Raw genomic sequence first — 72,089 nt, 5'->3', positions numbered from 1 at the left:
ATTAGTGGAGTGTCTGCTTAACAACACGCACAGCACCCTGGGTTCAATCCTCAGTGCTGCATGCACATAGTCCCAGTGACTCAAGAGGGGGAGGCAGGAGGACCAAGGTCAGTCTATGGCTGCATACCAAATGGAGGCTAGCGTTGGTTATATTAGCCCTTGTCTCAAAATTAATTAATTAATTAATAAAAGTGTGTGCCCAAATGTAATCTAAAGAATAAATCCTGCTTGATCATGAGGGGTGCTCTATCTTGAAGGCTCACAGATGGAAGTTATAGCCTAACATAAGCACAGCTGTGTGGCTCCAAACAGACATACAAAGCCATCACCGAGACCCCGCCCCGCGCAATTGGAAAGCTCGGGTCTTGCGTTATATGCAGGTGGCCTGTACTGTCCCATAACATGTGCACGTGCTTAAACATGCCATTTCATGCACCCCTTTAATCCCAACACTCGGGGAAGCAGAGGCAGAGGCAGGTGGGCTACTGTGAGTTCGAGGCCAGCCTGATCTACAGAGAGAGTCCAGGACAGACAAGGGATACTCAGAGAAGCCCTGTCTTAGAAAGAAAATAAAACAAAAGGGATGTCACTTTGCCGTGTTTGCGTATGGCACGAGTGTGGAGCAGAAGAGAGCACACACACCAAAAGTTAAGCCATCAAATTCTGATGCACACTGTTCTGAGAGCTTCTGACCTTGTGCTCTTGGCAACGGCTGGTGGATAAATGACCTTGGAAGTCACCTGTTAGAAGACAAACATGCACATGCAAATATAACCTATAGGCTCTAGCCTATGTGAAGATTGCAATCCCACTTGTGAAAAGGAACCTTTCAGGCATCTGTGCTTGTGTGTGAACTCACATGTGCTGCCTCACTTAGATCATATTTACAGGCATAGTAACTGATGGCCACGTTTTTCCAGATCTAGGGCTAAGAAACCCAAATCTGCAGCACAGATGTGACAAAAAAAAAATTGGACATAACAGTGTTAATCCTGAAGTCTCATTATCGTGTAATATGTTTTTCTCTAAAAGAGAAATAATAAATTTAATTCTGAATCCATTGTTTGTAGTCCTTGCCAAGGTTCTCCTAGTACAAACAGCTCCCAAACTAAATTATGCAAAATTTGGAACATCCCTGCCTACCTCCAATAAACATCCCCAGGACACCGTGATGAGCATGCGCCCAGCAGTGTTCTTTCTCTCCCTTTTCTTTCCTGAATAATTTTGTATACTTGAGTCCTATTGTGTTATCTGTAGAAATTGCTAATGAGTATTTTACCCGTTCACAAAATAAATAAAAATTGCTTTTTTTTTCCTGTGGATCGTATCAAGAGTCAGTGGACTACTGTTCGTTCCTAAGGGTGACTTTATGTTTAGATTGGACTAAACCTCTAAAATCCTGCCAAAGCATTCCTCTTGGACTCCTGCAATGGAAAAGAGGAGACACAGGAGACTCCCTGCCTCAATTTCCTGACCCTGCCGGCTCCAATCTGGAGAGGTCTCTATATAAATAGGCCTGAATCCTCCAGGGACCTGCACCTTCTTCCCTATTCATGCACTCTTACATCAGGGTTTGGCCTCACACATTAAAGAAATCAACCACTTCTAAAAATATTCTTCCCCATCCAACCTCTACTGAATTGCTCATACATGTCTTAAAAATCACAGATATCATCTAAGATGCATGGACTTAGCGGTATCCCCAACACTTTTATTACACTGGAAGATTTCCACCACCACCCCCCACCCAGATATCACAGAGGGTTTGTTTTCCTTTTTCCCTCCAAACAGATTTCTCAATATAGTCTTCATAGTGACTTCAGGAAATAGACTATCTGTGTTTTGAAGGTTTGTTGATACTTCTAAAATCTACACTTCACATCATCTGCCCATCATATTTTCTTCCTTCCTTCCTTCATTCATTCATCCAACAAATATCCTTGAGAAAATCAGTATATCAGATGAGTTGGGCCATGTTCTGTGATCATGAACATGAGTGTACATTTTTCCCCTATGGATGGCAGAGGATAGACTGACACTGATGTGCAGGTAGATGGACGCAGTTCTGATCGCCAGAGAATGGCAGGCTTACAGGGGATGATTAGCCCCAGTCTCAAAAGAGGAAAACACTACCCAGATGGAACTGAGCGTGAAAACCAAGCAAACACCTGGCCTCATCTCCTCTGAGTGGAAGACAGTAAGGGCTCATTAGCTCAGGTTTTTAAGTTTCCAGTTCTTAGCAGGAACAGACAAGGAAGTTGGCCAGTAGTTTATTACCTATTCAATTCTGGTAATCTAATTTTGGACGAGTAACTCAAGTTACATGATGGAATCCAGCACAGAAAAAGAGGGTGCGAAGATGCTGTGTAGGGTTAGATGCCATGGTATGGATAGATAATACTGACTGCAGAGAACATGGTCTTTGCCTTCATAGAGAACCAGACACAGCTGAGAAGTGTGTGTGTGTGTGTGTGTGTGTGTGTGTGTGTGTGTGGTGTGTGTGAGTGTGTGTGTGTGAGTGTGTGTGTGTGTGTGTGTGTGGTGTGTGTATCTGTGTGTGTGTGTGTGTGTCTGTGTCTGTGTGTGTCTGTGTGTGTGTCTGTGTCTGTGTGTGTGTGTCTGTGTCTGTGTGTGTGTCTGTGTGTGTGTGTCTGTGTGTGTCTGTGTCTGTGTCTGGGGGGGGTATGTGTGATCTTAAAGTGAAAATTAAAAACTGACAGGATTAGAGATGGAAGGAGAAAGCGCACATATCTTTATCACATCCACAGAGAGCCCTGACCTGTGCGTGGACTAGGACATGGAGTTGCTGCATGCGGAAATGGAGGCTCTGTCTGCACTTCCCTGATATGCTGTCTTCTGAATGATGAAAGAAAACAAATGTCAACCTAGAAGTCTGTGTCTGGTGGAAATATTTTTCCAAAATGAAAGCAAAATAAGCGTTCTTGGAAGAAGTGAAAGTCCAAATTTTTTATTTTCAATAGGTCTGCACCGCAAGCCACTGTTTGAGCAGAGGGCAGTTTATACCAGATTTTTTTAAAGGATGTATCTATACAAAGGAATAAAGAGAAATAACATATATGTACACACATACCAAAATGTTTTTATACCTCTAAGAGCTAAACATTTAAGACCAAAATACTAATTGTGCTGGACAGCTTTCTGTCAACTTGACACGAGCTGGAGTCATCTGAAAGACGGAACCTCAATTGAGAAAATGCCTCCATAAGATCCAGCTGTAAGGCACCTTCTCAATTACTGATCGGTGTGGGCAGGCCCAGCCCCCTGTGGGTGAGACTGCTCCTGGGTTCTATAAGAAAGCAGGTTGAGCAAGCCAGTGAGCAGCACCCCTCCATGGCCGCTGCCTCAGCTCCTGCCGCCAGGTTCCTGCCCTGATTGGGTTCCTGTCCTCACTTCTGTTGATGATGAACTGTGCTGTGGAAGTCACCTTTTGCTCCCCAAGTTGCTTAGGTCATGGTGTTTCATCACAGCAGTATTAGCCCTAAGACACTAATCATGGACTGTGGATCTTGAATAAAATAACCAAAGAGATGGGACGCAGAATAGACAAATACTGCTGTAAGGGCCTTGTCTTAAATATAAGCAGGCTAGTGAGTGTGATTGGAGTGTAGATGGAGATTAAGCTGGCTATACACTGTAAATCTAACTACAGTGGTAAAAACATGACGCGAAGGATTATTTCCAGTAAGGTGGCAGAAGCACAATCACATGGCAATACTCAAGTCAAAGGGAGGCTAAAGCAGAAACAAAAATTATACAGCCTTGGTAGAAAACAAATGCAAAGAAGGTAGAAGGAAGCAGAATTGCAGCAGCAGCCATATCAGTTGCTACCACTATAAACGCTCAGTACAAATGGCAAATCTATTCACTCGGATGCAGAGGTAAAACCCACGCTGCTTTTGAGAACCTTGCTTCAAATACCAAAACTCAGTCAGAAGTGGGAGGGTGGAGAAAGCCGCTACCAAGGAACACAGGCACCAAAGCAAGGAATGTCAGGAAAGAGGAGAAACATTTAATAGTGATAAAGAAGTCAGAGGGCCACAGATGCGCATGTGCTTAATACCCGTGTTGAAAATACACGGAACAAAAACTCACTGAACTTAAAGAGAGACAGGTAGTCAATAACTGTAGTTAGGCGTTTCAATACATCCTATGCTAATAATTAGTCTAAGCAAGCAGACAAAAATGTCAATGTGAGGGAGGGAGGGAGAGAGGGAGGGAGGGAGGGAGGGAGAGAGGGAGGGAGGGAGGGAGGGAGGGAGGGAGGGAGGGAGGGAGGGAGGGAAGGGGAAAGGAGGACAAAAGTTCAGAATGAACTTTGTGCTTCTAAGTTCCTTACCTCAGCTCAAAGCACTCAGTGTGCCACAGGGCCACACTTTGGGGCACTATGGTCTAAGGTCCAACATGTGTAATATTTCCCATTAAATGTAGAAAGCTAAACGGAGAATAAAAATCCTGTATTTGGCGTCAACAAACTGTATTTCTCAGGAACTATTCCTAAGTTAAATCTGATCTAGGATGTCAAAGCTAATACTGGCCACCCTCTAATTCAAAGGGACGTGCACGTGGTGCGTGCGTGTGTGCGTGCGTGCGTGCGTGCGTGCGTGTGTGTGTGTGTGTGTGTGTGTGTGTGTATGTGTTTTATGCTGACAGAACTTTATCAAACCCTTTGATTCTTTCAGGCTGCTAGGCTTAATTTCCAAGCTCCAGCCCCGCGTTACTTAGTCACATGATTTGGGGCAAGATGTTATGTAAGGCCCCCATCCTCTCCACTGCTAAGTGTGTGCAATAAATTTGCGTCCCTCACGGGGCTGTTAGGAAGATTAAATGACAGGATGCACGCACAGGACTTAATCAGTCCTGGCACATACAAAGTTCTCAGTAAACAGAGACAATTACACAGACGTTTATAAACTCGGCGTTCCCATTGTCTGATGTGAAACCAGCAAGGGACTTTGTGGTGATACATGTGAGTGGCTCCATAGAACACTTGGCACGGGAAAAACGAGGTACCAAATTGAAAATTGCAGGTGCCCAGACACTATTCTTCTTCTCAGACATAATTAACTTGGGCTGGGTTGTGGCTTCTGCCAAGAAAAATGACTACAAGTTTCTCCCTGTCTGTTCCTCCTGAAGGTGTCAACTAAAGCGTTACCTGCCCGGACTAGCACCCAGCGGCTGAGATGGGACACCCCGAAGGCAAAAGTATCCTTCTAACCTCCTCCAACCTGGCAAGTCTTTGTTTCCAAGAAAAAAAAAGAGAGAAAGAAACCTTGCATTTCCCAAACCATCCTCCTCCTGCTGAAGGAAGGTTCCAGCTGAGCAGACTCCTTCAAAGCAGCCTCGGCTTCACAGGCCCCTTTGCACGAAGCTCCTGAGTCAGGCATGCTTTTACAGCTATGAAGTAGTAAGAAAAGCCCTTTATTCCCCGAGACTGCCAGAATATGAACTCCAGATGAGATCAAAGGTAGCTCTTTGGGTGGGAATTGAAAATATGAGACGCGCATCCTTCGTGCTATGCCCTTGCTGCTCCAGGAGCGTGAAGCCTCCACGTGGAAAAACAAATGCTCCATTAAAACAAAAGACTCTAGCCCATTGCGTTCTCTCTCTCTCTCTCTCTCTCTCTCTCTCTCTCTCTCTCTCTCTCTCTCTCTCTCTCTCTCTCTCTCTCTCTCTCTCTCCCCGTCAGCCCACCAGTGCCCTTCCCCCTTCGCCCCTGGTGCAACTCTAGCAAGAAACTCAGAAAAAAGAGGATTGTGCGTCCATTTTAATCTCGATGCTTGAGAAAGGGCAAACTGGTTATGCACTATTGGCTGGGCAGCATTGTCCCAGGTGGTTCAGCAAACTTGAACTTGCATGCCCCTGCCTACAAACATGGCTTCACAAAAGCCAGAATATAGAGGTTACCCCATGATGGTGAGAAGGGGGAGCCTAGACTAAGCCAGGGTGGGAGAAAGGTGAAACACAATCTATAGACCTTGGCTTACAACAACAAAAAGAGGGAGCCTCTGGCTTGAAAAATACCCCAGTTCCTGGGGAGATTTGACACATATTTCTTCTGACTTAGGTCAAGGTATTAGAAGGACTTTCTGAGTGAGTGAAACTGATTAGCTCAAGCTCAACCCAGTCTGATGCAGACAAGGGAAAATGAGACAAAAACAAACAAACAAACAAACAAACAAACAAACAAAACAGGTTGTGATGCAGGGGGAAGGGTTTATGGTTCCATAACCTTAGGACTGTTATTTTCAGCTAAATCTTTGAATTTCTTGTTTAGAAGTTCGCCATCTTGCTGATGGGGACCTAGCTACTGCCTAGCATTCCTTCCCAAAGCTGCAAAGAGAACTACCACTCTCCTTTCTCTTTTCCTCTTTTCTCTTTCATGTTGTTTTAAATCTTTTTTTAATATATTATAAAACAGCTGCAAGTGAAGTCATTGCTACCTCTGGGCATACAGTTGTCTAGGTATAAAACAAAATCACTTACATACAACAGACCCTTTCTTACAACATTCTCCTTTATGCGTCCCCAGGGAAGGGAAGCATTAGTCTACATAATGACAGAACAATAATTAAAGTCAGAAAATTCGACATTAATAATAGTTCACTTTCCTCTTCTGATCACTTTATTTTCTTACAGTCCTCAATCCACTGGTACTGCTTGTGCCAAGGGCGTCCGTTAGGCATTTGTTTCTCCTCCTAGGAACCTAGGAGAGTCCATCGTAAGAAGTTGCCGAAAGTAGACCTGGTAGTGCAAAGCCTGCGTCTCCACAGCTAGAGTATGTCGTCCGTACAACTACAAACGCTTGGCAGCTGTCAGAGCCCAGAGGTCTTGCCCTGTACAGACACTCACTGAACAAAACCATCCTCCTTGCAGCGATCCAACAACCATTCGTCTTAATCAGTCACGGTCTGTTATAGTCACAAAAGTGCTGACCCATAAAAAAACAATCTGCCCAAAAATCAGATTGTTTTCCTTTCAGACACCATCAACACCCTCACTCTGTAAAACAACATGTCAGCTTATCTGGCCTGAAAGCAAAGGAAAGGGAACAAAGACATGATTAGGACAACACAGAAATATCAGGAAGTAAAATGCTCAGCCTTGAATAAAATGAAGGTGACTTCCAACTTCCTGTACCCTAAGCAGTCCCTGACTCTATGTGTGTTAAACAGATCAGTAGACAAGTACAGTACATGTTCCTTCATGAAGCCTTCGAGCCATACACTTCCTTAAGGGAAAAAAAACCTGATAGGTCAAGATATATTTCCTGAGCTCTTTCCAGTAGTTACTAAACTTATACCATGACATTCTAAGAAATAATTAGGTCCCCCTCAGACACAGACTTAGGGGAGGGGAGGGGAGTAGGGGGGAAGTGGGAGGAAGGGAGGAATGGGAGGATACATGGGATGGGCTAACAACTGAGATGTAATATGAATAAATTAATTTTAAAAAAAGAAGAAATTATTAAGAGTAATAGTATTCACAAAACAGTATAAGGATAAAAGGAAATTATTGGTGTGGGGTGAATTGTGGGGATCCCACTCCACTCAAGGAACCAAATAGGACACCATCAGATCACAGAATTTTAAACATGGTAGAGGATATAATGTGGCAAGTAGTCAAATCTCTTCATTTACAAACCATAGCCATGAAATTCAGGGAAGTTAGTGGTGGTACCCAGCAACACACAGCTACCAGATCAGAGGGTCAAGCCAGTATTCAGACAAACAAGTCAATAATCTTGTTAAATGGGGCGCTTAAAGAAAAGCAGGGCCTATGAGGGCCATAAGGCAAGTTCTTGAAAATTAAGCTTCATTCGGGATGCTCTAGGGCATCTGAAATACTCTCTAGTCAGAGCACGTGACTCCGTGATGATTTCTCAGTTTTTTTTTATATGTTGTTTATAGTCCCAGGTTATATATTTCCTCAGAAATGTGATTTCATATTTTAGAGTAAGTTTCATTAGAACTAAAACCCACAGTCATTTGTGATGCCTTACAAGAGATCTCTGGTGCATCATAGGCTAAACACCTATTAGCCACTACCTTAAAACACTGCTGCATTCCACCTAGGTGAACCCGGACAAGCTTCTCTAAATACTCCAGAGGACAGAAATTCCTTCCACTACACACCTGAGAAGACATAGGCAAAGAGAGCTGAACACACTGCCCACACCTACAGAGAGGCAACATAATTGTATCTGCTGAATAATGTACAACAGAATCACTTTAGCCAGGCAGTAGTGGCGCACGCCTTTAATCTCAGCGCTTGAGAGGCAGAGGTAGGCGGATCTCTGTGAGTTCGAGTCTAGCCTGGTCTACAGATGGAATTCCAAGACAGCCAGAGTTGTGGCCCAGAGAAACCCTGTCTTTGGGGGCAGGGGGAGTCGGACAAGAAAGCTTTTCAGTGCTGATAGGCCAACATTATATAGACCAAGCTACAGTGTCCTTAGTGCCAATCTACTCAACTCTGTCCATATGGCTTTGTCACTATGCAGAGGACCACTGAGCTTTCATCTCAACCTTCACTCATGGAGAAAAGACTCTTGGGAAACCTTTTGGTCCCTGCCCTCTGTAACTGAATTCTGCTCCTTTGAGTCAGTTGGCATCTTTGGGTCTTTGAGGGTGGTTGAAAGTTGGTCCCAGAGCTGTACAAAAGAATCTTACAAATTAGTGTGTAGAATAAAATGAAAGCAAGACAATTTTATGTGGAGACAGAGGTTGAAAATGATAAAAGGTCTTACTTCTAAACACTTGGTTATGAGGTCACAGCATACAAAGGTTATTTGACTAGTACCTATTTTTTTCCACTCCCTGGTGAGAATTATGTTACTGGAGTTCTAAAATTAGGCCAAAATAAGTAGTCCTTACTGTTAACTATGTAATGTTAGAAAATTATTTATTCTATAGATTAGATATTTTTTAGGTGACAGTGACAATTATCAACCCAGAAGAGGCCTGACAAGGAACAATCCCTTGTTCTTAGAAGATCCTTAAGACGTTCCCTGACAGGCTCCTCTCAAAGACAAGAAGGAGAAATAAAGGAAATAAACATCACTGGAGTCAAAATTGTTGATGGGGTTGTTACTGGGCTTTAACTTTACCCTATATTGAAAACAGGGTTTCTCTTTTTATTCAAGAAAGGTCCTCTTCAACATTATGACCAAATTTCAGCCCCAGTAGGAAAATTTAAAACTCTCATAAAATCAAAGCTAACTCTACTGTGATTTGGACTTAGACTATCCCATCCAGAGAGAGTCATGTGTTTAAAGGTTTGCTTAGATGCTGACGGCTTGGGAAAGAGACTAGATCCTGAGAGAGATGACGTAACCAATGGATTCACCATGGATGGATTCACCATAAGTGAGTAAACTATTGGAATGTGGATCTGACTGGAGGAAGCGGGCGGCTGGGCTCACGCTTCTAAATGACATAGCTCGTCCTCAACCTCTGTCTGTCTGTCTCCTATCCACCATGAGGTGAGTCACTTTACCACACAGTCCCCTACTACCCTACACGGGTCATGAAGTTGACATGGGGTTAAAGTGCCCATGGACTAAAGCAGTGAGCCAAAGTCTTCCTCCCCTACATGGTTTTCTCAGTTACTTCCCCAGTGAAAAATGACTAGTGCTTCCATACTAGCCACAGAACTTACTAGGGGGGTTAGTGAGTTCGGGCAGTCGAAACACTGTCTGAGGTTTACATCTGAGGAAAGGATGGAGTTGTAAGGGAAAGGAGAGGAGCCATCCTTCATCCCCTTTTTACTACACTAAAGCATTTACTATCCCTGAAGTTCAAAGATCAGTATCCCCATGCTGCCTACAGGGCCCATTGGCCAGAAGCCAACAGGGAAATTTTCAAATTACTACAGAAGTTGGCAAGTACTCAGAGCCTGTTAGCTTGCTAAGTACCTGTGATTCATACTTGTCTTCTCAGAATATGCAAAATTAGGCCACAAACAAAGAGAATTTTTATGTAATATTATCTGATTCTAGCTGGTATCGGTTTGTAAGCAACGTCAAAGAAATGCAAGCCGGGTCAGGAAAAGCTTCCGTGCGTGATAACTGCCTATGGAAATTTGTCTTCACGGAGAACTATTCTCCCAGTTGTTTGTTCCAAAAGCAACGAATTGAATAACTTCAGGAGTTTTCCTCCTAGGATCCAGGGCTCAATTGAAGGGGAAAAAAAATACATATCTCAGGGGACAGCCTTTCAGTTAGTCTTGCCCAGACAACACAGTAATATGTCAAGTCACATCCCATCCAAGCTCACTGATTAGACCTTTGAGGATGCTGAGTTTTCTCTCTACAGGATGTGGTCTGGTGACTGGATTTTAGGTCAAAGTTCAGTTTTCCCCCACAGTTGTATCAACCAGCCTTGGAGAATTCTCCTTGGCACACTTAATCGTCAGTTTCACTCTCTACCAACTGTCATTTCTGACCTGTTGGGTCAGATTCCCCCTGTCCTCCCGTCTGAGATTCAGGTTAGTCTGTCACGAGCCTCCAGCATCGACCACATACTCTTTGCCAAGACACTCCTTCTTTGGCCTGTCCCACCCCGTCTCACCCCTCCAGCTAAGGTAACACCTAGTTATAAACTAAGTGTCAAACTATTACCTGTCTGAAAGGAAGATGCCTTTGCTTGTTGGGACACACCTTTTTCAGCCACCCTGAGGCCCAGCAGCCAGGTGGAAGAATCATCGCCACTAAAATCTTGGTGGTCCAATCCATGAGACTCATGTGTAAGGAATCCCTAAAACAACACACACACACCTATGGAGGGCTGAGGAGATTGTACTTGCTACATAGGAGCTAAAGAAGGATTTTTAGTCCTAAGCAAAAGATATCACACAAATTCAAGTTACAGTGTTGTTTATGTGACTATCCACCCAGCTCTGCAAACACTGATTTGGCACAGAAAGATCTTCCTACCAAAAGGCACTGGGTAATATCCTTCTGGGCAGGTAATTTTCCACTCAAGTGAATGCTATTTATCCAGATCAAATGAAGATGTTAGAAATATTGTGAGCAGGAAAGAGAACTATGTCCACCATTTTGGAAAACAATAAATAAGCAACAGGGGTACCAGTGAAGTCCAAATCATACCAAGAAATGGTTCCTCCCAGAGAGGGTACTGTTGAAGATGTCTGCTCTTCTGTATCTCTTCTATGCCTAACACTATGCTAAACACTGAAAACCACCGTAAACATGACAAGATCCCTACCTAAAATGAATTCATACTCTTGTTTATTTATACTTTTCCAAGTATCTTTACTTAGGTAATTCTTCACCTGGAAACCGGACAAAACTGGAGCTCACGCATTAACAACCACCCCCACCCCCAGCTAATGCACTTAAAGGTCCAAGGAAGAGGTACAGAAATCTTTATGACTACCAGGCACACCTGATGGTTTGTTGATTAGCCATGCTCAGAGGAACCCTGGATCGGGTGAAACAATTAAGCATCTAATGAACATGAGAACAATTTTCTCCTTGGTTATAAATAGTTATCTATGAATTTCTCAGCAAAATGAAGAGCACACAGTGAATTTCCCACATACAATGGCTAATGGCACATGGGTTCTTAGAACTTCCTTGATTTACGGGACTACACTGTTTAGAGAGTATAAACAATAATCAGTTTTTATATAAGCACTCTAATTGAGATAGATAGATTAGATAGACAGACATACAGATAATAGATTAGATGATGATAGATAAATAAATAGATGATGGATTGATGTTATACGATTGATAGGCAATAGATAGATAGATAGATAAATAGATAGATAGATAGATAGATAGATAGATAGATAGATAGATAAATTGACATTCAAGTTTTATTTTAAACTTCATAGCCAGTTCAGAATTTCTAAGCAAGATATTCTGGGGTTTTGTAATCTATGCAGCACAGCCTCTTGACTACCTTAAAGTTTGGTGTAGAGTATAAATCAATGTATAAAACAATGACAGAAAAAAGTTTCCAATACTTCCTACCACTGTCATCTTTCATAAAGAGTTTTAATTAGTGATGTTTCACCATGTAAAGTTTCATGTACATTTACACAAGAAACAAGAAAGCCTTCTCTAGATGATCAAGTGTAAAATGTAGTTTTCTCTTCCATTTTTGTCTCTTGAGCTCAAAGCCTTGATTCCTTCCAGAATTAAGCAGATATTTTTGCCAATAATTAAAAAAATATTTCCTAATGACTTTTTATTTCCTTCAAAATATCATAATTATATTACAGGGAAATCGTAAGGAAAGCATCCAAACATTGTTCAAGAGAAAATTGATTATCTGGCATAGCTAATGGCCCAATGCAAGAAACATACTTTGTTTACATGGAGCTTAGGGATGGAAGAGAGATTCAAAGTGTATTAGAAGCCTTTTGTGAAATGTGTTGCAATTGAAATCGTTGCAACCTTCAGAAAGCAAATGATGCATTAATTTAGCTTTTAGTTGACTGAATTCATAATAAACATATAAGGAAAAAATAAGGCTTTAAAAGTGTCCCTCACCAGTATCTATTCTTACATTTATTGCTAAAGCAACCCCACTTATCTCATTTCTGAAAAATGGGGTCAGTAACATCATTTCATCTTTTTTGGGACAATTAAGAGGCAGCACTTTTCGGGAGCCAAGAAAGATAGCTGTCTCATGAATTTCATTTTTTTCCAAGTCCCTTGGTTGCTACAGTGTTAGAGAAAAAAATGTTCAGGGTCACTCGATGTTCATGGAAAAACAAGAGCAAGTGTCAAGGAAATGAGTGAGCTTCCCCATAGTGAGCTGAGGTTCCACCCAAACTGGTGTCTGCATTTGGTGATACACTCATTGCCTGAGATTCCATAGAAATGAAATTTAAGCAAAGCAGTGTCAAGCGAGAGATAGGGCTCTCAGGTCTTTTCAAGTGTTTTCTCCTTTGGCTCACTCTCCAACTATAAAAGCGTCTTGCTCTCTTGGATCGAAATCTTCCTGATTTCACAATGTTCCTCTTCCCTGGGCACTAAACTTGTGTTTGGCTCTCACCCAGAAACATGTCCTGGGAGACCAGCTAGCTGCCAGTGAAGAACCGACACACTTGTTCATACATTGAAGAGGAAGAAGGGAGTGTATTTCCACAGACGTGTTTATATCTGTGTTTGGTTTGGTATACAAAACAACCAGTAAGCGCAGAGTTTTAGAAACTCATTGAGCCTCACAGTGAGACCCTGTCATTGTCAGATGTCAGACAAGCAGCACACATAGGGTTGGGACCATATCCTTTTCCTGTGCAAACTGATTAAACAAGGTAGCCTTCGACAATAAATTACTATTTCCATTTATTCCAACCTACAAGAAGAAGGGGAAAGAGAAGAAATATATAAATTTTAGGGAAAAAATGTAAATTTCACAGAAATCATAGAAAAAATAACTTAAAAATATGCCAATATGTACATTAATATCCAAATGTCACATTTTTAAAAAGATAGTATAACGTGGTTCAATTTACCCATCTAACCTTTTTTTTAATATCTCATTACCACTGTTTTGAAAATTATTGGTATTTTTAAAAATATAGCAAGGCTGCTCCTTTCTGAGATTTCCTATGAAAGATTTTTCAAAGTGTTACCATCTGTCCAATCAACATCAATTACATTTCATCCTTGGTACCACTAAGAATGGTATTGCCATCTCTTTATGAATGAATCCTGTCTCGTGTTTCAGTGCCAAATTCTGTAGGTCTACTCATTGACAGCTATGACATTTCCTGGTACCACTTCCTTCTTGGTGTTTAGCTTCAACCTCCTCAACATTTATGTTCCCAGAGCTTTCCCCTTTTCTCTTCTTTACCTTGCACACTACTTACCTGTGGTAACACCATCCACTCCCTAGCGTACCCAGATGCTATGTAATTGTGGTCTATGCACAAACCATTATTCAATGTCAAGTGCCTCTACAAGGCTCTCTCTCTGCTGAAGCTTCCAAATTCTCCACTCCCTATATTTCCAAATCCTGCTGTGTTGCCATGACTCACCAGCTTCTCACCGTAACAAGTTTTCCAGTTCCACCCCCACCCACATCACCTCAGTCACAAAAATCCCATAAATTTCATGCCTGAAATACCTCTCAGATGCACCTCTATCCTTTTGTGTTCACGGCTTCTGTCAGTTACACAATCCTCACCTCACTCCTGCACTGTTGCAACAGCCTTCTCTTTAGTAGTCTACTACTGAAATCACAACCAGGGTGAACTTGCGTCAGTCAATAAAGTCAGCCAATATGAGTGTTATCAAATGTTTACTGGGCACCAAGAACAGATGACGTGCCAGAGACTCAAGCAGATTTGCTCCCAAGAAGTTCAGATCCCAGTGGGCAAGTCAGATAACGCACGCTGCTGTTTAATCACGCTGCTTTGTCCTGCCTATGACTGTCTCGGCCTTTGTGCGTTTCCCTCGCTAGATTGAAAGTTACTTGAAGGCAGAAACTATGACTCACGCACTTTGTATTCCCAGCATTTCGCACTCTGACAGCAGATAGCATCATCACCTTCATGGCTGCAGCTTATCTTCGCTATCGTCACAGCAACAGACCCATCCCTTGCTCGTGCTGAACTGAAATGGTCACTTAGGTCCCCCATGTTGGTTTTAGTGCTTCCCATTGAAAGAGAAAAGGAGAGGGTACTTTCTTATTCAGCTCTCTGGAACTTGGAGCTATAGCTATCCCAGGGCTTTGTGTCTCCTTCTCAGTCTTAACAATCACAATGTTCTCAACCACTTTTTGGCTCTGACATTTTAAGTTTCTCCTCCCTGGTATGTTTGGATTCTGACTTTGGCCTTCAACTTGTCTTGAGGTAACATTAAAATGGATTGAAACTTCAACAGAGGTTTCACTAAACAGAAGTAGGCATGTGAGGATCACTCAGCGACTGCTCATAGCAGTTGGGGGCGGATTGCATAATTACTTCAAGAAATGGTATTTTCTAAACACCAGGCGCAGATTAAATCTTGCTGTGAAGCTATATGAGCTGGCGGTTCTTCTCAGTAGGCATCTGGCATTGGAAGATACTTTCTGCTGAAGGAATACCTCCCAGATGCGACTTTAGTGGTCCATGGAGGTCAGGTCATGTCCACAGGGAAGGTTTAGCTTGTCTCTCATGTTGTTGATCACCTGGGTGACTAGGGATGAGTCAGCACAAGCAACTTGGGATTCATTCAAAATGACCCTTTGGATGAAATTAAAGGTCTTTACGTGTGATGTGGCAAAGGAGACAAGGCTAACAGAAAGTCGCCCAAATGGTCGTGAGTGGGATTTGAAGGTCATGAAGAGGATAACCAGACTCCATGTTGCAGAGGTGATGATGATGGATTTGTGCTGGTGATGATGGATTTGTGGTGACAATGATGGGTTTGTGGTGCTAAGACAGGATTTCCACAGCCAGACAATAATGCTAACTATGACCACAGCCATAGCCCTCTCTCTGTGTGGACTACACAAAAACCCAGCTCCGCAAATGGCACGTGGAGCCACAGATGCCCTCTGAAGATCACTTGATATTTGAATATGTCGTCATAGAATATTGGGTAGGACAGCTTTTTCATGGTTTTATACCTCTAAACATGCCATTTGAACTGTACGAGGAATCCTTTTGAAAATGCTGTTTTACTTACGTGGTGTCAGTTCACCCTTTAGAAAAAGTCCAAATTATAGCTTCACTGAAGCTGAGACTAGGTGAAACTAGGCAGCAACAAAGAATGTTCCACAGCCAAAAAAAAAAAGCAAAGCCCCTTTGGCTGCCAATGGGGGGTTAAATCTTAGAAAGCCAGTGCTGCCATCAACTTCAAACTAGGGAGTTAGACAAAAATACTATAGAAAATTGTTAAAGATTAGAGCAAGTAGGAAGTCATGAAAAAAGACAAAAAGGGAGAGAAGAAATAAAAGAAGCATAGTCTAGCTGGGCACCACGGTATCCATTGGGTGCGGGTTCCATTAGCCATGTGGGGATGCACAGCACTAGGCCTTATTCAGTAATATTAACATCTTCACCATCCTTTTTCCGTAGAGACATAGTAATGAAGAAACTGTATGAAGAATCCTTTCCCCTTACACTTTTCGCTTTAGTTCTAAGATGCACAATTTCCATGAATTCGGTCATACCAAATCACACTGTCTGTGAATGAGCACATAGCTGTCAATCATACCCTAAAAACATGCCTGATGCTTACCTTCCATGACTCTCACGTAATAGAGATGCTAGGCTTGACTTCCTATAACCTAGCCTTCAAGCCATTGTCTCTATCACCTGTGCTAAAGTTAATCATTCCCTATCCGCAACAGAGTAACCCTCCAGCTGCCCATCTAACCCCCGTCATGAGTAGGTCTTAGAGTACAGTCTTATGAGTAGTATCTGCACATGAATTCGGCTTGCTCTAAATTCATTTCGAGTGATCAAAAAATTTGGGGGCAGAAACAAATTAGAAATATAATCTTTTTTAATGGTATGAATTCAAATTAAGAAAGCCTTAAAATATGAAGTGTGCTACTTCCTCCAGTGTTCCTTTCTTGGGTGAGAAAAATGTAGATGGTTGATTATGTCACTACTGAATATAGGAAAAAGTATTATATACATTTTCCAAGAGATTTTCAGACCTATAGCCTAAGAATGATGACCTAAGCTTAGTTGTAGGGAAACTAGTTTTGAAAAAAATGCATTTGGGACAACATGCTATTGTTGACATGACAAACATACATGTATGTACTTGAATTTGTCATACAATTAGACAATTTTAACTATTTCATCTTTTCAGTGATACAAATTAATTCTGTGAGAAATGTAATCACTCAGTATCCAATGTTACTATTTTGGTTTCTGCCCAAAACACAGCTACTGTGACTGATCAAAAGTAAACATAATAATGACTGAAAATGTGTTTTCTTGTTTGAGCGCGCAGGCTCTTAATCAGAAGCAGGGTGAGTAGGGGTGCTTTTTGCTTGTGCCTTGAACCGCTCAATTAACTGCAGGACAACTCCGCGGTTTCAGGCCCGGTTATTCAGTCACCGGCTTTCAGGATCACGTGATTCGTGTACTCGCATAAGCCAAGACGGCTGCGATTTCAAAGTTTGTAGACCGTTATCCCAGGAGCGTAACCCTCTCTGCATTGTAAGCTTCGTTTCAGAAACACATAAAGTAAATATGTGTTTAAAAAAAAAAAAAAGCACCCAATCTTGGATGGACTTGGAAGGCCCCCTTGAGCACGTTCGGTGAGGAGGTAGAAGTCACGTGGGCAGCTCCAGCTAGCACCTGTACTATGACGCCAACTAAGTATTCAGTAAAAGCTCATGATCCTGAAAGAGTCAAATTTCAACCAGTTCGGATTTTCTACCCTTAGCAGCACTTAAAAAGCGGGGCACTTCCTGTGCTCTTCTGCAAGAGCCCAACACGTAAGTTCCTATCTGTTCCAGTAACATCACGTAATTTCCTTTTATTTGCCCAAACAATGTGTGAGTCAGTAAAACATTTTTTAAAGCAACTTTACATTTGGCTCAAAAAGTTTTTTAAAAATTGACTTCATTTAGATAAAGCAAACCATTTAAAATATAACATGCCTATAACCTCCACACACCCATTCATTTGAGATTTTGTAGTAAATTAGAAAAAATGTAAATGAAAATAAGTAATACTTTGGGGAATTGTAGTTACACTATTGATTAAGAAAAAAATTTTTTCACAATTATCTGAGACTAGCTTACTGGTAAAGACCTTGCCTAGCATGGATGAGGTCCTGTGTTTAATTCTCAGCACTGACAACATTAATTGATTAATAATTACTTAAGTGTATCTCTAGTGCCATGTGTGGTGGTGAACACCTTTAATCCTGCAGCTCAGGAGACTGTGAGCAATGGTCCAGCCTGGTCCACATAGCACGTTCCAGGCCATCCAGGGCTACATAGTGAGACGCTGATCAAAACTATAAAAAAGAAAAAAAATCTTCACTAGCATTCCAAACACTCTTCTGACCAGAGACCCAGGCTAACACTTGTTAAGACCTCTGCCCTTTACTTCCTGAGACCACCGAGCAAGTCCTCAGGCATCCAAGCCTAAGGTCCCAGGAAGCCCTGTGATAGTTTCAGCCACTTGGTTCTATAACCCTTTGTCCCTAGACACTATCCTTTACTGTCATTGGGCACAAAGCTTAAAATAAAATATTTCGGTTGTTCCTTCTCATTTGTTGATTCTGTCCAGCAAGCTGCTAACAAAATGACGTATAACTCATTTGCTATGAAGATGTTTTCATGAAGTATTTTTCACTAAAGAAGGAAGGCCCAGCATGATGGCTTATTGGGTAAAGGTACTTACCGCCAAGCCTGATCTGAGTTATTACTCAGGACCCACGCAGCAGAAGGCGAGAGCTGACTCCCACAGTTGTGTCCTGACCTCTACTCACAGCATGAGAAAGCACACCTGTCTGTGCATGCACACACACACATGCACACACACATGCATATATGGACACACAAAGGCATGCACATAAGTACACAGAGAGAGCAAGAGAGACAGACAACACACACATATATATTCACACATATATGCATAGAGATGCATACATGCACACAGACACACACATGCATGCACATAAGCACACACAAATAAAATTTAAGCTGTTTAAGATACATAGTGTAGTTCATTTATTAATGTACAAAAAGAAATACATAAGCCAAAATATATGGTAAAGCTCTGTGTTGACAAAAATAAACACATACACACACACACACACACACACACACACACACACACAGTCAAGATATAAACACCCTTAATGCAAATTATTGATAGATGGTAATAGTCATCACAAATGCTCTGTGTTTTCTTCTTTAGCTGTACTTGTCCCTTCTAAAAGACTTAAGATAGTGTAATCCTACTTATGAATAAAATGATTTTTAAAGCTTTAAATTATAAGCACTTATTTTAATGATCACAAAAGAAGCTACTTTCATTTTTCAACTGGCCTTTAACGCATCTGTGTAAATGTGGACACTTGTTCCCTCTCGGTGTTCGCTTCACCTAGAGCTACCGATTCAGCCTTAAGCTTGAGCAGCCCGCTAAGGCGCTGAAGCATTTCGCCACTGAAGGGCTCATGTTCCATGCCACCAGAATCCCACACCGGTGGCAAATGTTGGATAAAGTAGCCCACGCTGGGCACCTCTCGTCCTCTGAGTGCTTGAATTCCCCTTCACAACTGAAAAGCACGCCACTGGCCAAATCTCAAGCTATAACTATCCCAAAAAAGGAGATGAGTCACAAGTCACTTTAAAAGACGCACAATAGGGTTTTTTTTCCTTATTGTAATGAATGCTGAAAGGGAAATGTTTTACTTGTCCCAACAATTCTAGCAAGCTATAGCCCAAAAAAATGAATAGGATATAGAGCCAAAACTCTTTTAAAGGCTAGACAAATACCAGCAGCATTAGTAAAGGACCAGAAAGGCACCGATTGCAGAACTCTCTCGGGGGAGTTTACAAAGTGATAATTGTTTTACGGGAAGGGAAAGTTTCTTGAATGCTGTGACAATTTTGTGTTCACTAGGTGTTGAGAAGACTGGAAAGTGATGGGGGAAGGTAATGAAAAGGAAGCCCAGCCTTTGAATGCCTATGGGCAAAACACTTAGGAGAATGCTTCCTCTCCTGGTATACTCGGCAGGGTAGGCATTGAGAGGGAGGGTGAAGATAGTTGTCTGGGATGTAGTCTTCCTGTGGACACCCGATGGACAAGCTGCTGGCTTACAATGAAGAGAATTGAGCCCAAGTTTGTTTTATCGCAATGCAGTGATAATGCACCACCATTTCTCCCTGCCTCAGAAAGCAAGGCTTCCTCTACTTTGAGCTCACTTAGTGCCAATTTATTTTCTACTTAATTAACTATAGGGAACAAGTCATCTTCAAGGTCAGACAGAGTCTCCCACGTGATGGGTGACGCAGTGCTCTTTCAGTAAGATGGTATCCAACCACAGAGGGAGATCCATTCTTCTTTAAGGGTGTGACCACTGGTAAGTTGCCCAGGTTCGAGTGGATGAAACTACATCCCACCACAGATGAGCACCGTTAATTGGGCTCTTTGGGAAGAAGAGAGTGAGGATGAAGAAGTAGAAGAGGAGGATTTGACAAGATCTATTTTAGGCGAGGTTGGGCAGGAGGAGTGAGGGGCAGATGTGATGACATTTTATGTCATCATACGTATATGGCATTCTCAACGAATACATTGAAAATGAAAATTTTAAGAATCATGTTTTGTAGGGACTACTGGTACCACAAAAGATTGGGGGAGGGAGGAAGATTTATAAGTAAGTTTTTTAAGGAGGATTGTAACTAGTAACTAGTTAAAATACTGTTCTCCAGTACTTCCAACCCCTACACCTGCATCAAAGCTAAAATGGGACCACTCAAAATGTAAAAACAAAAGATGCTTTAAGACTGGAGGGATGGCTCCAGGGTTAAGAGCATGCACTGCTCTTGCAGATGACCAGTTCAGTTCCTGGTCCCATACTGAGTAGCTCTAGTTCCAGATGAATCTGATTCCTCTAGCCTCCATGGTCCCTGAGCTCAGTTGTACACACACACACACACACACACACAGAGAGAGAGAGAGAGAGAGAGAGAGAGAGAGAGAGAGAGAGAGAGAGAGAGAGAGATGACTAGCCTTATGTCAAGTTGACATAAGCTAGAGAGAATTTTAAAGAGAGAACTTCAACTGAGAAAGTGACCCACCATATTGGCCAGTGGGCAAGCCTGTGGTATGTTTTCTTGATTGATTATTGATATGGAAGCTTATGTGAGCATGTCACCCCTTATAGGCCTGGGTGCTATAAGAAAGCCTCCTGAGCAAGCGATGGCAAGCACACCAGTAAGCAGCATTCCACCATGGCCTCGGCTTCAGTTTCTTCCTCCTGGTTCCCACCTTGATGTTCTGCCCTGACTTCCATAAGAGATGTAGTGTGGCCTCAGGGTTGTAAATAGAAATAAACCCTTTCCTCCCAATGCTGTATTTTAAGCAAAGCAATAGAAAGCCTAGCTAAGGCAGAAATTGATAACAAGAGTGGGGTTTCGCTGTGACAGATTTGACCATGTGTTAGGGGGAAGACTGCGTTGATGCTTGAACTTCGGGCTGAAAAAACTGTTGAGTGTTCAGAGTTTAGTGAGCTATTGTGGGGACTTAGGAGATAATGCTGTGAGCAAAGCAGCTGATGGAGGCCTGGCCTGCGACGTTCCAGAGAGATGCTCTTAAAGAGCCCCTTAAAGACTCTATGGTTGGCATTGAATACTTTGAATTAAGAAGCACTAAGGTGGAATCTCTGCTTTGCTGGGACAATCAGTACTAGTCACAGGGCCTAAAGAATCATCTGTGATTAGAAGAGGGCAGAATCAATGGGGCAAAAATCATCTGAGAAGTGGTTGCTCGGAGTAAGCACACCGAAGCTGTGGTTCAGGGGGACCAAGGCTGTACTCTGTGCTAGCAGACAGACTTGGTAACCTGTTGGGGCTTCCCAGGGCTTCCTAACTGTGAAGGTGTGAGAGGGTCATGGAGAAGAGCCGAGGCTTCTCCCTCGAAGGCCAGGACAGGCCGTGGTGAAGACGAAGTCTCTGTGCAGTAAAAATCTCAGGATTGAAGGTGTCGTGGAAAGAGGCTGAGGCTTGGCACCATGTGACAATGTCAAGTTCCCAGCCAGGCATGGTGGCGCAGGCCTCTAATCCCAGCACTCAGGAGGGAGAGGCAGGTGGATCGCTGTGAGTTCGAGGCCAGCCTGGTCTACAAAGTGAGTCCAGGACAGCCAGGGCTACCCAGAAAAACCCTATCTCAAAAAACCAAAAGAGAAAGAAAGAAAGGAAGAAAGAGAGAGAGAGAGAGAGAGAGAGAGAGAGAGAGAGAGAGAGAGAAAGAAAGAAAGAAAGAAAGAAAGAAAGAAAGAAAGAAAGAAAGACCCCAGACCCCAGGAGAGGCTGTTGGTGAAAGTGCATCCTAGATGCAATGGAGACCCTAGCTTGGAAATGCCAGTGCCATGGGGAAACCACCAAGGTCAGCAGATGCCATGGAGTAAAGCCAGCCTGAGTCTAGGAAACAATTTGCCTGTGCTGCAAACGTCAGAGGTGAGAAACGGAACACTTTAAAACTCAGAGGATCATGAGTGTGCTCCAGGCATCAAGCGCTACATTTTTTCATTTTTGAACTGAAATAAAATTACATCATTTTCTCCCTTCCCCTTTTTCCCTCCAACCCATCCCAGTGATCCTCCCTCAAACATCTCCCATGAGACCCTGTTTCCAAGTTGATATTCTCGTTTTTACAATATTTGTTACACAAACACAGCATAGATGCATGCATACATATACCCAAGTTCAATATACAGCAGTCTCTCTCTCTCTCTCTCTTTCTCTCTCTCTCTCTCTCTCTCTCTCTCTCTCTCTCTCTCTCTCTCTCTCGTGTGTGTGTGTGTGTGTGTGTGTGTGTGTGTGTGTGTGTGTGTGTGTACATACTGCTGAACACTTAACTTTTTATATTATTGAACTTTGGTTTTGTTTTGATTTTATTATATCTGCACCCTGGTTCTTATTTCCTAGATTAAGAAAGTATTTTACTTATTTTGGTTTTTTTTTTTTTCAGAGCCACAGACTTAGGAATTTTGTAGATCAGGAGCTGTCTCTGACTCTGTTGCCAATCTTTGAACCCTTTTCCCTAACTGGGGGAGCCTTGTCTAGCCTCAAAGAAGAAGATGTGACCGGTCCTACCTGATGTGGCAAGTCCGGTTGATACCCATGGGAGGTCCCCATTACTCTGAGAAACAAGGGAGGGGGTTAAGGAGAAGGAAGGGGAGGAGAGAGGGAGAGACTGGAAGGCAAGGACAGAGGGGAAGTTCCAGTTGGGGTGTAAAGTAAATTAACGAATGAATGAAAAATAAAACCCATATGGCAGATTTTTAAAGGGAATTTTATAGAGATGTTGGCATTTTAGAGAGGCTTTAGATATTAGAAAGAAACTTGGAACTTTGAAGAAAGACTTTAGGTGATTTTTTTTAAAAAACTGGACTTTTTACGTGTTTGAAATTTTAGAGATTGTTAGACATTTAAAGGCTTGATTGTCTTATGTTGTAATATTTGTATTAATATGAGATCTTGGGGGTAAACAAGGAAGGAGATGCATGCCTTAGCAGTGATGTATCTGGGTGTCAAGTGGATGAGGAGTCAACTGTGGTGGCTAGTTTCCTGTCAACCTGACACAGCTGGAGTTGTTTTAGAAGAGGAAACTATTGAGAAAATCCCCAGAAGATTGGGCCTATGAGGAAACCTACGGTGTGTTTTCTTGATTGGTGATTGATATGGGAGGCCCCAGCTCATCTAGGTGGTGCCACCCCTGGACTGGTGATTGTGGTGCTATAAAAAAACAGGCCAAGTAAGTCATGAGCACCAAGCCAGAAAGCATCGCTCCTCCATCGTCTCTCTTTCAGTCCCTTCCTCCGGGCTTCTGCCTTGAATTCCTGCCCTGACTTCCCTCAGTGATGGAGTATGATCCGAGAATTAACTGAAACAAACCCATTCCTCCCCAAGTTGCTATTGTTCGTGGTATTTTGTCACATTGTTAGAAACCCTACGCCCTACACACACACACACACACACACACACACACACACACACACACACACACACACACACACGTGTCTTTTTTAATTAAAAAAATAGTCATGAGTTCAGCCTCTCTCTGCTGTTGGAGGCTAGGGCTTTGAGCTTCTCTCCATAATGTTGTTTGGCCTCTACTTATGCCCCTCCTGTCCTAAAGAGGGTAGAGAAAAATAGAGCTTGGTCATTGCCTCAGATATTCCATCCAATGCCCAAGCAACGTGATTCTTTCTTTTAAGAGAGAAAACGCAGAGCTCTTGGCTAGACGGGGTAAGGAGCCTGTTTATTGCGTATCTACCCCTCCACCCAAAAGCACTCGGAGTAAGAAGGAACAACTAGCAGGCTGCTGCCACAGCAGTGTTTTGGCAAGGCATGGTCCACATACTTTGTATGTCTGAAGGGAGCTGCTGACAACGGTGGAGACATACAGAAAGCATCTGGGGAAGAGCCTTGACAAGGCATGCCTTCCTTTCAGCTTGTGCACCAGGTGCCACACACAGAACCGAGCATCATCTTTCATAGCTCAGTACGAACTTGTACTGTGGGACCTAGGCCAAACATGATTCCTTTGAGCTCGCCCAGCTCAAACTTGTAAGGTGTTCCCCCTCCCCCACTTCACCGCCAGCCGGCCTACCCACCACGCCATCTCTGCCTCCCCCGTACGTAATCTCATCAGTCACGTAGGAAGGTTGAAGTTTTTAGTCTAAAACCACTTTCCGTACGGTAGGCTAACTTTGTTAACTCCTGTGCTGTCCCTAACTGTACTATCGTGCAATAGACATCGTCCCCGGCTGTAAGAATGCCTCAAGAAGAACCTTCTGGAAGCAGAGCATGCTAGCTTCCACCTCTCTCTAGAGGAGAAGACGATGAGTTAAATAAGTTTTGAGACTTAATGTCTGGAACAACAAAAAAAAAAAGATAGGGGAGAAACTAAAAAAAAAAAAAAAGTCCTGGCTCTCTGGTACTAAAAGCGTTCTTGTCTGCCTATATTTGTATTTCACTGTTACAGTTGAACCTTTGATCAAATGACATAGTGTATCTGACAGCATACTGCATTGTCTGAATTTTTTATTTTTTCATTAATTTATTTAGATTACATCTCAACTGTTGTCCCCTCACTTGTATCCTCCCGTTCTTCCCTTCCTCCCTCCCTCTTTCGTGACAGGAGGTTATCTCCTCCCCCATGATATGGTCACAGCACATCAAGTCTCATCCAGAGCTTGTCCTTGCTCTGAGTGCCACCAGGCCTTGTCTGAATTTTTATAACCTGGAAGATTGAGAGGAAACCTGTTCCTTCTTCTGAAATCTATTGCTGCCTTCTTGGTGCAGGCGGCTGCCCGGGCCTCCTTCATGGGAGGATGGACCATTCAGGCCCCATTTTGGACAGAGGCAACCACTTCTCAGCTGCTCCAAGTGCCCAACACCTGTCGTGTCATGCTTTACAAGTCATTTCTTATCCAGGAACTTCCCTCAGCTGAAAGAGAACACCTGACCAGTTATACCCTCCTCCCTGAGCGCAGCCTACCCGTGACTGTTCAGTGTGAGGGGTGAAATCCAGGGTACCATGCCTTTCTTAGTTGGAACTCTTCAGAGTCCATATTTGAGAGCTATATCAGCTCTCCAGCTGCCTGTCAGATCAGTCTGAGGCCTTGTCAAAATCACACTGCGGTGCAACTTCTCACTGGCCTATGGCCTCCCTGACTCCTCACAGGCAATCCTGCAGTCTGGCCCAGGTAGACATTAAAACAAATCCCCTTATTAGAGTTTCCTCTGGGAGCCAGAGTCTACATTAATGAGATTTCAAAGCGGGTCCCACCAGCAGCAAACATCAGTGCTAGAGCATCCACTGATAGGCCTTATTATGTGAGGCAGTCATAGCTACAAAGAGGTTAAAAACAGAGCCTGAGAATTTGCAAAACTCTCAGATTAAAATGTAAAGGCCTTTGTTTAAGCTGGGGCAGGGGGGGGAGAGAAAATAATAACAAAAAATATTATGCCGAAGTCTCCAAATTAGAAAACTTTTCCCTTACTTCAGTCTCCAGACTTCTCATGGAGTTCCCACTTCCTATCATTAATTAAAATCTTTCATTATTGACACACATCTTAGAGCTTGTGTTTATCTTGTGCATTATATCTTAAGTGCCATTATAACAGTATCCAACTCACTCCCAAGTCATCGCACTATGATCTGAATGCTTGTGTCTCTCCGCTGCCTTGCTGGCCCTCACAAAGAAAACACAATGCAATGATGAAAGCATTAAGAGTTTCCGGATCGTGACAGCATAGGACGAAACCAAGCATGAGCGCCCTGAGAGCACAAGGCCCCGTACAACTCTACAAGTCAAAGACCCTTGATGCCACCCTTGAGTTGTAAAGTAGGTTGGGACAACGGGATAGTAAAAGGCAGTGAAAGAACTTGAACTTTTGAAATTCATGAAAATGAATAATTACATTGCCTGTGTTTCCAGGGCTGTAGTGCATTCAAGGAAGACGAAAATGAGCTGAAGGTTTAATGATCAATATAAGTGAAATGTAAATAAAAGATAAGGGTTCTCTTTTTTATTATTCTTTTTTTATTTAATTAATTTATCCAGATTACAACTCAGTTGTTATCCCATCCCTTGTATCTTCCCATTCCTCCCGTTCCTCCTGTTCCTCCCTCCCTCCTGCTTTCGCCCTATTCTCCTCCCCTAGGTCTATGACCGAGGGGAACCTCCTCCTCCCCCACTATATGGTCATAGGCTATCAAGTCTCATCTTGGTAGCCTGCTGATTCTTTCTTTGAGTGAAAAAAAAAATTCTCATCTCACTTCAGGCAAAGGGCAGAAAAAGGCTGAGGACCAGACCTGGGCCTACTGAACCCACAGCACAGTTCTACACGTAGCTGAATCCTTGGCCTCAGAGGTATGCCTGGCTAAGGCTAAGCTTCTGAGTTAGAGAGAACAGAACTCTCAAAATGGAAGTTATTTAGGGAAAAAAATCTTGGAATCCCAGATTTCCCTGCACCAGAGCTTAGACTACTCACCTCATGAAAGGCCAGCTAGCATTCTGTGGCTCAGGGAGACAACGATCACAACTGCTAAACTCTGCCATGGGGGGTGTGAGAAAGCAGCTCCAGAAGTTCTGGTGCTCCCTCCTGACCTCCACAGACACAGGACATCCTCTGTAGTGCACATACATATATGTAGGCAAAACAATAGTACACTTAAAATAAATAGATACTTGAAATCAGTTCGAGGCTAGCCTGGCCTACAAAGTGAGTCCAGGACAGCCAAGGCTCCACAGAGAACCCCTGTCTCAAATAACCAAAATATAAATTAATTAATTTAGTTAAATAAATATTTAAAACATTAATTATAAAAGAAGAAATAAAGGGTATGTTCCTTCTAGGCCACTGGCATTAACCATCTTTCTAAATTTGGCTTCCCATCCAATAATTTTCTTTTAATTTTCCCTTACCAATAAAAAAATAAATAAATTCAAGGTAGATTTTTAAAACGTTTCCCCAAACTCACTTGCCCCAAAGTGAGTAGAAGAGTTTTTGCCAATGAAATACAGAAGCAACTCTATGAAGAGGGATTCTGTAAAGGATATTTTTAATACTAATGTTTAATTAAGGGAAAATATGTTTAAAATGTTTTTCCCTTTTTTGTCCTTGCCCTGAGTCTGGATTTGATCCCTAATATGGAGCTTAAGAAGAGAACAATAAGAACAAACACCATGTATTAATATGGCAGACCAAGAGAAGAGGAGGACTCTGGATCTCCGGGGACATTCTCGAAAAGTGACATTAGATTCTTTCTCTGAGTTCCACGCAAAGCTGGAAGCACCCCCCCACCCCCTTTGTTTACCCACGGAAGTCCAGGTGTAGGTTACACAGAGCAAGGCAAAGCCTTGGCCGGTAGACTATGCAAACTATAAACCAAGGAAATCTGCTGCCGGAATCCCTTCTAGTTTGTTTGCCTACCAGGAACAACAGCGTGAATGTATTGGCCTTCCTTACGGTGGCATCAGCTGTGTGGACTCCCGGGCCACTTCTCTCCATGCACGAGGAGGCCTGGGACTGCAGGATGAGAAAACAGTTGACAGCAGAAGCCGGGAGCCATGACGGTACGAGCAACAGGAGGAGAGACGCAACCTCCTGCTTTGGGCTGAGGAGAACTTCATGGGTAACTCGTAAGTTAACAAGTGTTACTCTTTCTCTCTGACAGTCCCTCCAACCTGAAAATGGCATCGTCCCCGTCTCTGAATCTAGATGAGTCTGTTGAAAAGGCATTCATGACATCAGGGACAGATCTTTCACACGATCTGTACAAATAAACAGCCTAGTAGGATCTGGCTTCATTTGTTTTCCTTACTACTATTAATCCCAACGATAAGCCCAAAATGAGAAAAGGGAAGAAGCCAATGGCACACTTATCACTGTGGAGGGGCTGGGCATGTGGTGCTCTTGTAGGGTACTTGAAGGCCTAGGCTCCTTCCCCAACACTGGATAAAACTAGATTCAGTGGTAACATTTTGAAGACTAAAAATATAATCAGTGTTCTAGAAAGTGCATTAAATTTTCTCTCTCTCTGGCACGCACGCACACACACACGCACACACACACACACACACACATACACACATACACACACACACACACACACACACACACACATAGAGTATTAAAGTTGAAGAAGTTATGTAGAATGGCTACAGAAAGGGACTGAGATTCCTAATGTGGTTTGGATTAGATGTAAAACTTTCCAAGATTTTTTTTAAAGATAAAAAAGAGGGGGGAAGGGGAGAGGGAGGGATGGAAGGAAAGAAGGAAGGAAGGAAGGAAGGAAGGAAGGAAGGAAGAAAGAAAGAAAGAAAGAAAGAAAGAAAGAAAGAAAGAAAGGAGAGAGAGAGGCTCTGGTTCTGGAGACAGCATGGAACAACCCTTCCACCGCCTGGAGTATGCGGCAAAACATCTTGACGTTGCTTCAGATCCACCTGAGTCCTTTGGAGCAACAAATGGGAAATCACAGCTCTATCAACAAGCACCAACTTGATATTTCCAAGGCTTGTTTTCTTTTTTCCTTTCCACGACTCAGACGGGTTTTTGAAAGCCTTAGCAGAATGGCTAGACTCGGTAATCCACATAAGCAGCTGCTGCAATGTGATCTCTTTCTAACATGATAGCGTTGAGCTGGCTTGGGGAGTGTTGGGAACATTTTAACTTCTCTGCTTAAAGGTTCTTATGGGTAGGGACTCCTAGCCCCCGCACATGGAGGGTCTGCACTGAGAGTCACCCCTGATATCAAACCAGGCTTGAAATGAAAGGCAGATGGGGTTTAAAGGGGCTTTAAAGACTAATTCTATATGCTTTATTGAAAAATGTTTATTTCATTACTTTTTATTTCTTTAAATTTAAGAACATTCTACTTTCTGAATCTCAGAGGCTTTACCTCATGGCTTTTTAGCATATTGCCGGCGAGGACGGGCACCACGGAAGAAGCAAAGATGCCTACGGTAAGTTCCCAAGCTTCGAAATCAACCACCAGCATTTGGACCACAGCTCAGCCACATCCCAGCTGCATGCGCTCAAGCAGAACATCCTATATCTACCTCCAGAGTCATTGTGTGTTAAATCAGGGTGTCACTGTGCCCAAGTGATAGAGCTAGAAACAATTAATATGGTCCCCATCCACCATTCACATAATGCTTTGGGGGGGTGGATCTTAAAACACAATTACTCTTAACACCTTGTTAGACCAACTGTGCTGCATGCTTCATTTATTGATTGCTGCCAAGACAGTTAGGGACAAGGGAAACTTTGGGACTGAGACGTTGGGAGCATCTGAAGGCATTTACTTTCATAGGGAGTGGGAGCCTTCCAAGGGCAGTGATGACCCCTAGTTATAGGTGAGGCATGTTGGGTGTCTCCTGCCTACGTGACTGACATCTGTGGCCATCTGTGGATGAGAGGTACAGGGCTTGCTGTAGTACTAGTACCACTGAGGGATTCCTGCTTTTCCCTCTGGTTGGAGACTTGCTAGGAACAGAGAGGTGATTTGAGTGCCATGGTTTGAGCAGGATCTCATTCTAAACTAGAAGACACCCGTTGCTGACAGACGGATCACGGTCTCAGGAACGTGACGCACAGAAGTGTCACCAACGTTGTAAAGCAACAGCTACACCATTTGCATAGCTTAAGATGGTCGATGCTAAGTGCTATGAGCCCTTGTCCTGAGCCACTCTGACTACAGGGGGTTAACAATGGATGCTACAATGAGCCATGCAGGTCAGCTTGCTCTTTTCACTTTTAGCTGTAGGACATATCAGCCATGATTTTGTCCCTGGCTCAGAACTGTGCTTCTCTGTGAGAATCACCTTCATGCATCATATGTCTGCTGAAATTAGGGTCCCCTTTTCCCACTCTTCCCATGGCCAAGCTCTGGCCAGATTAGCTGGAGCCTTTGGTGTCCCCCACCCCCCGCTCCCCACTGCCACTTATCTCTCTATCTTCCCGACTCAGCTTCCTGTGCTTCTTGACAGCGTTCCTGAAGACATGTCTTTCTCGGAATCCGTTCTCAAGGAACCCAGCCTTACACTGATTTATGTTCACCTTTGCCATCTAAGTTCTGACTCAAAGCCTCTGGGTCACGTTTAACATGGAGACACTTCACCCCTCGTCACGGGATGACTGTGGTCTACGTGAACGTGGCGCCTCATTCAGCCCCCTTCACTGCAAGAACACACTTCTAACTTGTGGCCGTTTCTTCCCACAGGAGGTGTAGCTTCTTCCCCACCACAAAATGGAGAGGAGTGAAAATATTTTTTTTTTCTTCTTGACATTTGGATCAACTCAAAAAAAAAAAAAAAGGCTTGTTGAGTGCCTCTGTTAGAAGCACCCTGTGTTCACTTGGCGAAGTCTACGTCTGCCTTGCCTCTGGCCTTCCACAGCAGGCAGACACACCCACACATCCAGGGACCCAGTGCAGATAGAGCCAGGATGTGGGTGCCCCAGGCTTGTTTGCTGCCACCCTTCTGGAACCTTCTCCATATTAATTCCTCATCACCTCTCTCTGGCCCTAACCCCACCTACTGCTCTTACTGCCAGTAGAATCCAGCCTCTGGCCATGAGTTACCACAGGATAAAGACTTTCCCAGACAAGCTGGGTTTGGCTTGCTTCTTGCTCCAAAGCCTCCACACTGACTTTCAGTGAAATCCAGTCCTTCTTCTCCCACCTTTAGGACACTGATCCCACACTGAGCGGCTTAGCTGGTGTCTTAAGCAAGCTAGCTTGGACAGGAGCTTAAAGCAAGATGGTAGACGTTATCTTCTCATTCTGTGCCTACATGGACCCCACTCCCAAAAGAACATGGATGGCACAAATTGGAGTCCATGGGCTATTACATTTTTTAAAAGGAGGACACAAAGTTAAGAAGGCATGGGCAGGGAGGTAGCGGTGGACCTGAAAGGAGTTAAGGAGAAGAATTGAGGGTAAATATGACTCATATATAGTCTATGAGATTCTCAAAGGACTAATGCAAACAATTCAAGGAAGGGGGTGGAATAAATAAAATGGACCAGTCAAGAAAAAAGACAAAGAACGACATCTATAGCCGTTCCCAGCTTTGCTTCACCCACATGACTTGAGTTGACAGTAGCAGAACATGATTCAGAAGAACAAGGAGATGTGCCCCCCAGAACACCTGTTACTAAAATGACATGAAGTGTCTGCCTGTGCATCTAATGCCTGCATCCTTTGCGCCTGATTACCTTGTTGAGCCCCTACAGCAGGCAGGGCAAAAGGGGCTACTGACTTCTGGACAGAGGAGAGGAAGGTACGAAAGCGTAGACTTTGCGATCATTAGCCAGCAGAACAGCCTGAAGGGGTAGCTCACCAAAGAGGCTTCCCGCAGAGCCGAAGATAGAACGTAAGATCTGCAGGCCAAGTGAGAACCATGCCAAGAGAGTGAAGACAAAGCCAGAGGCCAGCTAATAGGATTAACTGCAATATCTGAAAGGTAAGTTTTAAGGAAAGAAGGGTTTATATGTTGGCTCATAGTTGGAAAGGGCAGTTATCCTGGCAAGGAACGTAGAGTGGCCAGAGCAGCTCACAACTGTAGCAGCATAAACAGGAGGTGCCTGCATCTGGAAATTAAAGACCTAGACCAAAAAAAAAAAAAAAAAAAAAAAAAACAGGGTTGGGCTATAAACCCCAAATTTCATTCTTTTAACCATAACTCTGACAGGGAAGCCCTGTGTTCAAGGGGTTCCACGACCTCCCAAGACAGCAGCAGCAGCTGAAGATCAAAAGTTTAAACATATTAGCCTGGCAGGACCACCTCCCATGCAGATTCTAACATAGTGCCAGACTGGGTGGAAAGTCTGAAGTGAAATAAAGTCATGAAACAAAACAGGAGGCCTTCCCGGTTTCTGCTTTATGGTTTGGCCACCTCCAACAAACACTGGGTTCTGATTTTAATATTTTCACTTAGAGCCTATTTCTTTGACCGCAGAAAAGTCCCCCACCAAGCAAGTGTCTGTAGAGTGTGCCCGTTCACAAATGTGACATCTATAAAACACGTCATCCCAAGGCTCAGGGACCATCAAAGAAGAAGGGAGTGGAAAGCGTATAAGACCTGTAAGCCATGGAGGACCAGTGGGCAGAACAGTGTCTTCTGGCTATGGCAGAACTGCTGGACTCATGAATTCACAGTGCCTTTGGTTACCTGTGCAGGATCAAGCCAGTCAGCACTCCAGTGTGGAGTGGTAAGGGGGACATGAGCCTCTACCCTAACTGAGATGCTATGGACAGTTGATGGATTCTGGGGGAGGGAGAGCCAATTTTCCTTAAAGATGTGGCTCCCAGTAAGCAGACTACACTCCCATGGGTGACCCCACTCCCAAAAGTACATGGATAGCACAAATTGGAGTCCATGGGCTATTACATTTTTTTAAAAGGAGAACACAAAGTTAAGAAGGCATAGGCAGGGAAGTAGCAGTGGACCTGAAAGGAGTTAAGGAGAGGAATTGAGGGTAAATATGATTCATATATAGTCTATGAGATTCTCAAAGGACTAATGTAAACAATTCAAGGAAGGGGGTGGAATAAATAAAATGAATCAGTCAAGAAAAAAGACAAAAATCCTTCATCACCATTGCCTCCAGAACTTCCCTCATTGTTCCTTAAGATTTTCAAAAATTCCCTCCTTCCTCCTCCTCCTACCTGAAAGTCGCTGCAACTGTGCTGCAATGTTCCACCTGACCCTTAGGATCTGTCCTGAGACTCATCTTCCTATGGCAATCTGACTGGGACTCCCTGCATCCTTCCACTGTCTGTCTTAGCAGATGGTCCTGTCTTGAATACCTTGCAATTACTTTCAACTAGACCAGACCCCAGTCAACATATTACTGAGTTTCTCTTAGGTAACCGTGGTGTGGTGTGCCAATTGAATTTCCAGATGCACCAGTTTCAGAACAAACAGTAGGAATTACTGCAAAGTGACACCATGAACTTGTCCTCCCAACTCTCTTAGCCTAGGCCTTCCACAGTGGAGTAATGAATTATCACTTTCTCACTCGTGTTTGGCCACTGGCCTTTCTTGAAGGTGACTTCTTGGGTAGCTTGTCCCTTTTAGTGTTCCTTGCTGTCCCAGCCTTCATCCTGAGGTACCCTGTTACCTTCCAGGCAGACCTCACCCATAATTGAAAGCAGAAATTGTTCCTCACGTGTGCGGTTCTAGGTCTATGGCTCTCGCTTGATGGCACAAGGTCATAGCTCCCAGTCACAGCAAGGATGGCACTCAGCCTTCCACTATGAATAACTAAGTAGAAGTCACCTCTACTCCTTGGGATATAGCCTCCCTAATTAACTGGAGACTCTTGGAATTTCCACCAACTGTAAGTAATCTGGCTGAAATTTGGCTTTTCCACCCAACTCCCTCAATAAACGGGGCAAGCTTCATTTTTGAGCGATCCCATCCTCTACTTACTCTCCTCAAGACATCTGCGCTAAGTTTAGTCTTCCAACCAATCATTTTCTGTCCAGCTGCATAAGCATCTCTTCCCAGCATAGATGATAAAAAAGAAAACCTTGTAAGGTTCTTCTAAAATAAGGAGAAAATAGTATTGCCTTTTTGAGAGTGATTCTAACACAAAAACAGTAGCTGGAAAACACAACCTTGAGGTTAGAACTAATCATCCTTGTTTGAACTGTCCCCAAATATTGGGTTTCATTTCTCTCATAAACCTTGATAATGCCCACTGAGAACTTCCCACATGTCAGCCATTGATCTGTATGCCTATATTGTTTCTCACTGAAATATGGTGTTGGTAGGGGCTTTTTCTAATACCTGTCCTGTCTTCCAAACAATTGGCACAGAGACCTGTTAGGTTTATTAACAAGCTTAAGCACTATAATGGGGCAGATACTCATCTATTCTAACCCAATTATGCTACTCTGGCTACTTCCCAGCCATGTGCCCTTCTGCCTTCCGTCTAGTCTCGCCTTGGCCTCCCACTGTATCTCTCCATCACGGCTCCTCCTCATGGCAACCTTTTCCTCTCTCTCCTTTCTTCTTCTTCCTCTACTTCTGGTCCCTACCTTGACTGGGAATGGACGTCACACTCCTGTTCTCCGTTGCCCAGCAATAGGCTGATCCGCTTCTTTGTGAACCAATCAGAGATGACAGAGAACAGTGTTTACACAACATTGAGACAGGAGATTCTTCATAGAAATGGCAATGCTCTTGTCTGGACGGTAGCCTGATCCCGGGGCGCAGAACTCAGCATCTGCATACCCAGTGCACAGGGCCGTCCCCCCAATGGTTTCTGACCATCACAACTTTAATGAGAACTAAAAGCAGATCTTATTATTTGATAATCTGAAGGATCTAAGGTACATAAAATTCAACAAATTCCCGCACGATCACTGTAATGGTCAGTGTTGTTTGGCATCTTCTCAGACAAGCATCTTAGCATGTCTCATGGGTTTCCCAGACAGGTTTAACTGGGGTGGGGTCCCTGGCTGAATATAAAGGAGAAAGGGAGCTGAGTCAGCATTCTTTGTCCGCCTCCCGGCTGTGCTTGCAACGTGACCTGCCGCTCAAGCTCGGGCCGACGTACCTTCCTAGCCATGACCATCTGCACCCGCAAACTGTGACCCAAAATGAGCCCTTCTTTCCTTAAGTTGATTTGTCTGAGATTTATTGTTTCCTCATGCAACACATCCCATCTGCAGCGTCCCCTCCCTCCACTCTTCCCAGTTCTCCCTCCGCTTCTCCTCTCTGGTATTTTTTTTTTTCCATAGCAAGACAAGAAATGTTTGCCACATCCTGCCAAAAGCGTATATCCCAGCTTTCTCTTTACAGATGGGATACAAAGCACTCATGCCTTGCTGAGATCGAGATGCAGAATTTTAAAACCTTAAACAAGCAACTTTCTAGGAAAAGGACAAACAGGAGAGGCCGGGCCTCAAGCGTACACAGATAGTAGCCAGTGGCGCTTTCTATACGGGCTTGCGCTTAGCAGGTGTGTGGCCAATGTTTGATAGCTGGAAGTTCAATGCACGGGTCTCTGGGCTCCCGTCTGCTACTGGCTATCAACATGTCTTCACTGATGTACTAATTCTCTCAGCTATTTTATGTACTTATTTAAATTTACATGACAAGCTCAAACACTAACTCTTCCCCTGTCTCCAGCAATAGCCTCTATATTAATTTAGGTAGGATGTTGTAGGCTACAGTTAGAACATTCGGCAGCCGATAACAAAAAGCTAATAACGTTTCACCCCCGCATTTTTATAAGAGCCTTGAAAGTGGCATTTCCAATTCAGTCCAGTGGCTCAGCCAGGATGGTCTTCCAGCCCTGTTATCCACCTAACCTTTTTTTTCTTTTTAACTGTTTTTGGTTCAAAGGTCTTGTTGCTTCTTGGTCTTGAAGCAGCTGCCGGTGCTGTGGATATCCGTACCCTTCCTCAGTAGCCACTAAAATGGGACAAAGAAGAAAGACAAAAAGAAAGAGGTTTCTTTCTCTAATGCTCATTTGGAGACCCCCACACGGGCCCTGCCTGCCTTACATGAAGTTAGCAACTACAGACACATCGCTGGCAACGTGGGATGGGCTTTAGCCACTCAGGGGTGGGCTTTGGCCGACTGCCGAAATTACCTTGTAAGGCTTTGACAAAAGCACACGGCAAGTCTGAGAACCCTGGCCCACAGGACTCCGCAGCTGCAACCAGAGCTACTATTTGCTCAGAAGTCAGGCTCCCTTTGGACATCTCTTTTGAATAAATATAGGAAAATATTAAAGTAGGATTTTGGCTAAGTCACCCAATACAATAAACACTGCATTTTAAAGGAGAAATGAAGCCACACAGGAAAAAAATTTACAATGGAATAATACACACATGGGTTACCTGACTTTAAATAGCCAACTCACGCTGTCAGCATGCAGGACCTCAGAATGTTTATAAAGAGGGTTTGTCTAGAATAAACAGTTTTATGTGTCCATCTAGTCTTCGTTTTGCTTGATTTCAAATCCAACATGAGGGAATTTCTTTCGTGGAACCACTGAGAAAAGCTCGGTGGGCCTCTTCAGCTGTTACAAGAGCATGGTAAACTGGTGTTTGGCATAAATCTGATTTAAAAAAAATCTCTGGCCACATATCTGTGGAGATGACTCAGTAAATAAGTGCTTGCCACATGATCATGGAGACCTGGGTTCGAATCCTCGACTACGTGCGAAAATATGCAAGCTCTGTAACCCCGGAGCTCCTAGGTGGAGACGGAAAAAGGAGACAGAGTCTGTGGGAGTTCTTGTGGTAACCAGCCTGCAGCACAACGCAGAAAATCAGACAGGAGGCTCTGCCTCAAGCAAGGCGGAAGAGGAGAACCAAACCCAGTGCCGTTCTCTGACCTGCACATGCACATATTAGGATGTGGAGAAAAATAAAACTGACTACAAGTCCCATCGATCACTTGTCGCGGTGTCTTGCTTCCCTCACTGTTGTCACTTGGGACACTGTGCCACATACGAGGTCATTGTCACCTTTGAGGAGGAGAAGGGTGTCCCCAGCCAAAGCCAGCGCTACTATTACATGTATGAACTAGGCTGTCTTGGATCCTCCAGCCATCCAAGCCTGCAGCTGGAAGCAATATATAAATAGAGTCAGACGAATGTGGCGTTGAGGCACTCAGCAAACCTAGAGAGCCACAGGGCATAAGAAACCACTTTTACTTTAAGCCACTGGGTCATTTGGGGCACAGCGATGGAAATGTCCAGCGACTAGTCTAAATGGAGGTTGGGGGAGGGGCTATAGGGATGCTGGACTGCGCCTGATGCCTGTCTCTGTGGAAAGGCACAAGTGTTCCCACACATGACTTGACAGTTGATCTGATCTCTCATCTTCATGGGATCCAGAACAAACTACAACGTACTGCTCTCTGTGGGTCTCTGAGGACATTTCCTGAAAGAGTGAAGTGAGGGGGGAGAACCTCCCCCACACTGGGGGGGGGGGGCACCTTCCACTGGGTAGCCCAGATAGAAAGATGCCCAAGGAAAAAGGAGTATTGCTTGCCTGCCAGGCTTGCCTTCTTGCTGGGGAGTGTGTGTGTCCCCGCTGCTGCTGCAGCTGGCCCTGGCCATCAACATCCCTCACTACCCTCAGACTCCAGCCTTCCAGTGTGGGCCGGGGACCAGCAGCTCCCCCGGGGAAACGTTCCAGACCCTCAGCACCAGGTTGTAACTAGCATCCAGCTTCACGGAGCTGGAGCATCTACCTGGCTCTCAGGCTCCTTTTACCTAGCCCAGATCATGTAAGACAACCCAGTAAACCATTTTTATTAACACGTGCACACATAGTAACCACCACGCACATGATACAGAATTCTGCTATGGTCCTCTAGGGACCCTGACTGACATAGAGGGTTATCTTGTGGTGAGCAAGTGTGCTCCAACAACGAAAGAGATTGGAAAAGGAAACAAAGAGAAGAGGAAAGGGAGGGAAGGCTAGGGGCGGTGGGAAGGCTAGGAGAAAACCATGAGCTGAGGAGATGGGCATCACTTGTGTCACAAGACGCATATTTGAAGCACAGACCGGAACTTCCAGGTTTGATAGTGTCTGACCAACCAAAGACCACATGAACAAATGGGGGGGGGGGGACACCTGCTAATCCTCAGGTCTCCGAGCATCCCCTTAGCTTCCTCCTTGTGGGATAAGGGATAATAAATAACCGAGGCTAAAGGAAAAAGAATGGGAAAGGGAAGCCATCCCAGAGCAAGTAGACAGCCCGGAAGCAAGGCCTCGCTCGGGGAAATTGAGATTGTATTTTACTCTTCTCTATTGGGTGGGGTGGTTCTATTTTAATTCAAGTTCTAAGTTTTGATTGTGACATGAAATCAGACTCCGTAAATGATTCCAGGGAGATTGCTTTAAAAAAAAAAAAAAAAAAAAAAAAAAAAAAAAAAAGACCGAAAAGGTCATAGAACTATGCAAGGTTTCATCTGGGGCAAGGGAAGAATTTTCCCTAATTAAAAACTTTAAAAGAAACCACAAGAGACAGAAGATTTATGCTGGTTTTGCCCCGACCCCTAGCCAGACTCTGGTTTCCAGGGACTTAACACTTAGTGCTTCAGAAGAGCCAACTGGTGAGGAGGTAAATGTGGGTGTTGCGTTCCGTTGGCCTTGTGACAGTAGCTGAGGAGCTTCCTCTGTCCCAAGTAACAGTGGCCACAAGTCAACCAAAAGGCTAATCATTTAGGTTTTCTGTCCTCGGCTATTGGGTGTACAGGCTAGGAAAGGTGACAAAGTCCTTGGTACATCAGAGTGAATTCATTACAAAAGTACATATAAAGGGATGAAGAAAAACAAAGATGAAAAAAAGGGGGGGCCCTCACATGTGGAATAGTAGCCAAATCACAGCAGAGGAAGCCTACTGCCAGGCTTTGCCAGTGGTCCCCTCTGCCCCTGGGGTTGCAGTTTTCAACTCTTCATGCTCACAAGAATGACCTTGCAAGGGTGGGTTTGATTTCAGTGCCTAAGCTCTTTCATTTTGGTTTTTATTTTTGGGAGCAGGGCGGGGGGGGGGGGTCTGAATTTTAATAGACATGTGAGATGATTCTGAGATGGTGGGTTCCTATCTAAATAAAAGAGTTGGGTGAAGGATCACAGGGGGTCATAACATTCTGATAACATACTCCCTCACAAATATATTCTCGCAATGAATGTCATAGATATTGTTTCTAAGCTCTTTTAAAAAAAATAACACCCAGCATGTTTCTTTAGTACTTTTATATCATTGGTTTGGAGGGAAAATTGGAGAAAAACTGCAATGTTGAAACCAGTTGAAGGACACGGTTATTTTAAGGCAGTTTGATGATGTGAACTTGGAACATGTACGAAAGATGTTGGTGAGGCTGGACGTTTAGTTAAAAATAAAAGATGTCTTATTGTTCCAAAATTCTAAATGGAAATGTCTTTTTTTTTTTTTTTTTTTTTTTTTTTTTGGTGAGGGGAGGGAAGTGTTCTTTTGGAGACAGACTCCACAAACCTCATTTTCATAGTATTTTAGTTTAATCCTTTCATGTGCTCAACCAGTAATGAGCAGGTACTTACTGCAGAGTGCACAGAGACATCTCCCATTTAGAGTGGTGGGACTTGCGGTTTTCCAGTGTGAAAGTGGTATGCGTTCAGCAGAAAATACAATGCAGCGGGCTGGAGGCCTCTGATAAAGCACTGTTAACACAGAAAGGCCAGCTGCCTACATTGCCAGGGCTGCAGGCTGAGACAGAGAACTCTGGGAACAAGGTGACTAGCTGGCTGACCCGCTGGGCTTCCTGTTCAGTAAGAGACCCTGCCTCAAAATAAAAGGTAGAGAGCAGTCAAAGAGGGTACTGGAGTTCAACCTCCGGCTTCTACTTGCACACATGCCCTCATACACACAACATGTTCCCACACACACTCAACATGCATACACATGTGCATATATACTTTATATGCATATGCATGTGGGGGAAAAACATAGCAGAAACTCTGAATTTTGACTTTTTTTTTTTTTTGAGCCGGCGACGCGTGGCTCTGCTACTGGCCAGCAGTGCTGAGGTAGAGCAGTGGGCAGCAGCTCCCAGTCAGAGAATGGCCAGCTCACCACCAGCTCACTACCGTGAGCTGAACCAGAATGTATGGTTGGCTATTGGACTCAGTGTAGTTTGACTCGGGGAAGTTTCAGCTTACTGAGACATAGCTCTATCCCGAGTTGAGAGGGCATCTGTATTTTCCTACAAATGTGAAGGTCACTAACGTGCTCCATGTTGATAGTGGCTTGGCAGCTTAGCAATGCAGGAGACTTCTACTTCCACAGAGGCAAGCTGCAGGTAAGCCACTGCAGGCAGATCGCTAGCCAAGCTGCAGGTAAGCCACTGCAGGCAGATCGCTAGCCAAGCCGCAGGTAAGCCACTGCAGGCAGATCGCTAGCCAAGCCGCAGGTAAGCCACTGCAGGCAGATCGCTAGCCAAGCCGCAGGTAAGCCACTGCAGGCAGATCGCTAGCCAAGCTGCTCTTCAAATGCTTTCGGGCTCTTAAAGGTTTTCCGTAACTTCTCACAGAGTAAGCGCTTGCCTGGAAAGCACCCAGCGTTATTGTTACAGAGTCTAATACCCAGAAACAGGGGCAATACATTTAAAAGCCAAAAAGACACTTGAAGAAGAAGAAGAAGAAGAAGAAGAAGAAGAAGAAGAAGAAGAAGAAGAAGAAGAAGAAGAAGAAGAAGAAGAAGGAGAAGGCAGCATCGGGGAGGGCCACTTGCTGCCTGCCCTCGTGCCCCAGGCTCCAGTCAGCCCCTTCCAAGCAGCCAACTGGGGTCACCACTTGAGAAGCCCCTCTAGTATCCATATGCATAGAAAGCCACAGTTTAGCAGAATTACGAGAATTCCCTAAAACGTGAACACATTTTTGCCATACATCTTGGGCAATGTTTTCAGAAAACTGCAAACCGAGGCTTCTCTAGCAGATTGGGCCACGTCTCAGAGAGTGGAAAAGAGAGGAAGTCATTTTGTCAGCTCGCGTGAGGAAGAACACCAGCATATAAATTTCTCGAGGCAGGGAAATTGTTGGTCCTATGAATTTAAATTCATAGACTAGAAATCTGTCCGCCTTTTTCCAGATTCTTTCACAGCATCATGCCTCCTGCAACACTGAGGCACTAATTGATTCATTTTCCCGAGTTATTGGATTTAAAGTCAATTTGGTCGCTATTTTTAACTGTTTTCTCGTTTCTGGCCCTCTTCCTCCCACTTGCTTTGAGGCCCCACATTAAATTATACATTCTCTCACATGCCTCATTATCTTACATTTTTTTTCTGTCACTGCGCAGCTGCTCCCTGTGTTCCTGCCTCAGCTTTGTTTAGTGCCAGAGACCTGTTTTTTCTAACACTTGAAAAACACATGGCATTTTTTATGGGCACCAACTATCTTAACTTCTGTCAAATTAAAAAAAAATTGATTCATAAGGAAAACATTTAAGTATGTAGGTGTTTTCAAAGAAAATAAAGTGTCTCATTAAAAATAATAATAATAATGTGTCCGAGGGGGGAATATAGTGGTTGCCGAGAAACTGAGCATAAATACATTCGCTGCTCAGAATATTTGGGTATACAAGGTTCCCTCTCCCCCACTACCCTTTCGTTTGTTTTATCATTCATAAAATTGCCTTGTAGATGAGGTTTTTTATATGACTCCGAACACTACCCAAAAGAGAAGACCACTGTCACCCTAATACTCTCTCTGCCTTCAAATGATGTGAGAGAGAAAAAAAATGTTACACTGTGGTTCGTCAAGAAAAATCAGAACAGATACTGTCCACGTGTGTCCTGGAAGTGTGGAAGCAGCCAGACCAGGGGGTAAGAATTGGTTTCACCTGACAATGATATTTATCCTCAAGGGGATGTTTCACCATCTGCCTGTCTGCGTATGCTCCATGTTGCTAGTGGCTTGGCAGCTTAGCATCGCAGGAGAGTCTTCCCACAGTGTGTGGTGGGATGGAACAGGCTGGTGCCCCACCTGGACCTCCTCAGATATCTCCTTACCAGTCTTGGAAGTCGTTCTCCTTGGCATACACTTGTGCTTCCAGTAGCCGGCAGCTGGGCTTCTCAGAAGCGCCCTCGGGCTACTAGAGCCCCCTGGTACACTCCCCTGAGAAAGCCAACATTAGGGGACATGAGGCAAAAGACAAAGTCGTCTTTAGCAAGAGTAGATATTGGAATTGAACCTCCCTTGCCCTAAGGCATGAGAAGTCTGCTCCAGACTGCTGTGTGAGTAAGTCTGAAGCTACGTTCGCCAGGACTTTCCTGAAACACAGTTTGCTTGGCTTCCAATCCTTTGTCTCGTCTCCTGTTTGCTCAGTGCCTTCTCCGAGGCGCATCCTTTATAAAAACACTTGCTCAGGAGTCTTTTTAGGGCAGAAGCAATTAGACAACCTAAGAAGGTTGGCAGAGTCCTTGAAGTTAAAAGGACGATATCTGAGGATATGCAAGATAGCCTCAGAGGTGGATTACCATGCCACGTACCACTACCACACGGTGGGGTGAATGCAACATCAAGACCTTCAGGCTCAGCAACACTAGGCTTCCCAGTGCTAATGCTTCCTTCTGAGCTTTGCATCATGGTCATCTGGCTATATATGTAGCTAGAGTTGAAATCAATTACTTCAAGATTGATTTTGTTTTAATTTTCAATGTATCACTTAAAAGCACAGATATAAAAGCTCAATTCCCAATTAAATAAATTTAGTGCTTTTTAATTTCTCTCTCTATCTATCTCTCTTTCTTTCCACTTTCCATTACTCCTTCTCCTCTCCAACACACAGTCTTCTTTCTCCATACACACACACACACCACAACAACAAACAATTAACACCAAAGGAAGAATCCCGGCATTGATTCAGAACATACACATCCACAAAGAAGCATGCTTGCTTGCTTTCAAATGTCAATTAAAAAAAAAAATCAGGCAGCCTCTTTCCCCCCCCCACACACACACACACTGCCCTGTTTCCCAAGAACCCCCACAAGGGATATGGGCCAAAGCTTTCCTAGGTGCCCTCATAGCCAAACAGGACAGTGAGTATGTACATAGGAGTGAGCACAACCAGAACAACCAATAAATAGTGAAAGGACATGCAGCACTTTCTCCCTTTCACATCTTCCCAGATGATGAGCCAAACAGGCATGGACTTTTTCAGTGGGATCCGAATGGCTCTGAGAAGTCAGCCTGGACCAAATTAGAGCCCCCTTTTTCAAATATCTGCCAATAGTTTGAACTTTTCAATAGTGCAATCCCTCCCTTGGGCAAGCCACAGTCTTCAGAGAGCTTCTGTTAAATACACAAACAAATATCCCTGGAAGAATCACAACTTAACTCATTATCAGCTCTTAACCTAATAGCAAGAATTTACTCTTCAGAGCAAGACTCTCAAGAACATAAACAAGTCTTGAAGGGTGTGAGGTTAGAAAGTCCATTAACTTTATCCATTTGGGCTGCCCAAGCTGAACAGCGCAGACAGAGTGGCTTATAAACATCAGAAACTTATTTCTCACAATTCTGAGGGTCGGAAAGGCCGAGATCCCTGTGCCATTGCATTCGGTGTGTGATGAGGGCCTGCCTCTTGTTCATAGTCTTTCTCTCTGTCCCCATATAGAAGGGTTAAAGAGCTCTCTAACTCCACGTGTGAGGCCTGTATCTCATAACGTAATCACCTCCCAAGCTCCGCCTCCAAATATCATTAATATTGATAATAAGATACCAGCATGTTTCCAAGGCTCACACAGTTATGTGGTATAGAGCACACATTTAGCTAGGATGCCAAGCTTCTAAGGCTTCAGAGCCTGAGGACAGTGTTGTAAAGGGGAATCATCACCAATGAGGATGGTCAGAGGAACAGACCACCTAGAGGAGGAGTGAGACAGGACTGCGAGTTCAAATCTGATGCGTAAGTGTTGTGTGGTCCTCAGCAAAATAATTTACCTTTGCTAAGCCTCGGGATCGCATCTGTAGAGTGAAGGAGATCAAGGCATCTGTCTGCTTTACAAAGCTAACACGGGAATCTGTGCCCTTACGCCTTAGCTCACACCTGGCAAAGAGCAAGGCTTCAAAACACAGGCGCTACTTTACTGCGGCTGATTGTATTATTAGGCAATAAAATGATTAAAGGGAAGGCTGTGCTGATGATTTTAGAACAAATCTCAATGACTATAATTTCCCTTGGTTCTGCCCATAGCTTCCAAGGTAGAGCAGAAAGAAAACGACAGCAAGAGAAATGTAAAATAAAGTCAAGCGTATTAACAGGAGAAGGCATTGTCAGAATATAATCTTTTTCTTCTTTGCATCTCGACCCCTCCTTTCCTCTGCTGTTCTGCTCTTTTATCCATAAAACCGTCTTTTGTTTTTTGCTTTGGAAGATAGATACTACCCATTCAAATCTTGAACTTGGCAAACGGTGACCAAATCCTCTGCGCCAGGAACGTGATGGGTGACAGGAGAGATGGCAGCACAGGTACACGGCGTACATCCCGGATTATAGTTCCTTAGAGGTCCCTCGGTGTTCTGAAGTCTGACCTGCTACGTGTAGACTCACAGGCAGGCTTGCTGCTGGGTAGAATTCCTAAACTAGACCTGGCTCCTCAGAGGCTCATTAAACACTCAGGAATTCCAAATTTTATTCTTCTTCAATTCCGCCTCTGGGTTTAAGAGGCATTAACAGAGTAGCTTTTGGAAGTCAAACAAGAGAATTCTGAAATACAGGAAGAAGCCAGGCCAAAGAAGAGGACATGAGAATACTAAACTATGAAGCCTGTAAAAGAAGCCTGTTAAATTTTAATCATCCCGACTAGAGTGTTTGTAATTGTTGATCTTATATGGAATCTAATAGTTCTAGTGAAAAATGTGTTAGGCCTCGAGTCCAAGGATATCATTATTATAAGTACGTAAGTGCCTAGGACAATATAATTCTCTCTGTGGTGCTGTTCCATGCTCTTTGATCTGTGATGTATTACTTACTTATTTATTGATTTATAAAAATGAGCTGTCAAGCTTTTCCTAAGAAGTTTTAAGGCATATGAACAAAACATAGGAAACATACAACCACAAAAAAATAAACCATGAAGTATAAACCAGATCCTCTAATGTCTAGGGCACTCTGCCTAGGTGAGTAGCATAAATCAAAAATACACTTTCTAGACACACCCTGAACGTCAACAAACAAGAACTCTGTAAAACCCAAGGAAGGAAGTTACATAGTCAGGGCTTATATGAACTATAATATACATTGGCAAAACTCTGATCTAAACACCATGAATTGATTTCCATTTGGACATTCTTCAGAGGCAGGCCTGAGACTCTCACCAGAAACTATGAAGGCCATGATATCTAAAACACCAGTGGGGCCAGAGGTCACGTACTTGGCTCTTAGCATTTAGTATTATTTTAAGCCAATTAAAATAACTTTTTTCACAGTGGAAAGATTCCATTAAATAATAGCTCTGTTCACCATGAGTGTCGGTTGTGCGGCTCTTAACTGAAGAAACATAGAGGGCACGGATCGGCCTCAGGCTCTGCCTGAAACTTCCTTTGCCCAAAACAGAGCAGCAATCTGGGATGTTGGTTCTATGCTATCAGCCATTTCAACTGACATCACTTGAAGGTGACTATGTGCTGTTAGTTTTTCTCTATAACCCAAAATGTTAGACTGTGTAACTTCAGTTTGGAACGCTGGGCTTTTCTCTCCCTTTAACCTCTTGGTGCCAAAAGTAAGTTACATTTATATTACTCTTTCCCATTCCTTTTAAAGCCCAGATGAAAACAAGGGACTTCATTATTTCCATGGATGTGGCTCCATTTTATTCTCCTAATGCTAGTCATTGTCTCAAAGCCCAGAGTCTTCTGTTAACTTGCATATTTCTTAGCCAATTCAGACTTGCTGCATAAGCCAAAAGGGGAAAAAATCAACTTAGGTCCAAAATAATCCCATTAGGCTTTTGGCACAGAATAATTTGCTAGATAACTCCTATAGTATCTACTTTATTTTGGCTGTGTGGTTCAGTGGTCTTGTCCAACATGTGTCAGTGTCTGCCTACAGTCATTGGTATTCCAGTTTTCTTGTAATCTTGAAGATATTTAAAGGTACAGAGATAAGGTGGGTTGTAGCTCAATTTGTTAAAAAAGTGCATCAATGGCCAACAGACTAGGTTGAGTGGAAGTTCAAATTTGGTATCACTGCCTTGTCACTAAGAAAGTCCACTTCTGTTATTACTATAGACTTTGCAGCTACTGCAGAAAAACAAGTCATTTGTCACTATTGGTCAGTGTAAAAAGCACAGAGTCCAAAATTGGGTCTCTTGCTTCACATGCACAAAGCCCTAGGCTCACTATATTTAATTCCCAACATACATGTGCGTGCACACACACACACACACACACACACACACACACATACACACATTCATGCACATGTTCACATATACTCACACAGACTCAATTACAGCATTGCTAGAGATTGTTGTGTTATAGCCTCAATACCCTATCCAACTAAAACAAGCTTACCTGTAACGGAGCTTTCCCAACTATAGCAAGCTGTGGCAAGTGACCCTGTAACACACAGCGTCTGCCTCAGTTCCTGTCCCCAGGCCCCTGCCTTCAGTTCCTGTCCTGACTTCAACAGACAATGGACTGTGATCAGGACATGTAAGCCACGTAAACCTTTCTCCTCCCTCAAGTTGCTTTTGGTCAGGGTTTTATCACAATGATATAAAGCAAACGAGGACACCTCTAAAACCCAAACAAAGAGCTGATCTTGTTACCAATGAAAACCAGAACCTTAAGAGAAGAGTTATCTACCTAAGATCTGAGAGGCTGCTAAGCCAGTGAAGGCACTTGCTGCAGAGCCTGACCACCTGCGTTGGAGCTGTCAAATCCCATACTGTAGAAGGAGAGACTAGACCCCCACTAGAAAGAAGGAATTTCAACACACTGTTAGTCCTGCCTATTAATCTTTGCCATTACCAAGGCCAAACAGAGACCACGAGACATGAAAGATGGAGTGGTACTGTCCATAAAGAGGCCAAGCTCTTACAAAACAGAGCTGGGAAGAGAGAAAACAACAACAACAACAACAACAACAACAACCATGGGCAGTGGAAAAGAATAATTACCAGCACTCTATTTCAAAAGTCCTTTACTAGAGGACCAAAATTTCTGAGCCAGGAGAATAAACTGTCAAGCTTTTGAGTCTCAGGATCTGGAGACAGGGTAGAAGGAAAAGGGTATCCAGTGACAGAGCCTGAGAGGAACCAGAACACGCTGTACAAGCCCTAAGGGCTGCAAGAACTGGGGAGAGCAAGCTTAGCAGGCTTACCTCAAGAACTGCAAAGAGGCTAGGAAGCAGGGGCCAGGCTGACAGGGGGCAGAGCTAGAAACACCCTGACCTTGGCAGTGTCTTTTTAAAGGTGAGGTTACGCAGTGACGGTGTTGGAAGCTGACTTCATATCTTTAAAACAGATTGTACCAGAACATAAAAAGGCAGAACACTAACAAACAGCATATGGCCTAGAAGATCCTTCCAGGCCGTCTAGATGAAATCAGCTGACCACTAGAGAGATAAAAAGGCATTCTTTGGTACCTTTCTCCTTCCCTTCTGACAGAGAAGGAACGGTTTGCATATATAAAAGTCTAATCGGTGAGTGTGTGCCTGCAAGAGCAAACACTGTGCACAGAAGGCAAATCAGACTCATTTCCTGAGTGGATGAGACCCGGTTATGAAGGTGAGCCATTTTCTTCCAGGATTTTCACTGCTAATTGTCACAGAAACCAAAATGCCTAAGCTAAAGTGCTAGGTATCGGAAGAAAGGCCAGAGAAAATGGCGGTATACACACAGTGCAAATATCAGGAATAGAGGTTATACTCCAACATGAAAGGAGAGTCTAGTTTCCTTCACACCACACAGGAACATCCATCTTAGACGCATAACTGGCAGATGACACCACTGCAGGGAGCAAGCACAGCCACTCAGAATTTAAGGTCCCAGGTTAGCAAGTCGGCCATGAAGGCATCTTCTCTGCTGAGCCCACAGCCCTTCAGCCTGTGTTGTCCTGGGCTTCAACCATTCTCATCGACAGTCACCAGATTCTGCCACGGTTTTGCTACATTTCCCTCCTCATAGGCAATGGGTGGGATGTAGGTTCTAAACTAATATAGGTGACAGAAGACGGCCCAAGGCAAGCAGTAGTTACTACAGAAGGCACACCAGGTGTGCTAATTAAGATGCTGACGTACCAGAACAAAACCCAACCCCAAATCTGGAAATACACAAATAATATAACATAGCTCTAATTCATTCTGCCTCAAAACAAATTTAGACCGAGCAAAGTGGAATGCCTTAATTGTGTTGAATAATATCTTTCCTTTTTAAGCTCCTTATCTGTCATATCTAACGGAATCAGATATGTCAGATGATATGAGAATATCGGTTGCTAATAAATGCTTCCATTTGCCACATCTGATATTAAAAATAGGGTGAGGGTAAAAGAGAAGAAAGGGTGATTGTGTTAGTGCCAAATAAAAGCACTAATGAATTTTGTCAAAAATTTAAAAAATTGATGGCATCTTTTCTATGACATGGAAGAGATAATGAGTTGAAAGATAAATCTAAAGCAACTAAGCTCTTATTTTTTAAGTCACGCTTTTTGTGTTTGTTTTTACTCCCTTTAGTTGACTACTTAATACCAAAGGAAAAAACTGATTAAAAATCTTACAACAGCCATGTAACAAAAAGAAGCAAAACAAAGACTATATTAACAGCAATATAATGTCGTTCTTTAGGGAGAAAAGGTAGTTAAATGTTACTTCCATTTTTTTTTAACCCAGCCAGTAACTCAAAGTACAAATAATAAGTGCTCTGAGGACAAACTAATAACAAAGTATAGAAGAAAAAAATCCTTTAGTCCTTTGGGAATAATTGGGAGCCACTGTGATTTAAAATAAAAATTAAAAAGTGAAGTATTTGTCCCAGCACCTTGCTGTGAGAAGCAGAGTGACATCAGTCCCAAGAGGGCACCAGATGAAGGTGACAAGGACTGTGGTGGTTCTAATGAAAAGGCCCCCATGGGTCCATAAGGAATGGCACTCTTAGGAGGTGTGGCCTTGTTGGAGTAGGTGTGGCCTTGTTAGAGGAAGTATGTCACTGGAGGGAGGGCTTCAAGATTTCAGACTATCAAGACAGGCCTAGTGGCTCACTGTCTCTTCCTGCTGCTTGTGGATGTGAAAGCAGACCCAGCACCATGTCTGCCATCACACTTCTCCCCATGACCATAGTGGACTAAACCTCTGAACTGTGAGCCAGCCCCAGTTAAGTGTTTTTCTTTATAAGGGTTGCCATGGTCATGGTGTCTCTTCGCAGCAATAAAGCTAAGACAAGAAACAATGATGGATGTCCAGGTACTCGTGCAGATGCAGGGGATGAAGATCAGTGACAGGAATGTCTTTTCTTTGTCCTTGGAAATCACCGGAAATCTGAATGCTGTTTTCAGTGTTTTGGGTTTTTTTTTTTCCCCTCTTTGGACCGCATTCTGTTAGAAGTTCTGCCACAGTTTTAGTATTTTCATTCTTGTCCTGAATGAATTCGGAAAGCAGAGAGGCACTTGAGAATTCTGTTTTTAAATAAAAGTAAACATTTCCAAGTGAGTTTGGGTCTCTGTTTAGTATTTTTGTGACCCAATTACTGAGCTTAAATGTTCCACAGATGTCCTATTTCTTTGTGGTATGAGTTTATAGAGCCAACATCAATATTAGTAAGAGTGTTAATATGTGTCAGTAAGGTGTTTAATAAGTATTTCATATTGTGTTTTTCAATGGTTGGTCAGGAATTCTGCAAAACAGTAGTCTTTCCTTTTTATTTTCCATGGTGATTAATAACTTTGGGTAGATAGCTATGTATCCAGGCAGCACTGGGCAAATGCTTTTGTGGCATATTTCTCATCATTTAGATGGAAGTTATATAGATGACAAGCCAGATCCCTCTGAACCAACTTTATCAGTAGATGAATTATCAAACATTGAATACTGGCATTTTCTGAAATGTACTGATCTCTTCAAGCCAAAAAACTGAACTAATTGTAAGAGAGTAACTTGGGAATAGAAGGGACTAACCCTTGGATACAGTTCTCTATGGATCCCTTATCAAGTTTTGCATCTGTGGTGATATATGACTTTTCACAGTATGGTGGTTTGAATAGGAATGGTCCCCATAGACTCATGTGTTTGAATTCTTGACCCATAGGAAGTGGCACTATTAGGAGGTGTGGCCTTGTTGGAGCGGGTGTGGGCTTCTTGGAGTATGTGTGGCTTTGTTGGAGTGGCTCTGGCCTTGTTGGAGTGGGTGTGGCTTTGTTGGAGTAGGTGTGGCCTTGTTTGAGTGGGTGTGGCTTTTTGGAGTAGGTGTGGCCTTGTTGGAGTGGGTGTGGCCTAGTTGGAGTAGGTGTGACTTTGCTGGAATAGGTGTGGCCTTTGAGTGGGTGTGGCCTTGTTGGAGTAAGTGTGGCTTTGTTGGAGTGGCTGTGGCCTTGTTGGAGTAGGTGTGGCTTTTTTGGAGTAGGTATGGCCTTGGTGGAGTGGGTGTGGCCTTGGTGGAGTGAGTGTGGCCTTGGTGGAGTGGGTGTGGCCTTGTCGGAGTGGGTGTGGCCTTGTCTGAGTGGGTGCGGCCTTGTTGGAGTGGGTGCGGCCTTGTTGGAGTGGGTGTGGCCTCGTTGGAGTGGGTGCGGCCTTGCTGGAGGAAGTGTAGCCTTGCTGGAGGAAGTGTGTCACTGTAGGGGCAGGCTTTGAGGTCTTAAAAGCTCAAGTCAGTTCTCTCCCTGCTGCCTGCAGAACAAGATGTAGAACTCTCAGCTCCCTCTCCAGCGCCATGTCTGTCTACATGCTGCCATGCTTCCTGCCTGATAACGGATTAAACCTCTGAACTGTGAGCCAGCCCCAATGAAATACTTTCCTTTTATAAGAGTTACCATGGTCATGATGTTTCTTCACGGCAATAGAAACCCTAAGACACACAGCAGCACCATCACTGAAAGACTGTAGGCTGTTCTCAGCTCCATCCAGGGAAGGCTGTTACAGTGGGAAAGCAAGGAAAAGCCTTGGCCTTTAAAAGGACACATGGAGGATAGTTAGATTCAGAAGCATCATTTCCACATTTTCAGAATTCTTTCTTTCTTCTCTTTTTTTCTAAGGGCCATCTGCAGACTGATTTCCTCAATCAGGTAGAATTAACCATTTAGGACCATGGTGAACAATCAGCTCTGCAGTGGCACGTGTGTTATTGTTATACTGTCCTTCCTCCTTCCTTAGACTTTTTTCACAGGAGTATACAAACCCTCCTCAGCATCAAAACCAAGGTCTCAGTGGAAGAAAAGCACACAATGCTATTTGTTCCAGGCTTCAGCAATGCTGCCACCATCAAGGTCACTAATTCCCAGAGAAACTGCAAGAGTAATCACTGTGCAAAACTGTTATGACGTCTGAAACTTAGCAATAAGACCCTCCTCCTGAAGATCCCATACACTGCAGACACAGGACTTGGAGAGATAAGGCTGCAAATGGCCTGGAAGCCTCTTCCTTGAGGAATCTCTCTCACAGCATAAAGTGCCATGGAAGCTGCCAAGACAGGAAAACAATCAATAGTCCCAATGACAGCAATAAACAGCATGGTAAGATATCCCAAGGGTGCCATAATGATGCCCACATCTTGAGGGTAACAGTCATCTAATTGGAATTATGGCCACTTGGTAAAGAAAGAACTCATGCCTGTTACTGTAAACCTAGCCAACTCTCCATGGCCTGGAGCCTAGACAAGACCCAACTCTCCATGGCCTGGAGCCTAGACAAGACCCAGCTCTCCATGGCCTGGAGCCTAGACAAGACCCTGTAAGCCTTTTCTAAACCAGTATAACTTCTAATTGCATTTGAAATGCTTGTCCTTATAGCCACAGATAAGTGTGGCGCTCACCTATCACCTATCATCAATGACATTTCTTTTTGCAGCATAGAGAGACAACCACAGAAGCCTACAAGTGGTCAAAATGCATAGAACAACTGTCCATGGGCTCTGCCCTCCCCCTAATAATGCATCTACAATACAATCCCATACCCAAGGCTCATGAAACATCGAAAAAAAGGCATCAAGATTGTGAGAGCCAGAGGACCAGCATGCCCGCTGTGAGATAATGTCTTCTATACATGACAGGGAATATTCAGCCATAAAATATGATTTCAACAATATGGTATACAGCACAATGAAAATACCAGTTTGTATGCCAATGTGGATGGAGGAAATCTCAAAAGGCCCCATCCCTCGATGAAGAGCTACAGAAAATCAATGTCTCCTGAGCAAGGGAGATTGTTTTCTCCAGGAAAAAGCCCTTTGATAGGAGATCTAGTCCCAAGTGGTCATCTCTAAACATATATGCCTTCAAGCAACATTAGATGAACTCCGAATGTTGGAGTTATATATGCATATGCACATATTCTGTTGAGGAAGATACATACAAGTCATTGTCTTGAAATGGAATCACTTTTTGCTGAAAGTCAATGGCAACAGAAAGACATGCAAAAAGAATGGAATTAAAACTTTGAAAACTTCTACCAAAAAAATAAAACAAACAAACAAAAAAATGCCTTCCAAAAAACAACCTAAGCTTGTGCCAGTAGGTCAAAAGTTTGGGCTGCCTTCCTGACAGAACTCAACAAGGTGATACTAACTGAGAATAAGCCAACGGCAGGCAGGCCATTTGTAATAGTTTCAGGACATTGAAACAACCTATGACTCAACTCTGAAGATGTAAGCAGAATGGTTTTAGCTTCATTGTAGTAGAAGACTTCCGGGTGTTAGCCCAACAGAACATGTCTGCAGAAACCGATTAGAGGACCGTACTGCTGGTGATCAAATCGAGGCCCAGAGTTCCCCAGCACTGACTGCGTGGTGTCTATCCATCCCATTCCTGTGAAACCAAAGTACTTTCCTCCGGCCAATTTCTTCCCTATTACACTTGACTATTGATGACAAATATGTGAGGAATGGTGCCAAAAGCCAGTTGGCACTTCATTATCTGAACTTGCTCCGTGATGCCTAAGTTTTAAAGTATTTGATTTGGTTTTGGTAGGAAATGAAAATTGTGAATAGAATTCATGGGAATATTAAGATAACATGAGGAGTGGTCAACTGAAAGCTAAAAATATCACTACCAAGGTCTTGCCTTCTGCCCTAACTGCTCACTCTAAGAATGATAGGAAAGCTGTTAAATCCTTCTTAAAACTTTTAGTGATTAAGAGCAGCATATTTGCTTGTATGTGTGACGATAAGACTACTCACAGAATGGGGGTTAAATATGTTTCCAAGTCTCAAGTGCTATTGTATAGTTGCATGTAACTAATAAAAAGAAAAACAAAGCATAGCAATTTAATGTTTTCTAGTAAACAAATCATACATATTATACAGTATTTAAATGAATTTTGAATTTTCCTTTTAATGAATTGCACACCTAAAACACCACTAGGCCATTATCAGCTTTCTTCCCCTCTTCGGCTTACGCACTTCAAAAAAAAAAAACCTTCATGGATAGGCTGTGCCTTAAGCTACAAATGAAAGCTGTGCAGAGGTCCCTCATTTTAAATGTCATGATCCCCGGTTGGGGGCCCACAATGGTTTGTGAAGGAAAAACAAATAAACAAACGAACCAATATGACCCGCCCCTTGCCAAAAACTGCAACATGTTTCAAGGAAAAGAAAATCTCAGAGCTAAAGCAAAGGGTGTTGTAGAAGCTGGAGTTTCCCCCAAGGCCTTCAGTCTCCAAAGACAGTGGAGAACACCAGAGACCTTGGCGATTCAGGATCGCAATGAGTTAACGGCATCTTGTCCCCCATCTGTCATAAACCACTGCCAGCCTTCTTTTTCAGATCTCACGTCCCCCTCCAACATCGTGCTAAGGTTTCCAAAGTGAATGTCAAAGTGTTAAGTTTACAATTGATTTTGAGCAGGAAGCATATTTTAAATCCCGACTCTAGAGTCTTTGCTAGGCTTTTGGCTCAGCTTCTGCTAGTAAGAATATATTATCAACCACTTCCCTGAAATATTTGTCACAAAGCAGAAAAGCATGCATTATTGATAAATGCTTGTATTAATACCCTGCATCTAATAAAAATCGGTCACAGTGCTTTTTAATACCCTGTGTTTTTACATGGGAATGCTATTTAAATTCTGCTCAAAAGGAATGGCAAAGGTCTCGGTGGCCCTGGAAACAGCCATATGTACAGCACCAGCAGATGGTGGATTCCCTGTCTGATTTGGACGGTGAAGAAGTTAATTCTGATTCAAAGGCGTTTATGTCGGAAGGAGGTCCTTACTACAGGCACAGGAGAAGGCAATGCCCTCTATTTATTCATTACTCAGACCTCTGATTCTTTCTTAACAAGAATGGGGAACGTTTAACATAAGTGGTGCAGCAATAATAAAAACCATTAACAAAACAGACAGCAAACCATGGTTGAGAATGAAACAGATGAACTAAAATATAAAATGTGACGTACATACAATTAAACATCGCATGTAGTCTATTTTTCAAGAACCAGGAGAGATTTCCTTTTCCTTATAAACACTCAAGAAAAAATTAGAAACCTTTGTACTCTGTCCAAAGACCTTTTTAGTTTTGACTAATGAGAAACTCTGGCATAATTATGACTTTATGTTCGTTGACTCCAAACTTGAATTATCGGATAAGCCAGTCAAGCATATCAAAAAAATGTCCTGGTTTTGTTCATATTCCTGTACTCCTGACTTCGTTATTATAGTAGGATGTTTTATTTTCATAGCTCACACTCAAAGTTTTCCCAACTGTTCTGAGGTCAGCCTAAATAAGTTAGTAGAACAGCTAAATGGTTATAGGAAGGTCAGCTTCCCTATCATGAGATCTCAGACTGCCTGGGCTCCCTGAGAGACAGATGCTTCACAACATTCCTGTACGCCATTCCGACCAAAGTCGCAAAGGATTGATTTATTTCATCATTTTACTTATTGTAATAGTCCAGATCACTCTCATTTTCGGGTATCAAGAGTAGCAAGTGTTGAGTGCTTTTTCAGTCTATTCAGTTTGTGTGTATATATGCATGTGCCTGCGTGCATAGATGCATAAGTGTGTGTGTCTGTGTGTGTGTGTCTGTGTGTGTATGTGTGTGTGTGTGTGTGTGTGTGTGTGTGTGTGTATGTGTGTGTGTGTGGGTGGGTGGGTGTGCATGTCTGTGTGGGTGTGCTATGTTCTGTTTGCTGGAACTGAACTTGAGGTTGTACATACTCTAAGGGAAAACTACCACTGAGCTATATTCCCAGCCCAGACATGTTTCTTCCTTCCTTCCTTCCTTCCTTCCTTCCTTCCTTCCTTCCTTCTTTCCTTCCTTTCTTTTTTTTTTTTAATTGCAAATGTGTAGCAGCTGGTTGAAATGTATTCGGTAGGGAAATGTATCTTCACATGCTTAGTGATTCTATAATTATATTTCCTGGTCTTATTCTAAAATTTTTAATACATGAATAATATGTAAATTGAAACTCTTGAGGTTGCAAGAAACAAAAACCTAATTCAGTTCCTTAAAACAACAAAAAGTTAAGTGTGCTGGGGTGGGGGCAGGCGGTGAGTTGCAGGGCCTCTTCTTAGGAACACGGCTCTATCTCTGAAATGGACCTCAGCTGTGTTGGCTGGGAATGACTCTCCTTTTCTTTGTTGGGCCTCAGACCTCCTGTTTGCGCATCTTTCTGGCCCTGCAATTTCCTGCAAGACAGCTTCCTCTTTTGTGAGTCCTTCCGATGTTTGGACCTTTTGGACAGACTCGGCCTGCTGCTTCTTCAATACCCCTTACCCCTGACTGAATAATACTAGGTTCCAACACTTTCTGTGTGGAGTCACTTCTACATTTCCTCACTTAGAAAGCAAACATTTGAGGGTGTTTGCCATAGGCCAATAGTACACAAGGACCTGGCGATTTTAAAACGTTCGTGTGTGTGTGTGTGTGTGTGTGTGTGTGTGTGTGTGTGTGTGTGTTTCCCACTGGAAAAGAAAATGACTCTATCCAGGGTTGAGATGATGGGCGTGGTTGGCAGGTTTGGTGCATGTGGGAGTCATGAGTGGGAAGCGCTCAGCAAAAGAAGGATCAAAGAATTTTTCAGTTCCTCTTTGGTGCTCCACCAGAGCTTGCCCCCGGGTCTGGAATAGCTCACTTATCTGTTTACGCATCTGTCACCCACTGACTGAAAGCCCAAAGGAAATCACAGATCCATAATGAAACTTGCCTTGATGCTGCCTGAGAACAAAAGCAACTGTCTTCCTAAATTTTATCTACTGAAATACACGCCCAAGGATCAGCCCAATGTTTACTTCAAGTCTGGAAAGACTGTGTAGAGGGTGTTCGCCCAAAACCACGATGCCTGCCTTTCCTTTCTAGAGAAAGTACTGGGCCAGGACTGCTCCTCTCTCCCCCTCCCTCCCTCCCCCCCCCCCTCTCTCTCTCTCATACTCGATATTTGTTATTGCTCTTGAACAGACAACAGATTCGCACCAGACAAACTATATCCAGTGGAAGGCAAGTCCCCCATCTTCCTCCCTCGCATCTGTTTCAGCCCAGCCACCCAGCTTCTCTGCCTTTCGGACTGCTCTTCCTAGTCAGAGTTACTTTCGCCTTCAGACCTCATCGGAAATACTTTTATTAATGCAAAAAGAATTCCTTGTTGCACTGAGGGCACCTCCATTTGAGCAGGTGATTATAGTAAACACGCGCGGCATATGGGCCTGTTTGTTTGCCATAGCTCCCTGCTTAGCTGTTTCCTTTGGCTTTGAGAGCTTTGAGGTAAACCTAAGGTCAGAGACGAGCTGAGTCAACGCAGTGATGACACAGCAACACACTTAAGCCATCTGGGAGGCAAGGCAGCCAGGCAGAAAGAGTTAAGAATGGAAATTTCAAAACCTTGCTTGATTCTAGCGGCAGTTCTTCAGAAAGGGAGGCACCTGCTTAATATATACAAACTTTAACAAGAGCCACTGGCTCATAAAGCTCTCCCTAGTAAAAAAAACAAAAAACAAAAAACAAAAAAAAAACAAAAAACTTCTGCAGCCCAAGTGTATGCCTGTGGAAGCGCTTAGAAACTGTCAACTGGGGCACTGGTTTCAAGACAAGCTTAGCTGTATTCTGTTTTGTTGGGTTTTGGTTTTTTGTTTTGTTTTGTTTTGTTTTACTACCTTACAAGAACTCTGTGGACCAGACTCGAATGTTAAGCACAGTACAAAAAGAACTGTTCTTCTTAGCAGACACAGGTCATGAGCCAATGAACACAGGGGAGGTGCGGGGATCCCAACAGAAAGGGCAATGGAATTGGCTAATATAATTTAGAAAGAGGCCACTGTGTCCCTTAACACCTATTTACTGACAGTATTAATGACATCCCTTCAGGGCAAGAATTTTCTACCTAAGAAGAAACATAAAAACTGAACTTTAGAGATAAAGCCAAAGATGATATAATATAAGGCGATGAAACAAACCTTCAAAAAGCTGTGTTGATATTTTGGCATTGCTTTTCTCCTGGGCTGAAACGCATTATGAATAAAGTCTGTAAGATGCAAGAGATGCAACTGACCAAACACAAATTTCAAGTCATGTTTGTTTCCACCCCATGCACAGTACAGCCAGCTCCAGAGGTCCTTTCTCACACTTTATTGGGGCAATAGCAAGGCATTAGACACTCCATTACAGAGCTTTAAGACAAGCCCTCTTGTAATGGATATTAGTATTAGATATTAAAGAGGGAGATACTACGGAAACATGAGACTCTACAATGAGATCCAAAATATGTTTTGCATAATTTAAGTTTTATTGACTCCAAGTGTTGAGCTGAATAACATTTGATATGCACCAAGAGCTCCCTAACAAGCTAAGGAGTGCAGCGCAGATAGATCATCAGTGTCAGGCGGACTATTCTCCAAGGAGCCCAGATAATCTTCTCATTCTCTCTTTCCTGATTATATTTCCCCAGAGTTGTTCTCATGGACAAGAAATCATGTGGAAAGAATCTTTCTAGCTCCCTGTCCCAGGAGGATTCTATCCACTTCACTTGGAGCAGAACAAACCTGAAGGAAAATCCTAAGGTGATGCTGACAGCTTAAGAATCTAGAATTCTCAAGCTTACAGGGCCACCTAGACCACGTTAGGAGACGTTGGGACAGCTGGCACACGTAACCCCTACATTGGCTCCAATTGACAATGGAGCCATTACTTCTAAAAGAATTTAGTTGAAACCTGGCAACGCTTTTCTTTTTCCTAAGACACAGAGATCAACACGGTTGGCCTCTAAGTTCCGTTGATACATGCAAATTCTTTGATCTCGGAAAATGTAAGTTTGAATCTTATCATAGCTCAGCGGCTTGAACACAACTCTAGCATGAGCCAACATAAGCAGTAATAATAACCCCTCCCCCCACACAATCCCACCTACACATATGTGTATCTGAAACAAAATTTCACAGAGTAGGACACTTCCTGACAATGTGAGGTTCATCCTGGGTTTTTTGTTGTGGACGAGGTCACTTCTCTTTGTGGTAGCTATATCCTATAAATTCTACTGCAGATATCAAATTAACAAAGACTAAACCATTTCTCCCAGGGGAAATACAAAGGGTGGTCCCTCTGGGTTCTCTGGTACAATCTTTTATATATCTTTAATGCATGTATATCTGATTCATTAACCTTGAACTCAGCCAACTATGACTCATGTCAGAAAAAGAAAGTTTATCTAACTCATGTATTTTCTCCATAGGACACGTGACGGCCTTCTTGCATTTAAAATACTTAAGCACATCATTACTACACTTGAAGAGGGGGTGTCATAAAAAAGTAAAATCAGCAAAAAAATATATTAATGTAAATATAAACATAGTACCCTTTAGACTCCAAAACAAAATTTTAATGAGAGTATGAGACCTAAAAGAGAAAGGCAGAAAAATATCACCATGTTTGACTCCAGATGAGAACGCATAAACTAGGCAACTCAAGTTTTTTGATGCTCTGTACATCCTGCAAATGGCTGTGAAAGTGACAACATATTTGATCTGAGAGTTACAAATAGTCTTCAGTGCGTGAGAAATCTGGTAAATATAGAATCTATGGCTTCAATACATAGACCAACTGTAAATATATGTATGCGAAAACTAGTATGATTATGTCATTAACACTGTCAGTAAATAGGTGTTAAGATACACAGTGGCCCTTTTTCTTAACTACAATAGCCAATTTCACTGCCCTTTCTGTTGAGATTCCTGCACCTCTCCTGTATTGATTGGCCCTGAGCCAACCTGTCTCTGCTAAGGAGAATAGTTGCTTTTGTGCTGCATGTAACATTCGAGACTGGTCCACAGAGTTCTTATAATGTAGTAAAAACAGTTCAAGACCAACTATAAAAATATGTATGCAAAAACAAATATGATTATTGTCACAAGCTAATGGACTTAGCTCCAGATTGACAACTTGACAAATAGCTTGAATGTCAACATACTGACTCGATCCGTGTTGTATTTCCATTCATAAATAAATAAAAATAATAATCTATACTGAGGATTGCATTAAACAGGATTACTTACAAAATAATGTACAGATCATGACATCAGCAATACATTATCAGCATTGTTCGTAAAAGTATGATTCTAAAGATGAAGAAATATTTTGGAATGCTAACTCAAATCAGAAGTTCATAGACTGTGTAATTGAAGACAGAATCTGGCAGTGCAAAGACTACGGGGTGGGGGTTAGGGCCAGGCCTTTACTTCACATCAAAAACACACAAAGATGCTTATCTGTCTTCATTATAGCGGTACTTGTATTAAGAAAAATTAATTAAGATATTTTAATTTCCATCAACAAGAGAATACATGGGGAATACTATTTTATACAATTAAAGTAGAGCAATGAAAAGAGATATAAACAAATGAACCATTGGAAATGCCAAAAGCATACAGTGACCTTTTGGGGGTGTAAATATTTTTTATTAATTTTTTTTTTACTTTTTGAGATTACAATATAGTTACATTATTTCTACCTTCCCTTTCCTCTTTCCAAATCCTCCCATGTACCCAACCTGGTTCTCTTTCAAATTTATATCATTTTTAAAATTGTTGCTGAACACAAATATATGTGTGTATACATTTTTTCTAAATACATAATTATAACTTGCTTGAACTTTATAATGACAATTACATGTATATGCTTTCAGAGTTAACCATTTTGTATTGAATATAGTAAACTTTTAAAAGCTGTAATGTGTGATCAGGGTTAGGGTTAAAGATGCATTAAAACCTAATAAGAATACACAAAGCTCAGGATCTGAGTACTGTTGTCAAGCAAAAAAGAAAAGAAGTGAAAACCACTTCTGTAGTTAGGGTGAGATAACCAATGTCTAATTCATTGCCTACTATGCTTGCATTTTCTGGCTTTGAACTTTTTTATTTAATTAATTTATTCAGGTTACATCTCAATTGTTATCCCCTCATTTGTATCCTCCCATTCCTCCCTCCCACCCTCTTTCATCCTATTCCCCTTCCCTAGGTCTGTGACAGAAGAGGACCTCCTCCCCCACCATTTGGTCACAGCCTATCAAGTCTCTTCTTGGTAACCTGCTGTCCTTCCTCTGAGTGCCACCAGGCCTCCCCACCAAGGGGAAGTGGTCAAATATGGGGCACCAGAGTTCATGTCAGAGTCAGACCCCACTCTCCACTCAACTGTGAAGAATGTCCTGTCCGTTGGGTAGATCTGGGTAGGGGTTCGAAGCTTGCTGCAGGTATTGTCTTTGGCTGGTGTCATAGTTTGAGCAGGACCTCTGGGCCCAGATCCGCCCATCATAATGTTCTTCTTGTAAGTTTCTAGGACCCTCTGGATCCTTCTATTCCCCCATTCTCCCATGCTTCTCTCACCTAGAGTCCCAATAGGATGTTCTCCCCTCTGTTCAACTTTGCTGATAAGTGAAGACTTTCATGGGACATGCCCCTTGGGCTAGTGTCCAGATATAAGTGAGTATATACCATTTGACTCGTTCTGCTTCTAGGTTAACTCACTCATTATGATCATTTCTAGTTCAATCCATTTGGCCACAAATTTCGGGAATTCCTTGTTTGTAATAGCTGAGTAGTATTCCATGGTGTAAATGTACCACAGTTTCTTTATCCATTCTTCTACTGAGGGACATTTAAGTTGTTTCCAGGTTCTGGCTATTATCAATAAAGGTGCTATGAACATGATTGAGCATATGTCCTTGTTGTGTGGTGGAGCATCTTTTCGGTATATTCCAAGGAGTGGAATAGCTGGGCCTTGAAGAAGCCCTATTGCCAGTTTTCTGAGATAGCACCAGATAGATTTCCAAAGTGGTTGTACAAGTTTGCACTCTCACCAGCAATGAAGGAGTGTTCCCCTTTCTCCACATCCTCACCAGCATGTGCTGTCACTAGAGTTTTTGATCTTAGCCATTCTGTTGGGTGTAAGATGGAATCTCAGAGTCATTTTGATTTGCATTTCTCTGATGTCTAAGGATGTTGAGCATTTCTTTAAGTGTTTCTCAGCCATTCAATATTCCTCTGTTGAGAATTCTCTGTTTAATTCTGAGCCCTATTTCTTAATTGGGTTGTTTGGTTTGGTGGTGTTTAATTTCTTTAGCTCTTTATATATTTTCGGTATTAGACCTTTGTCAGATGTAGGGTTGGTGAAGATCTTTTCCCAGTCTGTAGGCTGTCGCTTTGTTCTCTTGACAGTGTCTCCTGCCTTACAGAAGCTTCTCAATCTCATGAGGTCCCATTTATTGATGGTTGATCTTAAAGCCTGCCCTGTTGGAGCTCTGTTCAGAAAGTTGTGTCCTGTGCCAATGAATTCCAGGCTCTTCCCCACTTTTTCTTCTAACAGATTTAATGTCTCTAGTTTTATGTAGAGATCTTTAATCTGCTTGGACTTGAGTTTTGTGCATGGTGATAAATATGTGTCTACTTGTATTTTTCTACATGTAGACATCCAGTTAGACCAGCACTAATTGCTGAAGATGCTATCCTTTTCCCATTGAATAGATTTGGCTTCTTTGTCAAAAATCAAGTGTTCATATGTGTGTAGATTTAATCCTGGGTCTTCAATTTGATTCCATTGATCAACCATCCTATTGCTGTGCCAGTACCATGCTGTTTTAATTACTGTTGCTCTATAGTACAGCTTGAGATCAGGTATGGAGATTCCTCTGTAGAATCTTTTATTGTACAGGATTGTTTTAGCTACTCTGGATTATTTTGTTTTCCCGTATTAAATTGAGAATTGATCTTTCAATGTCTTTAAAATATTGTGTAGGTATTTTGAATAGGGATTGCACTGAATCTGTAAATTTCTCTTGGTAAGATGGCCATTTTTACTATGTTAATTCTCCTGATCCACAAACAAGGGAGACCTTTACATCTTCTGATGTCATCTTCAGTCGCCTTCTTCAGAGATTTGAAGTTTTTTTTTCCAACAAGTCTTTTACTTGCTTGGTTATCATTAGTCCTAGATATTTTATATTGCTTGTGGCTATTGTGAAGGCTGTAGTTCCTCTAATTTCTTCCTCTGCATGATTATCACTTGTATATAGGAAGGCTACGTACTTTTTTGAGTTAATTTTGTATCTAGCCATTTTGCTGAAGGTGTTTATCAGCTGTAGGAGTTCTCTGGTGGAATTTTCAGGATCACTATGTACACTGTCATATCATCTGTGAATAGGGAAAATTTGACTTCCTCCTTTCCCATTTGGATCCCCTTGATCTCCTTTTTTTGTCTTATTGCTCTGGCTTATGCTTACGTTTTCAACCTGAAACGTTTTTATGGTATTTTAAAGAATAGTTTGTATATATATTCATAACTTATTTCCCCCTCCTTACAGAACAGATAACAACAAATCATAGTAACTTTCTGTAGGAGCTAACAATGACAATAAGCTGATCAATCAATCAGAAAGTACACACTGCTGCCAGTAAAAGGACAGGAAGCAAATGCCTGCTATGGTTTTCTGAATGGGCAAGTTTTCCTCCCGTAGGCTGAGTTGCCGCAAGTAGATGTCAGATTCCAATTATTCAAAGACAACAGCACACCAGCTAGAATAGCTCAGTACCACCTCAGAAGGGTTTTTTTTTTCTGGAACAAGTATAATGGTTTAACTCTGAAATGTCTGCTGAGGGACTGTGTGTTGAAGGCTTGGTCTCCAATGCAGCCATCTCCAGGGGTGGTTAGACTGTCAGTGGGTGAGTCCACTGGCAGATTCATACCTAAATGTGCCATGAGGAAGTGACAGGAGCTGGAAGATGTGGAGTCTGGTTAGATCATAAGTCACTGGGGCACACCCTGATGTATCTGCTTCCTGGCCAGCATTAAGTGAAAAGTTTTTCTACATCAAACATTCCCACCCAGGATGCTCTGCCTCGCCACTGGCCCAGAAACAGTAGGACCAAGTCTCGTGGATGGATACCTCTAACATTGTGACCCAAATTAAATTTTTTCTCCGTTTATTTGAGTTTCTCAGATGATCTGTCCATGACAGAAAACTGACTAACATGGACAGACAGCTTCTAAAACAAAACATCAAAAGAACCCTCTGCTCATCAACACCCAGATCTCGTTTCCTAATACTGTTTCTTTTGAAGAGATCTGACTCCAAGACTAGAAGAAAAAAACATACACATAAGCCTGGTGCTATTTGCTGCTCAGAGAACTGTAAAGAAGTGCTCAAAACCTAACAACCAGGAAAGATGCATATGATTCAGTTGTATAGTCCTGGCCTAATATTTATATAACTCTAGGAGTATATCAAAAGAGTGTAGGAAACAAACCACAAGAGCATTCAGAAGGGTGGCACAGGCTGTAAATTACAGCATCCAGGAGGCTGATGCAGGAGGACCACAACTTCAATATTATCCTGAGCTATAAAGCTAGACAGCATCTCAAAACAAACAAACAAAAATAACAAAAAAAAACCTTGTCATCAGTAATAACTGATTTAAACTGTAGGCATCTTGACCAGGTGTGTCAAAAATGGCATTTTAACTCAATGTGTTTCTTTAAAAACAAACAAACAAACAAAAAACAACCTTAATGTAATCTAGAGGAAAACAAATAAATACATCCAGATAAACCCAAATTGAGGGAATATCTGCAAAAGGAGTTTGACTAGTCTTGGTCAAAACTGCCAAACACTTCCATCCCCAACGAAGGAAAAGTCTGAGAAACTCTCACAATATAGGGGAACATATAGACGGTGAAAGGTCTAAATAGACAGATTCTCAAAAATTAAAAAAAAAAAAGACATGAAAGACACCCAAAGAAATCCCAATGAAGGATTAACCGCAGTTAATAAGAATGTGTCGGTAGAGGGTTATTAATGACAGTAAGTATCCCAGAGTAGCATTTCAACAGTGAGGCAATGTCATCAGCTCTGGAGAACTTCATAGCATTTTTGTAACTCTTCCATAAATTGCAAACTGGTCCAAAATTTAAAAATATACCCTAAAATGACCTCTTCAGCCATCACTGGAAAAGCAGGAAATACCCATGAGAAAGAGAGAAGTGTTTATTTCTAAAATGTCACTGTTTTTTTTCCATTCTCCATCCCCCATGCACCGTGAAAGAATGACCTTCTTGGCCTCTTAGTGAGACTTGATCCTCTAAAATACAAACTCACGGCTAAGCCTGTGTGTGAAGATCCCCTGGAGGAGATATAAAATGAACATGCACAGAAGCAAAACTGTACTCGAGCTCTCCACCTTCGGATGGGGATGCTGTGCTATCAAGTTTATGTTTATGTAAAGAAATGTTTATATGTTGGAAGGTAGAACTATATGCAAGAGGTAGAACCCACCTACTGAACCCAGTCACCAGAACCCTCTGGCAACAAAAGGAAGAACATATAAACTAGCAGGGAAAGAATGCAACCCATCGAGATTATAAACCTCAGACCAAGTCTCACTATACCTATGCCCACTGTGACTTCAAATAATGGAGACAAGATCATTCTATCAAGAGATCAAAAATGTGGTCTGTGTTGTCCATGACACAAGGGACAGTTTCATAGCCAGATACCAAGTACAAACAGAAATGCATAGGCATAAGAAAAGTACAAACCTTGTCATAAACAAGCTACCCATGTCTTTGAAAAGAAAACAAAAAACAACAATACACACACAAACACACACACACAGAAACTCTAATCAGCCTTGTTTTCTTGAAATATGGCTATAATTTATTTTTAAGAGCATATTTAACATTGAGCAGTGGTAGTACATGCCTTTAATCCCAGCACTCAGGAGGCAGAAGCAGGTGATTTCTGAATTCAAGACCAGCCTGGTCTATAGAGTGAGTTCCAGGACAGTCAAGGCTACACAGAGAAGCCCTGTCTCAGAAAACTAAAATTGAAAGCAAAACAAAACAAACAGCATATTTACCAACCACTGAACTGAGCTTATTAGCAGCAATTACTTAGGATTATCTCCTGGGTTATTGTCATAAGGCATTGGTTCACCAGTCTATCAGTATAGGCCTCAGCTGTCAAGAAAAGGAGAGGACCAGCTATCTGAGAAGGATCCTTAACTTGTCCCCACAGGAGGTGGGAGAGAGCATAAAAGAGTGAAGTTTAAAAAAAAAAGCCTGTGAGCAAAAGAATGAGAAAATTCAGGAAGGAAATGAAAACTGACATCTGAGAATATAGAGTTCCTCTTCACAAAACTACAGGTAGGGTGTTCTAGAGAATCTTCTTAAAGATTTAAGATCTTTCAGAACAAATTCCTGAGTGAAAAGGTGGAAATACATGATAAATCTTGGTCTTTGTAATTTAGTCATTGTACTAATTAGAGCAGTTTTATTTGATAAGGAAGAAGGAGAAAGAAGAGAAGGAAAAATCAGAAAAGAAAAGGAGGGGGCCGCATGGAGAGGGAGGGGAGAGGAGAAGAGAGGGAAGGGGAGGGGAGGGGAAAGGGAAGCAAAACCGAAGGGAAAAGAAAAAGAAAGGGAAAGGAGAAAGGAAAGGAAAGCAGATCAATTTTTTCCATGTGTCCTTTAACCTCAGGGTAAAACCCTAGCTCAACTTTAAACCAATAAATCTGTTGGTGGAGGGTTATCTTGTTGTTGTTTGCTTGTCTGTCACTTTTAACACAGGAGGAAGGTTCAGGTTCTAATGAAAGCAACATTACGCTACTGTGTGTCTTGCACTAGAAAAGAGATGCTAGTTTGACTTCAGTTGACCCGGGCAGCTCCTTCTCTCAGGATTTGGTGAGGGGTGAGAGAAGACGAGGGAAAAGAAAGGAGAATTGCCGGGTGGTTCCCGAGGAGCACAGCATGCGCTCTGCGCTGCCCAACACGATCCACGGGCAAAGGGGATTGCAGAGAGTGTGCCTACCGTTGCCTGCGATGGTTGCTCAAGGCCAGAGAGGTGAGGTAAGAGCATTTGAAAAGGCGCTACAGAACCGCCCAGCTTGTCCTATTTGAAGTTGCTTGCTCGGGCCCGTCAGGCAGAGAGGCCACAAAGAGAACAGGCTGATGGCACTGGTGTACTTACCACATGTCTACCACTCTGCAATTTGAGCTTACAGCTGAGGAGCGCCCATACCCTTTAAGATACCAGAGAACTAAGCTAAATGTTGATGGGGGGGAAGGGGAAATCCAGCCTCCATGTCTAGCTGACATTATCTGAAGTTTCCTTCAGGAAACCGTTCCAAAAATTGAATAAAAATTGTTTTCAGCCAGTGGATCCAAGTGATTAAAAAAAAAAAGACAACACTTTATGGACTTTAATGCATAAAGTAAAAGGCCACATGCCAGCACCCATCTGAGCTCCATTCCTTTGGAATCTGTGAGGTCGGACTTTGGTTTTTCTTTGCAGTATTTGTAAAGAAAGTAACTTATACGCACTCGGTTACTCTGCTGTAAACAAGGTATCAGTGGGCGATGCTTGGCCTACTTAAGAGAACAAACTGTTTCCAAGGACTATGTAATAGCATCTATTTGTATATAAACAACCTGTTGTTTCAAATGCCATCTTATCTATGTACAAAACAGGACCTTCTCTGACCTTGGCAGAGATCTTTGCAGGTCATTTCCAGATACTGTACCTTCAAGAAAGACAACCATGCCTTCCTTTAAATCTAACATTTGAACTTTCTACAGTTCAGACTCACTCCCCTCCAAGTTTACACCCCCCTCCATTTTTATACACTATGACTTTTCATGTAAATGATGCCACATGCTATAATTCAAGAAGGTTAGATGCAGGACTTAGATGATTTTTTTTTTCAGGTCACTGGAAGATTTTCAGTGAGTAAACAGTATTCGTGGGGAGCTGAAAGGGTCTGAATAGCAGGACTTGCAATTCAAATCCCAGAGAGGCAGTTGAGGAGCACATGGTATCTTTCTGAACAGAGTTCAGCGTTGTCTTCCAAAGGTTAGCAGTTTCCATGACTTCACTAGCTTACTTTAAAATGGTTTCCATGATCTATATTTTTGCATTAAATTTCTCCCTTGGAATTTTTCTGTCATTTGCACACTTACCTTTTAATAAGTGTCTTTCCCAAGAACGTCAGACTTAACTAGGCAGTTGCATAAGATTCAACCCCACTCACTTTCTAAGTAAATTTGCTTAAATCAAGAGAATCCAGGCTTTCACTTCAGAACAAGATGTTCCCAAAGCCAGCTGTTTATGCTCCTCAAGGGCTTAGTCAAGTATGACAGTGTCACAGTTTCCATTGAAGAACTGAAACCAGGCACCACCGAGTCCATTGCTAGAACCATTCAGGGTGCACCTAGGCCTCCTTAGTAATCCTCACAGGTTTCATAGGTATAAGTCATATGGGGGCTGGAGAGATGACTCAGAGGTTAAGAGCACTGGCTGGTCTTGCAAAGGACCTGGGTTTGATTTTCAGCACCCCATACAGTGGCTGACTCCTATTCCAGAGAATTGGATGCCCTCTTCTGAGCACCAAAGGGACCAGGTACCCTTGTGGCAAATAAACATTCACTTTAATATGAGACAGTATACGCATGAAGCTCTCATTCTGGTTCTGGAATGTAGCTGTGCAGTGGTGACTTAGAATGGATGCTCAACATCCTATTATCAAACTCCCTCGCCGGAATCTCCATGCAGCCTTGGATAGAAAGATTCTGCTCTCTGTAGTCCAAGACCTATGGCCTCTCTTCTTGTACTGGCCACTGTTTCACTCTAAATTATGATAAGGTCTCAGGAACAGCTGAAAGGCATTTCCATAACAGCCACATCCTGAATTACTCTTTTTTTTTTTTAGATTACATTTTTTTGAGTTATGAGCACCTGGTACTCATGTTTAATGCATGTTTGATTAATGATGAATTTTAAGAAAACCCATCTCCAGGTATCTTAGGCTATATTCTGAATTTATGGCTTTTCCAAAGGAAAGGTGACCCCAAGTGTTTATCTAACATTCCTAAGAAAAACATTTCACGAATTTCTTAAATCTTGAGTACCAAGCAATACAGCTTGTCTTATTTAATTTTGCTTAAATTCCACATACGTATATACATAGAAACTCTGAAGCTTATATTTTTGTATTATTGAGATGGAATATGATTTTTTAAAGAAATTAAATAATTTCTTCAGTTTACATATCATAAAGACTTGAGGTCGAGCTTAGACTTTGTTCAAATATGTAAATCTTTATGCTCTAGTAATGTCAGAAGATACAAACATAAAATGTCACCAGCATGACCACTCAAGCATAAGCTGACCAAAGGCAACACTAGTGGGCATGCCCAAGTGGATGAAGAAGAGCCCACAAGGACTCAACAGAAAGAGCAATAGGCAACTGAGGAATGCTGGGAGTGGGCGTTGTCATCCTCTCCAGGGAGAGCACACCTATTGGTTGTCCAGAACCAAACTCTCAGTCCTGAAAACATACATACATGTAACATTATAGAGACTGATCATGGTATAAATATATTCATATATACATATATACACATGGAATAGTAATTAATGTGAAAACAGGTCATGAATCTGAAAGAAAGTGGGGAAAGGTATGTGGGAAGGTTTTAAGAGAAAATATGGAAGGGGGAAATTTTATAATTATATTATAATCTTGAAAAGGGTTTTTAAGTATGTATGTGTGTGTGTATATATGTATGTATTATGTATGTAACAACTGATATGGTTCAGATATTAGAAGCTCTACCCCAAATCCTGACAATCCAAGCTTAAGCCCTAGATCTACATGGTAGAAAGAGAAAACTGGCATCTACAATTTGTCCTCTGATGTCTACACACGTGTTGTGGCATACACACACGCGCACGTTCTTCAAATATACATATACACACATGCATGCATGCACAAAGACAAAAAATGAATATAATCAAAAATAACTATAGGTACCTCTTCACATGTTTTAATATATGTACCTAATGCATTCTTAGTACATGTAGCGCTATCCTCACAAGCGTATGTACCCATAAGCCTTACCCAGACTTGCTCCTTCAAAGTCAATCTCCCAAGAATTATCACTCAGTAAGAAAAGAAATGGCTTTTAGCTGTACTGAGAAACTTGTAGGGCCACCAGACTCTGGTCCTAGCTTTACTTTTATTCCACTGCTTGTCCAAAATATTACTGAGGCAAAATAGAAAGACAGAAAAACTAAGGGGACATAAAAAGGGAAAGAAATTCCTTACCCTGGAATCTAGTTTGCCTTTCCTGGTGACTCAGAGTCAAGAAACTTCAACATAACTGATAAAGCCAAAACTGCTTGCAGGGATAATGTGTGTTTTCCAATAACTTCTTAAACAGGGGATGTTAAAAAACAACAAATGGCTTGTGCTTACTTAGAGCCAGAATGTTTGTAACCTTTAATTTGACCATATTAGCACTCCTCTCTCATCCCTGAATCTAAGCAATGCACCTCATAAAAACTACCTAACAGAAAGAAATTCCTCAGGATGAAAAAAAAATTAAATTAAATAAATGCCTCATATTTTTACCAACTTTTTAAATTTTAAAGTTCTTTTAGTCAAGCTTTCACATTGTCTTTGAGGAATGTAAGTTAGAAAGCCATGAAATTAAAGAATCGTGTGTGTGTGTGTGTGTGTGTGTGTGTGTGTGTGTGTGTGTGTGTGATTAATTATACATCCATTATGAAGACATCCAAAGATATCCCTCTCTCTCCCTCTCTCTCTCTCTGTCCCATAAAGCCTTCATCAATGCCTTGAGGGAGTGTGTGTTTTACCTTTTTTCTATATAACTCCTTGTCCAAATACTAACTATATTTACTAACTTAACTGTATTCTGGTTTGTTCTAAAAATTCTTCACTATGGCATAACCAAGGATCCATCCTTATCTGAGTGGACGTTCCTAAGAAGCAAGGGATCTCTTCAGGCTGCTTGTGGCTGTGTTGTGCTGTGGGGCCTCACTGCAGGTGACATGGCCATTTTTATTCACTGAAGTTCTCTCTCTCTCTCTCTCTCTCTCTCTCTCTCTCTCTCTCTCTCTCTCTCTCTCTCTCTCTCTGTCCCCATGAACCTCAAAAATATTCTATACCTCTGTTCGAAATTGACTAAGCCCACAGGACATCAGCCTACCTGTGGCTGAACTTGCCAGGGGCGCATTCAGTTTTATCTAGAAGTGCAGCCTTGAAATCAGCAGGCCTCGGGTCCCCAACTGCCATCATGCTGTTGTCAAATGTGTCCCATTGCTAAAGGTAATAGCAGTCTTGGAGGCATCACTGGAGGGTGGCTCTTTCATTATTCATTTCCAGTTTCAAAGACTTTAGTATAAAATGGACACATACCAGATTATAAACATATACTAGAGATGTAAAATATTCAATATAGATAGTTAACTGACAAATAATCCAACAAAGAAGAAGCTATGAATTTGAGGGAACCAAGGAAATATCAGAGGGAGAGTCTTGGGAGGTCATGGAATGAGGAAAATGGATATAATTCTATTAATTAAAACATATTTTTAAAAAAAGAAAGAACGAATATAAACTTTACTTAGATTTAAATTCTCTCTTCCCCCGAACCTCAAAATAAAACCCCACTAAGTTTGGTTTCCACAAGTTCATTTCCCAAGATGACTTAAGAGTTTTGGCTTGAAATTAATAAAATAAAATTTAAAAAAAGAGTTTTGGCTTGGCCTTTTTTGTTGCCATATAACTCAATTTCTTGAATTCTTTTAAAGCATCCACCTGCAACTGTGGCGAGATAGTGGGGAAATGATGAGTCTTGCAAACTATATAAAAGAGAGACACTGGAGCTGTCTTCTTATGTTTGTTCAGGTTGATTTTTAAGAACAGCCACAGATGGAGACCTCGGTGTCCACACTGAGATGACAGTGTCGAGCATGAGCATTGTGAGAAGTAAGCTGGCGCCTGCCACCCTTCCTCAAGCACTATTAACCCTCCAAACATAATTACTGGCCTCCATCGCACATGCCTGGCCCAACATGTGATCCCAACTGGTTAAGAGCTACTCATAAAAATTAAAACTCTCTGTTAATAATAAGGAGATAAGTTCCTGGACTTTGGTGTTCATATGTCTTCTGATCAAGTAGAATTAGCTTTTAGCTAGTAGAGTTGCCAGTTAAAAGCTTCCAAAAGTTTCTGTTCTTAGTTGACTTTGCTCATAGCCTTCTGAGGCCGCCTAGAACACAGGTTCTGGAATGATGCAGTCTGCATCACGCATGCAGCGCATGCAGATTTACAGAAAGTAAGGATTCTTACAGCGTGGGAAACCAGCATGTGTTGTTGGCTTCGGTAGGTTGTGGCTTTTAAATTGCCGCTTTTCTTTCCACTGACATATAAATGAGTGGTAATTTAGTCTCATCGTGTTGAATTTAATTTGTTGTGGTTGCTCCTTTAATTCAGCAGTGTTGCCACTGGTTGTTTCTATAGAATATAATTTTACAGTATGAAATGTATGACAAGAATTCATGCATACTTCTGGGAGGGCTCTATATGCATTATTCAATCTGCTTCATCTAGAAGCCACTTAGAGGTGATAGTCTCATGCCTATGGGTTTGTACTGTTCCAGCAAGTTGTCACAACCCAAGAAGGTGTGATAAACACGTTACGGGCCATTTTAAACATTACCGAAGCGCATTTTCTTTAAAAGATCTAAAAATACTTCATCCAAGGCGCTTAGAAAAAGATTTATTTTAGAATTCAGAAGTTCTTGATTCAAGATAGGTAGTACATTCTACAGTGTTAGGTAACTAAACCACAGATTACTGAAGTCTGAGGCAAGGGCTAATATCAGTCCCATTAGTATTTTCAGTGTGTGGATGGTTATAATAAGCCAATAAGAAAAAGCTGTAAAAAGCCTCATAC

At 42.5% G+C, this 72,089-nt stretch overlaps 1 long non-coding RNA gene across 1 annotated transcript; it reads left to right on the top strand.

Annotated features, from left to right (window-relative positions):
* The first annotated feature begins 27,494 nt into the window (after nucleotides 1-27,494).
* Nucleotides 27,495-36,478, top strand: LOC311609312. The gene is made up of 4 exons (XR_014783348.1): nucleotides 27,495-27,835; nucleotides 29,062-29,158; nucleotides 30,418-31,660; nucleotides 35,555-36,478. It is a non-coding gene; the product is annotated as an uncharacterized lncRNA (long non-coding RNA).
* The last annotated feature ends 35,611 nt before the right edge of the window (nucleotides 36,479-72,089 follow it).

This window comes from Acomys minous, assembly GCF_964271855.1.
Source record: "Acomys minous genome assembly, chromosome: 11".
In the NCBI taxonomy this organism is placed as follows: domain Eukaryota; kingdom Metazoa; phylum Chordata; class Mammalia; order Rodentia; family Muridae; genus Acomys; species Acomys minous.
The sequence above is the reverse complement of the archived record's forward strand: the minus strand, read 5'-3'. Positions and strand labels throughout refer to the sequence as shown.